A 69516-nucleotide genomic window follows, 5' to 3' on the forward strand; every position below is an offset into this window, starting at 1 on the left:
GCAAGGCTCCAGCTGATGGGTTTATGCTGAATGAATAAATAAGTTTTACTCTGCTCTCCTACAGAAGACAGATAAGAAGCCAAAAAACAAATAAGAAGCACAGCAGAACAGCAAACATATTTGCTTTATGGAGGAGAAGCCACGGCTAAGTTTCTAGACCATGAAGCTACAGGCTGCCTCAAATTAAATTAATTTAATGGTTTATACATTTCATCTGTAGAGATGTGGGCACTGAAATGTGCATCTTCAGGCGAGGTAGGGAGGCCTGGCAGACACTCATGTCACCCCCTGGCATGGTGCAGATGCCAGGTGTGTATCAGGGACAGCTGGAGAGGGGTGGGTGCTGCAGGCATTGCTCTGCATCTGTAGCCCCCAGTCCTGCCCCGCTGGCAGCAGCCACCCTGGCAGGGCCAGCTGAGCCATGGGGTGGGAGCCAGGGCTGCCCAAGCCCCATGAGGGGGCTCTGCAGGGCCAGCAGGCACCACTGACACCAGCAGCTCCCACCTTCTCCCCACCCCCAGCTCTGCCTCCAGACAAGGACTCTGTGCCTTCATTGCCAGGAAGGTTCTGCATTCCCATCCTCCAAATTGGTTTTTGCTCTTTTGGCCAAGCCCTAATTCATCTTCTGTCAAATATTTTTTCCTCCTGCCAAAACCAGAGCTCCTATTACTGTTCCTCACATCCAGCCTAAGAGTGTCTGTAAATAATGAATTTGCATAATGAGCAGGATTTATGAAAACCAGTTGCTCTCTGTGTAGGTGACCTTGTGACTCCAAGCATGCCCGTGTGCAGGGATGCAGGGCAGTGCTGCAGCAGCAGCAGCTTTGGGAAGCTGCTCATTGGGTGTGTGAGCACCTTGCCATGTGTGCCTTCCTGGCTTCTGGCTGCACTTAAAAGCCCAAAATGCTCTCACAGAAATGTGTTGGGCTCCCTCCAAAGTGGTGGTGACAGTGGTTGACCATGTCCAGTCACAGCAGTACCAGTGGCACCACCTGCTCACACTGGGAACCCTTCTGGCAGCACCCAGCAAACCTGCAGGGACAGATCCAATCCAGAAACAAACTGCTCTCTCCTGATCACTTGTTCATGATCACTGTGCAAGGCAAGGTGAGATTTTGGGGATGAGCACAATGTAGGGCAATAATTGATGCCAATATTATCCAAACACTGAGACCCTGCTGCTCTCTACAAGTCCCTGACAGGAGGCTGCAGCCAGGGGAGGCCTGGCTCAGCTCCCAGGGAACAAGACAAGAAGGAGGAGATGGCCTCCAGAGCTGCCAGCTCTCCCTGGTGTGGATGGTGCAAACACAGAGGGACAGGGCTGGGCAGCTCTGACATCCCAAGAACAGCAATGGGAATGTGACAAACACCAGTATGGACGACTCCAGGGAGGACAGATGGCTCTGATTTCTTTGTTCCATAATGTGTGAGTTTGAGTGTGACCACAAAAGTTAGAAGCCAGAAATAACTGAATGTAGTTATAAATGGAAGGCAGTAATAGAAAGTTTGCTGGTGTTTCCTTCTGAGGAAAATGCCCCTGATTCACTGGACAATGATGGAATCCAACATACTCACAGTTTTAATGATATTTTAAAAGAATTATGATAAAAATTTGGATTAATTAGGGGAAAGGTAAATTGTCTGGTAAAAAAGTTCAGTATTTCAAACTTATTTTGGCTTGGAAGAGGAGGAAGAAATTGCTTTTCACGTCCTTTTCCAACAGATCCAGTTTACTAAATTTCCATAATAAGTCCATCTCATCTTTGTTCTTAAATAATTGCAGAGGTGATGTAGAGAACTGCAAACCTGATCTCATATAAAACCTCCTGAGATGATAAAACCTGGGCTGAAAACTGAAGTCATTGTGCAAATCCAATGTTTCTCTGAGCTTTGCTGAACATGTGGAGCTGGCAGCAAATGACAGTCTTGCCCCTATAGGTTACACAGAACAGCTTAGTCAGCTCACCAGTGGGAATCTCAGATATTTTGTAAAATATCAGGCTTTTCCAAACATCACTGTAAATTTCCCACTTAATTTTATAACATCAAACCTGCCCTCATTTTCCCCTCAATCTTCCATTTGCTCATGAGATCATGGAGTCCCTGCTGATAGCAAGCTGTGATAAATTAAGTTTATCATGTAAGAAAAAATATGTTTGAGTTATAACCGTTAACTCCAGCTGAAATAATTCTATGGATTCTCCTGAATGGAAACAAATTCAGTCAGGACATCAGAGCTCTGTAGCTGTGTGATTTATATGTATAAATATGAAAGGCATTGGCTGCTCAGAGAACTAAAAGTGTCAGGAGCTCTGAGTGTGGCTCTGTGGTAGCACCCAGCACTCCCCATCTGAACCTGTGAGTGGTGGGAAGGTGGGATCTCCACCTTGGAATAAAATCCCCCTGAGGTGCTCTGTGAGGGGAAAATGGGATTTCCAGACTGGGACAGTGGGGTTCAGGACAACCTTTCCCTTCAGTGTAGCTTGTTTCAGGATGCTCTGATGGTGCTACAGAAATGTCCTGGGTCTGGTGAGGGCAAAGTGCCATGTACGAGGTCTTGGCCAGGGGACAGGGCTTGGAGCAAGCTGGTCCAGTGGAAGGTGTCCAGTGGCTGCTGTGGCTCTGCAGAGGTATTCAGGGTATTGGCAGGAGCTATATATATATATATATATATATATATAATATACCCGAGGCAAGGAGTATTGGCAAGGAGTTCCCATGGAGAAGGCCCCAAATGGATGAGTGCCAGTGGTACCATGGGACCTGTGCCAGCCCGAGCCGTGGCTCGACCATTCTGCTGGGACTGCCCAGGGCCCAGGTCCTGCAGAAGGTGACCCCTTGTAGGCCATGTGGGCCCCCTCAGCTTCCAGAAACCACCATTTGTCACGTACAAATGCTATTTAATGTTCTGAATAACGAGTGACATAATTAATGATACACAGACTGAACGTGTATTACCTGATACACTTGTGACACGCTGTCAGAGAAACCATTCCTCATTGCACACCTGTCCTCTGCATTTTTGAACCTCACAGCCCAGTTTATAAGCCCCAGTTCTGTGGGACTTGGCTTGTTCAGGTATCCCCTTCAGTTTAAATTTATCTTTTTCCTGATTTTTATGCATTTATTCAGTCTGTACTAAGTAGTGGTCATTATTTAGTACTGGATCACCTGGCTCTGGTGATCTGAGAGTTTGGCTTTCTGGAGGTGCCTCATTTGTCTTGTGTTTGCTTTGAACATAAATCATAAGCCACCAGGGCTGCTTGGAAATGCACCATTTTTCTGAAAGAAAAATCACTCTGCAAATCAAACACACAAATAAAGTGTAAATTGTATGGGTCTTTCATGGCCAGGTGTTGGTTATGGGGGAAATTCCAAGGGTGGCTCCTGTGAGAAGCTACCAGAAGCTTCCCCCTTTTCTGATGGAAGCGTTGCCAGTGGCTCCGAGAGGGATCCACTGGTGGCTCCTGCAGCTGACATCCACCCAGCTTCCCCAGTCCATCCTGCTGCTCCCCTCCTGTGGATGCTAAGGGATGTATTCCCAAACTCATCACTGAACAGTGGATCAAGCAACTTTTAGGGAAGAAATTGCCTTCTGGTGTGTGAAACAATGTGGGGAGAAAGTAAACCAGAGAGATGAGAGAAGTACAACCTCAGGACTGGATTTCTTTTCTTTGTTACTGCTAGGTTTTGAGAAAGTGGAATTGGAAAAAAATCCCTTAATTTAAATTTCATTCAATGTCAACCTTCTCACCATCAAAGAGCAGTAACAATAATGTTGCGTTGTTTAAACAAACCACAAACTGCTCACAAACCTGCTCTGAGGAGCTAATAGGGAATCTGGGCGCTCCGAGACATGGCTTGAGAAAAATAAAAAGCCAGTCTCTAATGGTATTTGGAGTGCCATTTTCTTCCAAAATGTTGCCTTATTGGCTTCCACAAGATTCCCTTCGACGTTTCCATCCTCATCATCTCAGCCAGGGGACTGAACTGAAATTTCCCCACTAATGAGAAGGTGTCAGTCACTGAGTTTAACTTTGAGATTGAAATGCTGTCCCTGTTCAGATGCAAAGTCAGCAACTGGCAGGCCAGTGCACAGATTGGTTTTTGTAATGCAAACGAAATCCTCAGGAGCCCTCCAAATGGAGGCCCTCCAGTCTTGTTACACAAGTCTTAAATTCATTATTAACAGCGTAGCACTGCTAATTGTACAATTGTAATGTAGCATTTGGTAATTGCTCACTCTACAAACACTGTAAAGGCCTTAGAGAATGCATCTAATTATGGGCTTTTGACAGAAAGCGGGCAGGAAATCAGTCCAGGGCTGCAGAAGTGTGCGGCTCAGCTTCCTCATCCTCACAGAGCACGGGCAGATGAGTTACAAGCTGAGTGGATCCACCAGCCGGTGGCCACCAAAAGGGGAAACTTTCTTCACCCCCTTCTTCTACATTCTGCTTCCCCCTCTGGCTGTGCTGTCCCGCCTCTGAAGCAAAGGGCTGAAGGGCTTGCCAGGAGACATCTGCTGGTGCTAATTTCTGGCCTTAGTGCGGGTGTAACTTCAAAACTGATCCCAGAATGGGCCTTGGCTTCTACTGGTCCCATGGAAGCAATGCTGAGTTTTGGAGTGGCTGTGTGTGACTTAGCTGTTGTGATGATTTCTCGCTGGGATGAAGCTGATTTTCTTCCAGTAGCTGGTCAGGAGCTGTGCTTTGGATGTGTGCTGGAAGCAGTGTGGATCCCATGGGGATGTGCCAGTCCCTGCTGAGCAGCCCTTGCACAGTGCCAGGGGCTGCACTGCTCCTCACCCACCCCACAGCCAGGGGGACACCAGGGGCTGGGGACACAGCTGGGACCTCTGATCCCCACAGGACACTGTGCTGAGAGCTGGGGACATAGCTGGGACAGCTGATCCCCACAGGACACTGTGCTGAGAGCTGGGGACACAGCTGGGACAGCTGATCCCCACAGGACACTGTGCTGAGAGCTGGGGACACAGCTGGGACAGCTGATCCCCATTAAGGGATGTCCCAGCCCATGGGACGCTGTGCTCAGCACATGGAGAGCAGTGGGACAGGGCTGGGGGCACATTTGAAGTGGTGGGTTTGCATTCCCGAGTCACTGTCATGTGTGCTGGAGGCTGGCTGTCTCAGGGGTGGCTGAGCACCTGCCTGGAATGGGCAGTGGGGAATGAATTCCTTGGTTTGCTGTGTTTGTGTTCACAGCTTCTCCTTCACCTGTTAAATTGACTTTACCTCCACCCACCAATTTTTCTGCTGTTGCTCTCCCTGTCCTCTACCTTCCCCACAGAGAGTGATGAGGGCAGGGTGAGCCAAGCTGCTGGCTGGGGTGAGCCCAGGGCACCTGAAGGGCCAGGGCTCCTGCCCCAGCCCCAGCCATGGCTGGCAGCAGGGCACAACCCCGGGGCGCACTGTGTGCATGGCTCCGGGGCTCTGTGCCAGCACGCTGGCATCTCAGGAGCCCCACGCCCTCTTGGGCTGCTCTGACACAAGAGGAAAAGCATTTCTTTTCCTCTGATTTTCAGCATTTCTCAACCTGTTCAGATGACCAAACTCTTTTTGCAGCCATATTTTTCCAAGCCCATTTGGCAGCACCAGTCTCGTCCCTCATGTCCCGTGTTAGCTCCCAGGACGGGCAGACATGTGGCTGGTCAGGGCAGCAGCTTGAGGGTGGAAAGAGAGGGGTTTGGTCTGGGGGTGGCAGCAGGGATCTCAGCAGCCCCTGATCCCTCCTGTTAACCCACAGCCAATCCCAGCACATTAGGAAATGTTACCCAGGACCTGAGAAACATAGGAAAAGCAGGAAAACATTCCTCTTTGGGGGATGGACTTTAAAAAAAAAAGAAAAATATACCTGTGTTTGGAAGCTACAGTGGGAAACTGAAGATCAAAAGTAAAACAAGCATTTTTGTCTAGGAGAGCAAGAGACGGGAACAGCTCACCCAAGGGGCCAGTTGAGTTTTGCCTAATGAAGTTGTCTCTCTTTAGCCCAGCCTGGGTTCATTTCCAGAAGAATTTCAAACAGCAGCAAACCCCAGGACTCAGTGGCTCCGGTGTGTGCCCTGTGGCAGGCCAGACCGGCACGATGCACCTGCCACTTCTCCTTAAGGAATGGAACCCCAGGACTGAGGATCCTGTCCTTGAGACTGGCGATGGCAGGAGCTGCAGAGAGCTCCCTGTAGCAACAGGACCGAGAGGGTAATTAGCAGTGACAGCTCCTGACCCAGGCGTTCCGACCTCCCTGAGTCCTGTAAAGCAAGTTGTTAGTCAAATACTGTGCCCTCAATTACTGCTAATTACCGTGGAGCCATGGCATCCTGAGATTTTAAACACCGTATGGAAGTCTTGTGCGATGAGAGACCATTGGGGACTGTCTGAGGGGTTTCTGTGCAGTGTATTCCTGACAAGATGCTTCATGCCAAACAGGTGACTTCCAATAATGTTTAATCTGCACATAATATTATTAAAATAAAGCAGGTTGGCAGACTGAGACACAGCAGACAGCCCAAGTCCTCCTCTTGCACCTCTCAAAAACCTGAATCAAAGGGATCCCTGGAACCTTGGGAGTGTTCCTGTGACTCCTGGTCAAATTTTTGGCTAACACAGCCCATAGCCTGCTAACCTGGTGTGTGCTGGGAGCAGCATCACTGGGGCAGAGCAAGAGCCCCACAGTGGCAGGAGGTGGCCAGAAGGAGCTAAGGGTTGGCAATGCAGCCACTCCTCCCCATCCCTGTAGCCAGCATCTCCACATATCCCCTGTCAGGAAGCTCAGTCAGAGCCTGCTGACTCTTGGGAGCAGAGCAGACCAAGCTGGGGGACGTAAAAGTCAGCTCACCCCAAAAGCCTTTGCAGTGGATCCCACAGAAGAGGGACTGCTGAGGTTTCCCTGCCTCCTTTTGTGCTGGAGGGGATGCTCCATGCTGATGGAGGGGATGCTCCATGCTGATGGAGGGGATGCTCTGTGCTGATGGAGGGGATGCTCCATGCTGATGGAGAGGATTCTCCATGCTGATGGAGGGGATTTTCCGTACTGATGGAGGGGATGCTCCATGCTGATGGAGGGGATGCTCCGTGCTGATGGAGGGAATGCTCCATGCTGATGGAGGGGATTCTCCATGATGATGGAGGGGATGCTCCGTGCTAATGGAGGGGATGCTCCATGCTGATGGAGGGGATTCTCCGTGATGATGGAGGGGATGCTCTGTGCTGATGGAGGGGATTCTCCGTGATGATGGAGGGGATGCTCCGTGCTGATGGAGGGAATGCTCCATGCTGATGGAGGGGATTCTCCGTGATGATGGAGGGGATTCTCCGTGATGATGGAGGGGATGCTCTGTGCTGATGGAGGGGATGCTTCGTGCTGATGGAGCAGGAGGAATGAATACTCACCCCTGGGCTGGGATCTCCTTTGTTCATGGGTGTGGGATTCAGTTATGGCTTATCTATTATGGAATGTCATATGGCTTGAGTGGTGAATAAGGGAATTCATGTGAATCCCTTGGGCAAAGGGGATCCAACCCTTGTTGTGCTTGGTTGCTGTATCTCCTAATGAGTTCATTAAGAAAGCCTAATTTACAGAGCACTTTGTCCTGTGAAAGATCCAAATGATGATAACAGCTCTCCTTTGGCTCTCCCTGCCAGCTGTCAGAAGTGTGTCTGTGGCCAGGCAGTGCAGCAGGGGCTGTCTGTGCCACGGAGCCTGTTGGGACACTCGAGGTTTCCACCTGCTCACGGGGGTGCAGCAGCAACACCGAGCCTGCAAAAACAAAAGGAAAGTGGGCACCAGGAGTGGTGAAGTGAGTTTTAGCATCTCTGTCTCTGGAAGGGGTTAAATCCAAGCCTGACTCAGGACCTTGAACCTGGTTTGTGTTATGAACATACACAAGACCCTGGTAGTGAATGCCCAGACCAGAGAGAAGAGCAGATGCTGGGCTGGAAACACTGTGTTGTGGTTCAGCTGAGGAATTCAGCACTTGGAAATTGCTCTGTCTCTGCCTTATTAGATTAACTTGCTGCTCTTTCTTCCTCCTCTGTAGTGTTCTTTATTCAGAATTTGCTCAAATATTTTCCTCCAGAAGATTTAATATCTCAAAGTGCAAATATCCAAACCCTGTATCATTTTGTAATTTCATACTCTGTAGTTCTTTCATATGCATATCAATCATTTGCCATCCTTTTGAAGGATGCAGCTTGAGTAACGGTAGTGAAAGAAAACCCATTCAGTGTTGATTTTAATTGAACAAGCTCGGAAGCAGTGGGGATCCATGCCAGACACCAGTTCGCTCTTTTTTGAAGAGTTATTACCAGAATTCTTTTGCTTCTCTGTGTCTATTTTTTTTCCAATTAGCAGCTTCTCAAAAATATTAGTTATCTTATTATTTTCTCGGTTCTGCTTGTTTGGGATGCTTATGCATAATAATCACTAAAGTCACTTTCTCCTCCTGTTCCAATGGAATATTGTATTCCTCGTCTCTGCTGGAGCAACACTCTAGCCTGCATTCCAGAGCAATTTTTGAAGTGAAAATTAACTCATTTTTGGTGCAACCTTTTCATTGTGGTTATGGCAGTGTGAGCTCCTGTATACTCTAAACTGCAGCTGTAGAGACTGTAAGCATTATAAACTGGAGACTGCAAACACTGTAAATAGAAGTTTATTCTTTCTTCTGTGCACAAATGGGGTGTTGGGTAGCTCTTCATTCTCCCACCATGATGAGTTGAACATTAGCCCTCAGCTAATGTTGCTTGGATAGAAGAGAGGAGATAGAATATCCAGAGAAGTAATATTTTGAATTACTGGACACTCTTTTCCATGCAAAATTTGGCTTAAGGAAAAGACTTAAATCAGCAACTGGTAGAACAACATATTCCCATCTATTATGGAAACGAGGTCTGCACATGGCTCTGACAGTGCTGAGGGAATTGGGGCAGGCTGGTGATGGAGACTTTGCTGTTTTCTACTGAGAAGTCATCTGAACAAAAAAGGAATAAATTGTGAAAGAAATAAATGTGAGTAAGGAAGGACTTTAAAAGATTGAGACACAAAACTCCAACATGAAGTGAGTCCAGGTGTTAAGGGAGCATGTTATTAAAATTCCAGAATCAAGGAGGAAGAGACAGTAATGAAGCACGTATTTGAGTTTAAACAGGCCAGGGGAGGGCACTGAACCCTGGTGGCACAGGATTAGGTACCTGTGCTGCTTGCCAGGTGATGCCCATTCCATCTGTGTGACACCTGACATTTCTGTCTGCTGAAATCATGGAACCACAGCATCATTTAGACTGGAAAAACCCTCTGAGAGCATCGAGTCTAATCATCCTCCCAGTGCTTTAAGCTGTCTAGCAATTGGAAGCTGCACTCAGGGATGGGCAATCATTGTTCTTCAATCCAGCAGGCTCAATGTCACCTTCAGAAACAAACGTGGAGCTGTTTTCCTCTACACCAGCTCATCAGAGCACAGCTCTGCACAGCAGCCCTGGGTCTTTCCCTGGTGTACAGATGCTTTGCCTTCCATGTCCAGCTGCGCTGGTCCCCTCAAAAACACAAGTGCTCAGAAACACAAGTACTCGTGTGTAGAGCTGGAATGGTGGGGCTGCCCATGGTGTCAGCAGCCCTGGCCCATGTAAGCTCTGCCCAGCTCCATCCCACACATCAGCACTGCCTGTCAGCTGCAGCGGGCCCCTGGCAGTCCCTGACTGCTCTGGCCTCTGCCTGCCTTGGGAGCACCAAGTCCCAGTGCCTGCAGGTGACAATGACACCTGTCAGAAGGAAATGGCTTTTTGCAGGTAACAGGTTTATTTGAGACAGGCTACTTTTCTACATTGTGGCTGGGTTTAGTCTCTATTTTTATTCACAGCCCTGCAATATATCTGCTTCTTCCCACAATATTTCCTCCCACCCCTATTTCCAAATTAAACAAGGCATGCTCTGGGTGAGCTCGTGTCCCTGCCAGGCTACCATGGGGTGAGAAAAACCCATTGTGTGGGGCACAGGGCTGGCTGAAGGGAGCCCTGAGCTCATGTGCTGGCTCCAGGACAGGCAGAGCCTGCCCCTGAGCTGTGGGCTGAGGCGGACAAGGCTCCTTGCCAGCACAGCAAACTTTCCCCAGCTGTGCCTCTGACCCTCCCAGACAAAGCTGTGCTCGTACAGTGCTGGACTGTGCAGGTGTGCCATCCCCGCAGGACACTCAGTGCTCATCCACCAGTTTGTGTCTGACAGTTATAGCACCTTTTAAACAAGCCAGGTACCAACAGCTAGAAGCCTTCAAATAATCATGCAAGAAATTAAAAAAATAAAACAAATAACATTATTTTATTTCTCAAAGAACAAATCTGTTAAAAGATTAAGCAAACAGACACTACAATTACTCATGACTCTGAATCTGTTTTTTGATTAAAAATGCAATTAAGTATTATTAGCTATTAAGTATCTTGGTTTGGTTCCACCAGATGAAGCACTTGAGGATAAGCCTGTCACCAGCCCCCACCCCCGTGCTGGTTTCGGGCGTGAGGTCTGATTCCCTGTCGGTGTGGGGCTGGCACATGAAGGCCAGGGCACCAGTACATGCTGGGGCTTCAGCACCCACCAAGGCACCCCAAGGAAAACGTCACACCAACTCCCCTTGAATAAAACCAGAAGCAGTGCTGAGGAGGGTGTCTGCCCTGGCCAGGTTTAGCACTGCCTGCCCTGATCCTCCCGGGCCAGTGATGGTGGGAGCTGGGCCACCAGGACAGCTGGGGAGCGTTCTCACCTCTGGCCTGGCAACAAGGAGACGGAGGGCTCCCGAAGGAGCAGGATCGTTCCCTGCCATTTTTTGTACAATGCAACAGCTCCCCCATCTTACAGACTAAAGAACATAAAATGGAAAAACATCCCCAGGAAATGACGGCTGGGGTAACTCCACAAGCTTCCCTGGTTTTTCTGGAAGAAGAGGCTAGCAGTGCACTGCTGCCTGAGGCATTCTTGTCTCCAAGGCATTCTTGTCTCCAAGGTTCTCCAGGGAAGAGAAATCTGCTTCACGCATCGTGACATTGGACATTGCAGTGATTCAGGCAGTGAAGTTTCTCCTTGTAAGGACGAAGCAGCATTGCCCGTTCCACACCCTTTTCGATGCGGTGCCACAGTCTCTGAAGGAGTACCAGGAGTGCCTGCTGCCGTGCTTTCCGCGGGCTGAAGCGCCAGAGCCCGGCTCCCTGCCCTGCTGCTGCCCTCCTTGGGGTGAAACGCAGCACGGGGCACCAGCGCTCGGCGCTGCCAGGGAGGGGAAGGGAGGGGAAGGGAAGGGTGCCTGTGCCGGCGGAGAGCTGTGCTCAGTGCAGGGTGACCTTATCCCCGAGCAGCTCCTGCTCCAGTCCTGCCACAGCTGCTGCCACCGCAGACACGGGCATGCCATCCCCCTTTGCCCCAGCGGCGCGGTAGCAGCTCCCAAGGATGCTGCTGGCTCCCGGCACAGCTCACAGCATTGCTCGGGGCGTGGGGCTGTGCAGGAGCTGCACACACCGTGAAGGGATGAGGGACGGGCAGCCCCTGTGGCACCGGGTGTTGTGGGCAGCAGGCTGGGTGAGCACGGCACCCTGCCACCAGCAGCTGCAGCACGGTGACACTGTGCCCAGGCCCCAGGTCCCTCCTTCCAGAGGTGACTAAGGCTTAGAGAGGGCATAAAAGAGCTCTCGGTGTTACTTAAACAAAGCACTTTCCTCCAGGTATCATTATTTCAGAAAAAAAAAAAAAAAAGATGAAATAATTTTTAAATTATACCTGTGAGGGGAAAAATATTTCATGTTAAGGAGTTACCAGCTCTGCCAGTAAAAAAGCATTTTAACACTAGTTGGAGAGAGCAAGACAAAACCCCCAGCAAGGGCTTGTTCAGAAGGATAATAGGGGAGGCGACTGAGCCCCAGCAGGGTGAGGGTTCCCAAGGCAAGGTGAATCCTGGGCAGAGCTAGGTGGGAGCTCACCTGAGTAATCCTGAGCATCCCCAGTGCCAGGGCCACGCAGGACAGTGCTGTCCATGAGGTACACTGCCAGGCACTGGGAATAACAATGCTAGGACATAGACCTGTCCCCCAAGGCACTGAGGTTTGTCCCAAAACAGCCTGTCCCTGGGCATTGAAGGGAGCGCTCAGGCATAGACACCCACAGAGTCACTGGGGGCAGCCAGGAACACTCCAGGAGAGGCCCCAGCGCAGGGGTGAACAAGAGGAAGAGGAACAGTTTCAGGCATGGCACAGCAGCCACACACTTAGGTCTGGGTCCAGGATCAGAAAAGCAGGCTTTCCATCCCAGCCAGGAGCGAGAAAAGCTCCCCAGCACACCCCCAGCTCCCACACTCCTGGGTGCCCCAGGGAGGTGCAGTTTTCACACTGGGTACATTAACTAGGCAGTGGTATCATCTCAATCTCATGTCCAGGAGGGATTTCAGGCTGCTAAAGAAGATGCAGCAGCCCTTGCTCGAACACCTGAGGCCAGAGAGCACAGGACATTGCTTTAGCTGTGGTTGCCCTGTACTGGTACCAGTTCAGAGTGGTCCTGAACCAGCCCTCACAGTGTGTTTGTGCTGGATGGTGCAAACCAGTGCACCCCCAGGACATACCAGGCTCTGGGCACATGCTTCCACTGAGTTTCCACCGAGCTTCTCCATCTTCCTATGGCCAGGGAAGCTGTATCCCGATTTTCGCCTCCTCTTCCAATGCCAGCCACGCTGCTGGCATCACTGGCATGCCAGCCCCCCTGCTTCTGGGGCAGCAGGGAACTGACAGCAGCAAATGCTTGAACCTGAAGCCCAAGACACCGGAGGATGCCAGCCAAAACCAGGGATGTTTTACCAGAGAGCATTTTACTGTCTCTCTTCTCTCTCCACAGGGGAGCACACTATGAACGCCAAATCAGGGCTGAGCATGACACTGCCTCCAGCTTCAAAGGCGACCAGTGCTAGGACTGTGTGGGGCAGAGACCACCCCAGCAAAGCCAGCTGACATGACTTCCTTTGAGGGAGAGAAGATTTAGACTCATGTGCTCCTGCCAGCCTCTCTCCCCTGTAACAGCTCGAACTAGCTCTGTGAAACAGCAGCTGGTACTTGGAGATAAGCACTAACCGAGGCTCTGCCTGCAGCCCAGCCCTGGACAGCTTCAGAGGCTGTCAGAAGGACAGAGGATGATGCGGCTCAGGCAGCTGGGCTCCTTGTGAGACCACGGTCACAGGCTGCTGTGGAGACCACTTCAAAGTTCTCAGGTCACACGGACAGCCCTGAGCCCAGGAATACTGATGTGTTCCCTCGTCTCACCCTTACCGGTGCCAGACGCTCCATCCCAAGGAACGCTTTGGCATGGTATCAGCAGAGAGGCATGAGGACGGCCACTGCACCTTCCCGTTCTGGAACGGGGTTCCTACCACGTGCATCCCCAGCCAGAAGATGCATCCCGGCAGCATTGCTCCCGCTGCTCCAAGCGTGCCGAGCAGTCCATGGGTTTTCTCCTGCACCCTCAGCAGCAGTGGCCGCGGGGGCTGGTCCGGATGTAGAGTCGCGGGCCAGTCCTGGAGGAGCCCACAGCTGCCTCCCGTGCAGGAGGAGGGTGTCGGGGGACACGGGGAAATTGCCCAGCTGTGGCAGGGCACGTGCCCGCACATCCCTCCAGGTGCGGGGTCACTGGCCGCTGACGAGGTTCGTTAATTAGCTCCTCTTCCAGGCTCTCCCGGCAGTGCTGCTCTTTTTCGAGTCCTGCAACATCCCCGGCGTTTTCCCACAAAAGAGCACTAGAAAAGCGTGTCAGTGTTCCATAGCACGAAATGCACTCTTCTCTCTGTTAGAAATCCAGGAGACAGGTAACGATGCCGCAATCCCCAAAAGCGCTCCAATTTACTTCCCCCACAGATGACCCAACCTTTCCTTCTCCTGCCAGGATCATCCCTCCTAGAAGTCCGGTGTTGCAGTCCCTGTCCTCGGAGCGGCGGGGCGCGGGCAGGATGCGGGCAGCTGCGTGCCCGGAGGGTGGACAGGAGCCCTCGCCATGCCGGGCGGCGCGGAGCGGAGCTGCCGCCGCGCTCCCACCCCGCGCCGCGGGACGGTTCCGCCGGTGCATCTACCGGATCGATCCTCAGGTCAAAGTCCCGCGCACCGCCCCCAGCCGCGCCGCCCCCGCCCGCTCCGGCCCCGGGGCCTCGGGCGGCGGCTGGGGGAGGGCTGCGGCCCCGGGAAGGCTGTGGGGTGCCCCGAGGGCCGCGGCCGCTCTCGGCGCCCGTCGCCGCAGCCTGGCCCCGGCGTGGCGGGGCAGGCGGAGGCGTGTCCGTATCGGCGCCGGTGCCCGTGCCCGGTGCCGCCCGGCGGCGCGCAGCCCCGAGCCCGGCGCGGCGGGGGGCGGCCCGGCCGCACGTCTGCGCGGCGGCGGTCGGGCGGCTGCGGCTCAGCCGTGCGTGCGGCGGGGCGGGGAGGGCCCGGCTGCTCCAGCCCGCCCCGGCGCGGCGCGGCGCGGCGCGGGGGAGGCGGCGGCTGCTCCATGCGGCAGCGAGCGGCGCGGCTGCCCGCGGCCGGGGCCGGGGCCGGGGCCGGGCGGAGGCCGGCGGCGCGGAGGATGGGCGCAGCTGCCGCCGCCGCGGAGGGCCGAGCCGCGGGCGCCGCGCTCCCCGCTCTGCCCCGCCGCAGCGCCCGCCGCCGCGGCTGCTCCGCCTGAGCGCGCCCGGCGCGGAGCGGCGCGGAGCCGCATGGCCCTGCCGCCGGCCGCCCCGCGCTAGCGGAACCCGCACCCGGGAGGCGCCGGCCCGGCGGCGGGGCTGCCCGCGCCTCGGCCACGTCCGCCTGTCCATCCGTCCGTCCGTCCAGCGCAGCGCCCGGCGCGCAGGATCCCGCAGCGGGGTGCGGAGCGGCGGCGCTTGGCGAGGATTAACCTGGCGCAGGTACACGACAAGGTCAGCGCCGGCGGGAGCGGAACGGGGCGGGCTGCCCGGTGCGGGGCGATGCGGGCGGGCTGATGCAGGCGGGTTGTCCCGCGCCTCCCGCCCCCGCCGCGCGTGTGTGCGTGTGCCGCCGCCCGCCCGAGCCGCCGCGTGGGGCCGTCCCCGGGCCGCCCTGCCCGTCCCGGCCGCGGGCAGCTCCGCCGCGGACCGGCTGTAGGATGCGGGGGGTGAGCGCCGGCTCGGGGCGGAGCGGCGGGCAGCCCGCCTGCCGCCAGCGCCCGCAGCCCGCCGGGGCCCGGCCGCGGCCGCACCCGCAGGGGACGCGCTCCGGCCGCCGCCCGTCCCCGGAGGCAGCAGGTAACGCTAGGAGAGTCGGCGCCCGGCACATCTGCATTGCACCGCGGTACCGGCCCAGGGGACGGGGCGGGGGGGTTGAGGGACGGCCCGGCCGGTCCCGAACGTCCCGGTCAGGACGACCCCACGGCGCGGCGGGGCCGCCGGGACGACGCCCTACCCCGGAGGGCGGCGGCCGCAGGCAGCGCGGGGCGGCGGGGCGGGTGCCCCGCGGACGGGCCGGGCCGGGCCGGGCCCGGCCGCGCTGCCGCCGCTGCCCGCGGGACGGCGCCGGCGGCCGCCCGCGTTGGGCTGGGCTGGGCTGGGGATGCTGCGGGGCCGGAGATGCTGCCAGGCTGCGATGCTGCGGGGCCGCCCGTACCGCGGCCGCCGCCCCCTCCGCGCCACGATGCCGCCGCCGCCGCCGCCCGGTTACCCGGCACCGCTGGCGCTGCGGCGCTGCCCGGGCGGGCGGAGGCGCCGCTGTTCGCAGAGCCACCCCGGGGCGCTGTCGCGGGTGGCTCGGGGGTGCTCAGGGGGTGCGGGGCTCTGCCGGAGGTCGCAGGAGCCCCGCGGCTCCCCCCGCCCCGGTTCTGCCGCCCCGTCCCGCCGCCCCTAGCCGCCGCACGCCCCGCTCTCCCCGCGGCTCTGTCCCTGGGGCCGCCGCTGTCCCCTGCGTCCCGGGATGCGGCTGCGCCCCCCTCTCCTCCGCCCCCTCCGTGGCGAACACCGCTGTGTGCGGGAGAAGGAATGTAGGACAGAACGGCCCTTCCCCGCCGGAAGGTTCCCGGTAGGGAGGTGGCAGAGCAGCGGCGGAGGAGCCGGCGGAGCCTCGCAGCCATGTTGGTGTCGGAGCATCAGCCCTCGCGGCTCCGGGCTGCGGGAACGGCATGTCTGGGCCAGGTGCCCTGGGGAAGCCTCTTCCCGGGCTGGTCCTTCCCAGCGTAAACTGCGGAACAGCGGCTCTGCGGTTCCTCTGCATCCTGGGACAGCAGTTCTTCCCTTCCTGCACTTTCGCCTCCTCCCTTCCAGTCTGTTGCATCTCCGGGGTACTCGTTGTGTTGTGCGTATGGAACAGAGAGGTGTGTTGGTTCCAGTTGTGGTCGTGAACTCAGCAGTCCTGGAGACCAGGGGTGGGACAGCAGGTGCCCCCAGCCAAGCCCAGCCCCGTGGTCTTTGGCTGAGTGCCGTGGAACTGGACGGGCTGGGAGTGCCTGCCCTTGGCCATTGTGCTGTCGTGCTGGTGATCCTCCCCACCCACACTTCCATTTCGCATGTTCCTGTGTGACACGTGGTGTCAGCTTGTTCCTTCTGAGCATCCTCGGGCGAGTGCTGCGTGTCCAGGGCGGCTCAGGCCAGCACAGCCGGCCAGCCAGCACACTGGCGAGGCAAGATGGATCCATGCTGGAATTGAGGCCTGTTTGCTTCCAGCTGTGCCTCTGCAGGTGGAGGTGTGTGGGCTGGCCCTGGCAGCAGCGATGCTGGCCATGGCTGTGTCCAGGGGCATGGGGCAGTGCTGCCCAGAGGGACTGTGTGTGCTGGCTCTGGTGTGGCCTGGTGTGGCAGGACTGCATCCCAGCTGCCTGGGGCTGGGTGCTCAGGGCTGTGTGTGCTGCCACAAGGACTCTAAGTGGGCACCCTGGTCCTGTGTACAGGCCACTCCTCAGAGCTGGCCTGTGGACTCTGTGGTATTGCCAGAGTCGGTCCTGGCAAGTAGAGGTGTGCCAGGCCTGGCAATTCCACTGCTGGTCAGGGAGTCAGGTTTGGTTTTACACAAGCAGCTGTACCAGAGACTGAGTGTTCTCGGTGCCCAACACCTTCCCAATCCACACTGCTAAATATATACTGTGCTCAAGGGATTATGCATTTGTTTAAATGCATAATAAATGTGTTTAAATGCGTAAGACTGGATCATAATGCACACCAGAGCTTGCCGGTTTGGCCTCCAGTTACAAGCCTCTCTAAGATACATCTCCTGGCATATTACCTCATCTTTCTGCTTTCAGAAAGAGCAGTTCCTGGTTTTATCATGGCAGGGCCGTCAGTGAAGCAAATCCTGGATATGCCAGGTATCCAGTGCAAGTTAAAGCTGAACTAGTTCGCCTGTTCACCAAACACTTCCAGCTGCAAGAGGGGACTTGAGATTGACCCATTCCACCAAACACATGCACATGTGGAAGTGGGCTCCACATTGTCCTGTTCCACCAAGCACATGCAGCTGCAGAAGTGGCCTCCAGATTATCCTATCCCAGTGAGAGCCAGTGGGCTGAGAGCTCCTGTCATCCTTACAGCCAGGAGAAGCTGTGCTGGACTGCTGCACTGCTCAGGATGGTGCCTCAGGGGCTTGGTTTCAATTTTTCATGCAGGTCTGTTGTCTGGAGAGGCTCCTGTTGCCCATCGAAGGTGTGAGTGTGGCCAGGAGGAGGAGGCTGAGAGGTGGCTGCCCAGCCCAGGATTGGGTCTGGCTGGGAATGTTCTTGGGGAGCCCAAAAAGAGATGCATCTGAGCAACATGGCAAGAAAAAAACAGATCTTCCCCAGTTTTTTGAGGAAGATTAGAGGGGATGCGAAGGTGGGTGCATCAGCAAGGATGGCCTTGACACGCAGGGTGCTTGCCTTGGGTAGGTGGAGCATCCCGAGGTGCCTGGAGGGCTTGTCCCTGGGCTGGGGCACGTGGAGATAGTTCAGAGGCTGGAGAGCTAATGGCTTTCCATTGCTGATCGATACTGCCTGTGCTTTCAGATGTGGTGACGGGCTGGGTTTTATAGAGCAATCCTTGCATATTCCCTGCACAAGCAGCTGGGCCTGAGCGCGCTCTAATGGCCTCGCTATTAGCGGGCTCAGAACCTGAGCCAGACTGAAAAGGCTGTGTAAGTGCTGCTCAAGCGTTTTGGGCCAGGCATATTCCATGCATTAGGGAAGATTTGTACTCTTTGGACCAGACATCACTGAGTGTTGTCTATTTATACACATCTAAATATATCCTCTGCAGTCTTCAGACTTTTCTAGCTAGTAGTAAAATTACTTTTCAATATCATGCTATTAAACCATGCTTGCTGACACTATCTGATGAAGTTTGTGCCAGGAGAGGCTTATGTGTGTGTCTTTGTTTTAAACAAAAACGATTCTTGACCTAAAATGTCTAAAATGCTTTGGAAATAAAAGCTTGTTGTCTGTGTGGCTGGGTAGCAGGGGGAAATGTGGTCAAACAAAAGCAGCACTGGAGGCATGCTCAAGCCTGGGAAACCCAATCCAAACCTTCTCCAAAGTATAAGGTTTTGTTGCTGAAGAGTGAACCATTCTTTCTACAAAGTTTCTATCAAATATTCATGCATTTTGCAGAAAAATAGAAACATTTGCTTCAAATTAGTCAGATATACCTTCTGGTACTCTGGAGTTTGAGATGTCATTCTGAAAACAAAATGACAAATCTTGAAGTAACGTAGGTTATGGAATTCCTCTGCAGTGCCCAGATCCAGGCTGTCGAGGGTGTTTGCACAGAACCCTGTGGTAGGGGTGGGTCTGGGTCTCTGTCAGTTCTCTGGAGCTGGTGTTGCTCTTCATGGGGCTCCCGAGGAGGGCTGGAGACCTTGGCTATATTCCCAAATAGCCCATGGGCTTGCTGGCTGGGTGGTGGTGACAGTGATGGCTGGCTGAGTGCCTGCAGCCCGACATGGAATAGTGATGGCCATTGTTTTGTTTTCTGTGGCAGCTCTTGCAGTCATTCTTGGAGAACTAAGAGGCTGCAGAGGAGGGTTGGTATTCCCAGGGGAGCAGGTGAGATGAGGAGAGGAGAAGACAGGGCTCTTGGAAGAGGCCCTGGCCGAGTCCCTCGAGCCAAGACAGGTGCTGATCCCCTGGGCCACCCCAGGTCCCTTGGCTGGGGCTCTGGCCGCCACGAGCCAGAGGTCCGTAGTGTGGTGACATGCTGTGGTGACATGCTGTGGTGATATGCTGTGGTGCCAGGAGCCATGTCCTGCCCCGTGGGCACAGGTTGGTGTGAGGGTGGCTGAGGTGTCCGAGGGCTCCCTGCCCGTGTGCCCCATCCTGCCTGGCTCGCTGGCCACTGAGGCGCAGGCTGGGCACGCCATGCAGCTGCCTGAGCTGGGCAGCAGCCTATGTGTTTCCGTGGAATAAATGGCTGTACAAGTCATATTTGTTTCCAGCAGGCTGGATGATGCAGAAGGTGGTTTGTCAAGTGGCTAACTGAGGCAGTAATGGGAACCTTGGTGGGTGCCTCTAATTGTGTAGCAAGGGGCCAGTGGGATCTCAGAGTATTTGAGCCAGTTCCCAATGCTGCAGAGCTCATGTCCTATGCTGTGGTTTTGAGTTTGCTCTTGTAGATGAAGCTTCTCCCCAGGAACTGTCTTATGGCAAAACATTTCCATGAAAACATATGATTAGGTAGCTTTGCTTTAAAGTGGAATATCTTTTTTCCCTTGAAGTTTTTATTTAGGCTTCTCTGTCAAGATCACGTTGGAGTTCTTTTGGATTGGAGACAGATAAAATTCTTCAGTTTTCATTGCCTCAGCATTGTTTCATTGCCAGAGCGCTGATATTCCCTGCGTATTTATTTCAAATTATTTATACTTCCTGGTCTCTGTAGTTGGCCATGGGGGATGGAGAAGCAGGAGCCCACCACAGTGAGCTGTGACAGCTCTGTGAGTCCTGCAGCAGGACTCACCAGCTGTGGGACAGCAGGTGTACAAGGAAAACACAGTGAGGAAAAGGCATGGTGGAGAATCCCCAGGATGTGTTCTTAGTCCCCTGGTGCTGCTGGTTTTGGGATGGGATTGCCTTGGCACCACTGAGGAGTCATGCAGAGACATTCTGCTGCACAGGGGTGAGGAGCTAATTCTCTGTGCTTAGGCCAGACTTAAGAGTTTGCCTGGGATGTGAAGTATTTGCCCCAGCATAGGAAGGCAGGTGCTGTGGGCACAGGAAGGCAAGTGCCATGGGCACAGGCAGGCAGGTGCCATGGGCACAGGCAGGCAGGTGCTATGGGCACAGGATGCAGGTGCCATGGGCACAGTAGGCAGGTGCCATGGACACAGGAATGCAGGTGCTGCTGGCACAGCAGGCAGGTGCCATGGGCACAGGCAGGTGCTGCTGGCACAGGAATGCAGGTGCCATGGGCACAGGATGCAGGTGCCATGGGCACAGGAATGCAGGTGCCATGGGAACAGGAATGCAGGTGCTGCTGGCACAGGATGCAGGTGCCGCTGGCACAGCAGGCGGTGCCGCTGGCAGCGCCGCTGGGGCTCCGGGAGCTGCGTCGTTCCTGTTTTCTCCAACGCACTTTTGCAAGCCCTGATGCAAGCTGCCGATAGGGCCCGTGGGAGCGGCTGTGAGTAAGGCGAGCGGGGTTTGTCGCCCCGTGGGCTGTGAGTCAGTGCTGCTGCCGGTACGTGCTGTTTGGCGGAGCCTCTGCTGCCGGCTGCCATCGCAGCGCGCCGGTGTCGCTGCGCCGTGCCTGCTGTGGGCAGGTGGGCCTTGCCGTGGGCAGCTGCGGTGCCGCTGTGCCGTGGGCAGCTTTGCCGTGCTCGTGGCTCCCGCTGACACGTCAGCCTCGTGTCTCATCTCCGCCGGCACCCGGCTGCAGTGACACTGCTCTTGGGCACCGGGCTCCAAACTGCGCTTCCCAAAAGTGACTGCTGCTTTCCTGCTTCTGAGCCTCAGCTCTGGCTGTGGCTGCCTTTGAGGCAGTCTGCTGTGTCACAGGCGGGCAGGGAGGGCTCTGTGCACCAACAGTACCCTGGTCAGGACAGCACCGTGGCCCTGAATGCCACAACTGAGCCTGGGCAAGCTGACGTAGACAACTGAGCATCTTTCAGCTATGATGTAAAGACCCAGGATAAGAGCACAGGCCCCAGTCTAGGCTCCAGTGCTGCCTGCCAGTGCCCAGTGGCAGGGTGTCCAAGCAGGCCCTGTGCAGGGCTCCTTGGCATGGCCTGTGGTGGGTTGGAAATGTGCTGCAAGTGCCGCCAGGTGATGACCTGTCTTCATGATGTGGGTTTGATAACATTCAGGCCCCATATGCTGTGCTAAGGATCAGGGATGGGGATGAACATGGAGACAATCAGCCACCCTGGTGACATGTGGCCTCAGAGGCTCAGCCAGCAGAGCACCTGCATGGGGACTCCTTTGTGGGCTAGGTCCCACTTGCTGCCCTGGCGTGTTGGGCCACTGAAAACAGATGCGTCCTTGTCCCCAAGTACATGGCAAGGATTGCGTTTAGTGACTGGGGGTGCAGCCTCCCTTCTAATACTCTATGTCCTTGCACAGAGCCCCCTGCTCACCTCTGCAGCTGGATCTGCAGGTGTCCCACATGCACCCCCCTCTGCACTCCCCCCTTGGGGAGCAGTGGGGATCCCTCCATTGTGGTCTAGTGTCCTGATGTGGCTGAAATGAGAGGTTGCCTCCCAAGGGCTGGCATTCCTGTTGTGCTCATTATTGCCTACTTTTGCCCTGTGTTGGACACACCTAGCATGTATTATTTAAGAAGCATTCTGCAAACATGCATCTTCTGTGGATTGAAGCAGTCCCCTGTCCTTCCCTGCCCTAGAAGGAAAACATGATAAACACTGTGGTAAAAGGCACGGTAGGTCAGGGTGGATGGTGCCAGATGAGGACTGTGTTAATTTCTGAGGGAACAGATGAGGACAGTAGTGTTTAAATGAGCATTGTGCTGTGTATCCAGGTGGGTGCCAGCTGAGCTGCTCAGGTGGGTGCCCTGGGATTGTGGCACCGCGTGCCCCAGCAGCTCCGTTCAGCACCGCGGCCCCGCCACGCTCCACCGGCGCTGCCAGGGCCTCCCGTGGTGTCACCAGCAGGCACTGAGGGCTGAGCTGAGTGAGCTTCATTTCTTCTGAGGAGCGTTAAAGAAGCCAATCAATGTACAGAGCGTGTGACTGCACTTAAATTCCATCTGGAAAGTTAGAACAATAAATAAAGAACAATAACGAGGAGTTGACATTGTGTGGCCAGAAGGATGTGAGACTTGGAATGCTGGGGAGAGACTGGACTTGCTCCTTGCCATCTGGAATTTGGGTTTAGGTGTTAATAAGATATCCAAATGATTCCCCAATGGTTAGTAATGTGTCCCTGGTTTGTACTGGGGATGTGAGGAGATGTGAAGGCTAAAGGAGGAGAGTGAAGGACAGCAGTATTACAGCTAGCACACACGGATCAGAGGAATCACTCGTACTCCAGGGGCACTACATGATGCTCCTGTGATGCCAGGCACAGAAAATCTAACCCAAGCATCTGGGGAGCAGCGCACACATCTGGCAACCTGGGTGTCCCTACAGGGACAACGTAGAGCGTGCGGGTCCCAGCTGCACTGCCATGCCCCATGCTCTGTTCCCTCCACGCTGTTACTGTGGCCAGCAGTGCTGTGTGCTCTGTGCCCTCCTGTGTGGCCAGCATGTGTCTGTGGCCTATTCCATGCTTGCCCCTCAGCATGGCCAGCAGTGCTGCTGGAGCAGCAGTGTGCTGGCTCAGGTGCTGGGGTGGATTCTGTGCAGCAGAGGCTCGGTCCTGAGCTCTGGGGTGTGTGTGCATGGAGCAGCAGACCTGCCTCCTGCAGAGCGTGCTTTCCCTCTGCCGAGGCTTTTGAAGTGTGCTGAGCTTTGCAGATGTGGTTTTGGTTTGCATCTACAGTAGCCAGTTGTGTGAAGCAGCAGAAGGGGATTTCTCAGGTGCAATGATGGACAAGGAGGACCCACGTCCCCTCCACGTGTGTCTGGGCAGTCAGGTGGGGCTGTGCCAGCAGGACCCGATGGATCGGGTGTGGATGGGGCTGGAGGCACTGCTGGGGGCTGTGTGCTCAGCTGCCCTCGATGTGCCTGGAAGGGGCACTAGTGGGGGTCACCCCACGCCCTGCACACCGGGGTGGGAAGCAGCCCGGGAAGAGGGGGCTGCAGCTGGGGCCTGGATGGACAGGGTCTGCCTGCCTGCTGGTGGTGATGATGGCAGCCCCACAGCCTCGGCAGCAGTGCTGGCACTACTGGTGCTGGCTGTGCTGGTGGTGTGGAGCAGAGCAGAGTGCTGGCCCAGCTCCCTTTCCAGCTCAGCCGAGTGCTGGCATATGACACTCGTTATCTCTGCAGCTCAGAAACGCCGTGCTCAGGGCATCCTGATGGATTTGTGACACTTCCCATGGGACTCTGTGCTCATAAACCAATTAAAGGATTACATCCGTGTAATGTGGAGAGTATTCTTTGTTTATTAAGTAATGCAGGTATAATTCAATTAGTGACAGACTGACCTGCTGATGTCAAATGTGGATGCCATTCAGGTTGGTCTCAAGCTCTGCACCCCCAGATGGGAGCAGCAGGAGCTGAGGGGAGCAGCTGCCCCTTTGTAGGCCCCTGTGCCCAACGTGGAACCGTGGGAGTTTTTTATGGCTTTTACTGATGTGTTTCCTTTACAGAGTCACAGAATCTCAGAATTGTTTGGGTTGGAAAGGACCTTATGGCTCATTCCACCCCCTGCCATGGGCAGGGGTGCCTCCCACTGTCCCGGGCTGTTCCAAGCCCCAGTGTCCAACCTGGCCTGGGAGACTTCCAGGGATCCAGGGGCAGCCACAGCTGCTCTGGGCTCCTGTGCCAGGGCTGCCCACTCGCATAGAGAGGAAGTTCTTCCATGGAAATTAAATGGTTTATTATTGAGATGGTTTCAGACTGAGAGTGTTTACTGTTTGTTGTGGCTCAGAAAGCCCTGTGTCACCAAACAGTGTCCAAAGCATAGCCTGTGCCCCTGTGCCTCCGTCTGGGTGGCTGTGGGTAGCTGCAGTCCCCTCCCTGTGCCCAGCTCAGGCTGTGCCATGTGCTGCTGCATGTTCCTGCAGCAGTCTGGGCATGGGCAGCGCTGCATGAGTGCCACGGGGTGGAGGGGGTGAAGAGTCTGCTCCTTCTGGGGAGGTCCTCGGTGCTGAGAGTCCTGTCCCCCAGGAAATCCCTCTGCTCCTGGCTTGTGACAGCCCAGGACAGGCAGAGGGCTGCAGGTGTTTTTCCCTATGGAACAGGGAGCTCAGGGGCTGGTGGGTGACTCGTGGTGCCTTGGCATCTAAGCAAAGCACTGGCTGGGCACCTGTCTGCCAGAAAGACAGGGAGAAACAGAAGTGTAAAATACCCTGTACATCAGAAAGGCTGTGCTGGAGTAGAACAGGACTGGTTCAGCAGATTTGGAGAATAAATTAAAGTTCAAATCTCAGTAAGGGGTGGTTTGCTCCTAGGTGAGGGACAATGGAACTGGGACAGCAACACCACCAGTGTGTGGCTGGGAACAACTGGCTGCAAAAGGTGTTTCCAGACTGCCAGACCTTTCCAGAAAGATCAGTATGTTTCAATGTCCTGAATGGTAAACACTGGTCAGAAGCCTGCTCTTGTTTTCTGTGCAATCTTGTGACAGAATTGCACTTAGCTTGCAGCACAGGTCCAGCAAAACTTTAAGTGTTGAATGCAAATATAATGTGGAAAAGGAGGATCTGCACATATGAGGGCTAATAGAGGCACAACAGCAGCTTGTGTAGCCTGGCACTGCTGGAGGAACATAAGCACCTGACAGCAGAATTATCTCTGAGGACCACAGTCTGACTTGTAAACTGTGGAATAAATTGCTCTTATTTTGTAGCATTTACTTGCTCAGCTGCACTTCACGGGGTTTTGCTTGTCTGGCAATTCCTGTTTGTCAGGTGGAAAGCCTGGACTGCTGGGGGCTGGCAGCTAGTGAGCTCTGAGCTGAGCAGAGGGGACAGCCTGGCAGCGAGCTCCTTCCCTGACAAGAGTACCAGGTAGAGGGCCAGGAGGCTGATCTTGGCAGCGGGGCGGGGAGGCTGAGGATGCTGCAGAGGGGAGGTGTCCTGGCCCCCTCTCCCACGGCGGGGCAGTGGGAGCCCCAGCCCTCAGCAGAGCGTTCCTGCCCTCCTGGGCCGTGGCACAGGCACTGAGGGGCACAGGCAGTAAGGCACAGTGCCTGCTGCTGCAGCCTCGTGCTCCTGGGGCTGCTGCTGGATGCTGCCTGTCTGTGCTGCTGTGAAACTTCAGGTGCTGCTTCTGACTCTGACTGCTTCTGACTCTGCAGTTCAGCAGCTACTTCGAGTCCTTCCAGAATGACAAGATTTGAATTGCTTTTCTTGGTGGCCAGGAGCGAGAGCTCGGGATCTCCGCACTCAGCGCCAGGCTGGCAGCTCCCTGCCCGCTCTCCCGGACAGGGATCCGTTCTCCTGGTGCTTGCTGTTCCTGTCCTGGTCCATGCAGTGCCTGCCTGCTCACCTGTGCCCTGCTGCTGCTCCCTGGTGATGGCATTCCAGCCCTCAGGGCTTTGTGCACTGGCACAGTTGAGTCGGGTGGTTCTAGGATGCAATTTTGGTCCTTCAGAGTGTCAGTTTGTGTTGATGCACAGACACCGTTTCTCCAGGAATTTAACTGCAGGTACAGCACTTCTGGGCACGCAGGAGCAGCAGTCCCTCCGTGCTCCCTGCTCCTGAAGTCAGGAGAACAGCGCAGGGAGGAGATCATGGTAGCAGGGGGGGCTGGAGCTGGAGGGGACTGGTTACTGGTTAGTGAAGGGGAAAGAGACAGCAGAGGGGTGTCCACTCCCAGCACATGGAGACAGCAGTGGGAACAGCAACCTGCCCACATCTCTGCTGACTGAAAGCTCTGCAAATCCTTGCAGCTGTTGGCTTCCTCTCTGCAGGGTTTGTGGTGACCTGTGCTCCTGGGGCTGTAGCAGGACAGGGCTGGGTGGCAGGTTCAGCATGATCCGGCTGTGTGCTGATGGATGGTGCAGGCTCCCAGCAAGCAGGAGGAGGAGGCATTCCTGGGCTGCAGCACACCTGCAGTGGGGCTGGGCTGCCTGCAAAGCAGCGAGGCTGGGGCTGTGGGCAGGAGAAGGAGTGCTGTAGTGCTGGGAGGGCACAGTGCTGTTGGGCAATGTGCTCCTGTGTCCCTGTCCTGCCCATGCCAGGCATGGAATGGGTCCTGCAGGAAACTCCAATTTGTTGGACTGATGCCACGATGACTTTTTGCCTTTTCTTTTCTATACCTTTTCTATAACTCTTATGTATCCTCAGTATTCTTAGCACACATCCTTGTAATTCCTAAGTGGGATAACTTAGCATAGTCCTGGTATTCTGTTAGGCCAGGAGACCAAGAATCCTAAAGCCTCATAACTGGAGATCATTAAACCCTGTTCTACCTTGGGAAACCAGGGTCCCCTCGAGAACACATCCCGGAAACTGGAGATTTGGCCCATCCAGGTGGAATTCCACGGATGGGGGAATATCAGGCCATTCATCCAGGCCTCCCATTGGGGCATCCTTGTTAGATCTGCTAATTGGTAAGGTCTGTAAATGGCGTATGGGATCTTCTGTTTCCATTGTGTGCATTGCGGTGCATTCCACCTTGATGAAGTGGTGCATCAGTAAGGATCATTATTAAAACACTGAGGCTAAAACCCCTTATCCCTTAGTCATATGTGGCTCTCCAATTTGTAAAACCAGGGAGGGGCCTCAGGAGCTCATTGCTGCTGCAGAGGTGCCCATGCCTCTGTCACACAGAGGGTTTGTCACGTTCTATCAGTGTGTTCCCAGGTGTTGTCACACTTGGAAGGCACAGAGCTGATGGCTGGAGCCTCAGCTCTGGGTGTGGGCTGGGTTGCTGTTCCGCAGCCTTGGTTATGGGGACGCCAGGCTTCCAAACAGGATCTCTTTGCTTTGCAAAAAGTCTGTCTTGGTATAATTCCAGCTGTGCCCTTGTGGGTACATGTGTGGAGTGCCCATGTGTGGTAAGGAAATTGTAAAAGTGGCTCTTACACTGGGAGGATGCTGTGAGCACAGCTGTGTCTCAGTTGATGTGGAGGAGAGGCTGCTTGGGAGTGAGGAGATCCTGCTGGAGGGGATCCTTCTCTAGGAGACCCTGCTCTAGGAGATCTGGGCATTTCTTTCCTTCTGTGTGAGTTTAACTGATGGCACGTGGCAGAGTGCCAAGTAACATTTCCTGAGTGATGTGGGTGAGGCATTGCCCTATCCCTCTCCAGTGGTGTTACCTGTCCTGTGCTGTGGACAGAGCTGCTGGGTAGGAACCCACTGTCCCCATGTCACCGCTCAGTGCCAGAGCCAGCAGAGGAGCTGTTCTTGTGCGTGGTACGGTCCCAGTCCCCTGGAGCTGAGGCTGTTGGCTTCCTTCCTCTCCCTCAGTGCAGAGCCGGATTTCATGTCTCCTGAGGGTCCGTGTTTGCTGGGCACTGCTCCTGGCAGCTCTGCTGTGCTCTCTCTGACACAGCCTGTTGGTCCTTTGTTCCTCCCAGCAGCTTTTGCTGCTCCTGGGGGGTTTTGGCAGCCATGGGCTCGATGGTGATGCTTCCTCTGGTCACAGCCATTCTGAGAGCGGCAGCTCATGCCAGGATGTTGGCAAATTTACTCCTGCCCCCAGCAGCCTGATCAAGGGGAAGGTGTCTCTGCCATGTCAGGGGGTGGAACTGGATGGTCTGCAAGGTCCCTCCCAACTCAAACCATTCTGGGATTCCATGGTCTTTCAGAAGATCCACAAGTCCTGTTCATGGGAGCTGTGTCAGGTCACTGTGCCCACAGAATCAGCGGTGCTGGAGCTGCTGGCTGATGAAAGGGCTTGAAAATGAGTCAGTGCTGTGAGCAGGATTGGAAGTGCTGTCCAGGGCATCATTCTGCTCTGCTCTGTCCCCTTGCTGGGACACTGAAGTAATTCAGTTTTCTCCAGCTCCCCCACCTCCTTCTTAATTAGAAAAGTGAACAAGAGGACCAGGCAGCAAAAGAGAGAGGCAAGGGAGAGCTTAGATAGCAAAGCTGAGAATTAAAAAAAAAATTATGGATTCCTTAAAGTAAGATTTTTTTTTCTAGTGAAAGGCTTTCTTATTAAAAGAGATTCAATTGGCATCAGACCTTTGCAGCAGAAATTAAGTGCATGCAAAAGAATTTGTATATCTCAAGAATCTCCAGTACAGCAGGAAGGGCATGATGCTTTTGCTTTTCTGTTGCTTTCTTTAATATAAGAAAACTTGAATTTTAAAAATGGTGGAAAACTTTAAAAAGCCAATCAGCAACAACGCAGCTGTTGAAATGTTGGCAAATGGCTGTGCTACTGTGTGGCACTGGGATCTGCTACGATGTCCCCTCACACTGTACCAGGACCTGCTGTACCCCTGTCCCTCTGCTGTCCCCTGTCCTCCTCCCCGGGACCACTGCATCCACATTTTAGCTCAAGCCTCTGGGTGCTGCCCAAGCTGAGCCGAGGAGCAGCTGCTTCTGTGTCAGGACGTAACCAGGCAGTTGTCAGGCAAGCTTCTCTGCTAAAAAATTACATTTTTTGGAATACAAAGTGCTCTTCTCTAAGTGTTTCCCATCTGATGACCGTTCCTTGCATTTAGGCCAAGTTTTGGCGTGGGCTGCCCAGGGTGGGGGCTCTGGGGGTCCCTGGAGTGTGTGGTGTGAGCCAGGCACCCCGAGCCCGTGGGGACAGCTGTGGGTTCCTTGTGCCACCAGTGCTGTGGGCACTGCTGGTGGCACTGACCCCGTCAGCTTGGGCATTTGGGCTCTCCAGAAATAATTGTGGAGAAGGAGATGGAGTCTTGATCTGTTCAGAGTGAAACAAAAGTTTAAAAACTGCCAGTGGCGTCCCCTGCCATCATCTCTGTGTCTCTCACTTTTCTCCTCATGTAAATCCAAGGAGTGTCTGAGCAGCAGGAGTGCCTGTGGGAGTGCCTGGGAAAGGTGTTTGGGTCTTGCCCCCTGTGCTCCTGGCACCTGGGACCCTGTTCTGCTTTGGAAGCTTGGGGCTCTCCCCTGTCCCCTGTGCCTCCTGCTCTGTCCCTTCCTGCCAGAGCTGCTGGGGTCAGGGGTGGGTGTGTCAGGGACAGGGCACAGACACCTTCCTGAGCCCTGAGCTGAGGATGAGTGCTGGAACCCAAAATGCAGGGAGCTCTCAGAGCTTTGGCCAAAGCTCAGAATTAAACCCAGGGCTGGATCTGAGACCTTGGGAAAGGCTCTCAAAATGAGGTGCCAGCAGTGAGAATGTGGATTTGCAGTTTAAAGTAGAGATGCGTTCAGCTAAGGAAAGGAAAGTTTCGAGTTTTAGAGTTTAAGATAGAGAAATAAAAGCAGTTCCAGAGGCAAACAAGGAGTTCAGGATGCAGCACTGTGGGTTTGTGTGTCATAACATGATTGGCTAAGAAAGCTCACATTGTAGCATGGGTCCATAAGACAAAATATTTAAGGATTGGGTGAAAACTAACAATATCCTGTTGGCAGTGCCTTATTGGTCAATAATTCCTTAAAAGGTCTTGTAACTGGTGGTCTTGTGACCATCTGAACCATGGAGTGAAGATGTGAGCTGAGCTCACCCTTCCTGCCTGTGTAGAAGATAAGAAAATAAGCCACATCATCAAAAACAGCTCAGAGGTCCTGTCTCTAACCTACTCAAAACTCCCCACAAGTGAGTTAACCCCGATAAGGAGCAGTGATGTATTTTTAAAGAGGACATTGTGTGGAGGGCAAAGTGTCTCTCTCTCTCTCTGCTTTGATTTCTGGGCATAATTTGAAGATAACTCAATTAGCTGCAGTAAAGTCATGCTGATTTACTCGAGGTAAGAGTTTGAGCTTCCTTGTTTTGTTTCTACAAGCATTTCCCTGCACAGTGCTGCTCTGCCTCCTCTTGTGAGAGGGAAACTGTAATTTTTCTGATATTAATTAAGATAAGAGACAATTATGCCAAAATGTATTAAAAGGGAAATAAATAAGTGTAAAACATGCCCAAAATCCAGATGACAGTCCCTGGCCTGGCTGCTGGCACAGCGCTGGCACCCCAGGCAGGGGAGCAGGTGTGGGGGCTGAGTTGGGGGGTCCGGCTGTGGTGCCACTTGGGATCCGCCTGGATTTTGTTTGCCTTTGAAAATCCTGCTGTTCACACAGGGAGGGGATCAGGAGAGCGGCTGTGCTGTGCTCAGCATGAGCTGAAGTGTGTCTGTGCATGTCCAAGTGTGGCACCACGTGGGCTCCATCTCCTCGTGGCTGGGAGCGCTGGGTGTGAGGAGATGCTGTGTGCCAGAGCTGTGGCACTTCTGAGTGCTGATCCTGTGTGCAGGAGCTGTGTGCTGATCCTGTGTGCTGATCCTGTGTGCTGTGTGCTGATCCTGTGTGCAGGATGCTGTGTGCTGATCCTGTGTGCCGTGTGCTGATCCTGTGTGCAGGAGCTGTGTGCTGATCCTGTGTGCTGTGTGCTGATCCTGTGTGCTGTGTGCTGATCCTGTGTGCAGGATGCTGTGTGCTGATCCTGTGTGCAGGAGCTGTGTGCTGATCCTGTGTGCAGGAGCTGTGTGCTGATCCTGTGTGCAGGATGCTGTGTGCTGATCCTGTGTGCCGTGTGCTGATCCTGTGTGCATGAGCTGTGTGCTGATCCTGTGTGCTGATCCTGTGTGCTGTGTGCTGATCCTGTGTGCAGGAGCTGTGTGCTGATCCTGTGTGCTTATCCTGTGTGCCGTGTGCTGATCCTGTGTGCAGGAGCTGTGTGCTGATCCTGTGTGCTGTGTGCTGATCCTGTGTGCAGGAGCTGTGTGCTGATCCTGTGTGCTGTGTGCTGATCCTGTGTGCAGGAGCTGTGTGCTGATCCTGTGTGCTGTGTGCTGATCCTGTGTGCAGGAGCTGTGTGCTGATCCTGTGTGCTGATCCTGTGTGCCGTGTGCTGATCCTGTGTGCTGTGTGCTGATCCTGTGTGCAGGAGCTGTGTGCTGATCCTGTGTGCTGATCCTGTGTGCAGGAGCTGTGTGCTGATCCTGTGTGCTGTGTGCTGATCCTGTGTGCTGATCCTGTGTGCAGGAGCTGTGTGCTGATCCTGTGTGCTGTGTGCTGATCCTGTGTGCTGATTCTGTGTGCAGGAGCTGTGTGCTGATCCTGTGTGCAGGAGCTGTGTGCTGATCCTGTGTGCTGATCCTGTGTGCAGGAGCTGTGTGCTGATCCTGTGTGCAGGAGCTGTGTGCTGATCCTGTGTGCTGTGTGCTGATCCTGTGTGCTGCGTGCTGATCCTGTGTGCTGATCCTGTGTGCATGAGCTGTGTGCTGATCCTGTGTGCGGGAGCTGTGTGCTGTGTGCTGATCATGTGTGCTGATCCTGTGTGCTGTGTGCTGATCCTGTGTGCTGATCCTGTGCACTGTGCTCTGTGCCACTGAAACTCCAGAGCAGGGCTTCCGCTGCTGCCTTGCCATGCTTCCTCAGCAGGGAAGTACACGGGCAGGGGGTGCAGGTGCTGACCCTGCCAGCTCCATTCCAAGCTGAATTCCAGAGCTGGAAGGGCTCGAGGAGGCAGCGTTGGAGCTGGCAGTGCCCAGGGGTGAGTTCTGATGCTGAGTTCCCTCTTGCTGAAGGGTGAAGGATTCTGGTGTTGCATGTGGGCACACTGCAGGGTGCTGTGCAGTCCCAGCCAGTGCTGCTTGCACCTGATGGGACTCAGGAGCTGCCTCTGGAGTTGGTTCAGAGCACAGTGCTGCTCCTGTGAGCCATGGAGAGGTGGTTTGGGTGTGTCGATGTGGGAAAAGGTGGTCAGGATCCCTCAGGGTCTCTGCCTTCTCCAGGCCACGACTGGAATGCAAGATGAAGGCTCCCACAGCAGGGTTGCAGGCATGTAGTGTGATGGGCAGAGCCTGGCGTGCTCCTCAGCAGCTGCTGGGGAGCTCTCCTGCACAGCTGGCCTACAGCTGGACTCTGGTGTGAGCAGGATGGCTGCAGGTGTGCAGCCCTTGGGAGGCAGTGCTGCGGCCTCGGGGCAGGATCAGCCTCAGCCGTACAGCTGGATTTGGGGTGTGGGTGGCGGTCTCTTGGCATCTTTTTCTGGAGTTCTGTGGAAGGCTTGCCATAGCAGCGCCGTTGATCAAATTTTGAAGCAGCAATTAAAACCTAAATTTCTTTGCCAAACCCTTAAGTATGTCTCTTATCTGAAACGCTCAGACTCTTTGCTGAGTGAAGAACATTAGGACCAAGAGACCCATTAAATTTTCTGGCACAGACAAAGGAGATAAATCCTGCAAACTGATGGGATTGCATGTGGCAGATCTGATGGTATCTGCTTCATGCTCTGAGATGTAGAGGAGGAAAATTACCTTTCAGAATCATTTCTCTGGGCTAGAAGTTTTGGAAGTGTCTGTCTTTTCTTTTTCCAGAAATCTGTGTAAGGTGGTTTTGGTCCTGTCCAGCTGAAGGGAAGCCTGTTTTACTTGCTTATATTACTTTTTCTGTCCTACAAGATGTTTGATGCGTCTTTTGGAAGCAGAGGAAGGGACACAGTGCCACTCTGTCAGCCCTTGCCCGAGCAGTTCACACCATCTCTGGTCATTATGTTCACAAACTTCTCAAGAACTGTCGTTCTGATGTAGGTGAGATCACAAACAGTCCTGGTGTCAGTGATGCTGTCCTCCACTACTCCATGGTCTGCAAGTTCAGGAGCTGTGGTTCATTAATGGGAGTAGCTCCACTCAGCTCTGAGCTGTGCTTTCTGACCAGAACTTCCATCCTAACAACCAGTGCTGCCATTACCCCAGTGGCCTGACAGCAGGGCTTATTAATGTGAGGTGACAGGGGATGGAGAAGTGGCTAATTAACAGATCAAATTATGAGGCGCTGGCTCATTAGTTGCCTGGTGGCAACTTGTTTAAAGCTGTGGTAGGAAGCACCTGCCAGGAGCCAGGAGCCAGCAGTGCTGGGCTGAGGGCTGCAGGGGCTGCAGGGGCTGCGTCTGCTCAGCTGCCCTTCCACCAGCCTCTCAGAGCCCACACTGCCACACTGCCACATTGCCACATTGCCACATTGCCACATTGCCACATTGCCACATTCCTGCCAGGCCACTGACCTGCACAGCCACTGGGGCTGGGAGAGCTTTCTGGGAGCCTGGAGTCCCAGCTGTGCCCCATACCCACCCTGTCCCCAGCCCAGAGCTCTCAGTGCCACTTCCAGGAATTCTTTGGACACTTCCAGGGATGGGCACTCCCAACCTCCCTGGGCCCCCTTTTCAGTGACTGACAACCCTCTCCATGAAGAAATTCTTCCTATGCCCTAGGGATTTAATTCTTTGCTCCACTGCCCAAAAATGTGTCTACACACTGGGGGTATTTTTTATTTTTTTCTTATCTGTCTTCTGAGATTGTGGAAAGTTTTCTAATTAGCATGTTCAGTATCCTTGGGTCAGGTACCAGGTGCATGAGATACAAACATAAGCCTGTTACAGGGCTGGACCTCACAAGGCAAAGTGGGAAATACATTGGGGTGATACAGAAGTTTTCTGTGACTGTTTCTGTTCACCATTTGCAAAGGAATAATGAAATGCAAACTCATGGCTGCTGTTTTCTACTGCTACAGGAGCTAAGAAAAAGGTTAAAAAGTGACAGTTTAAGTAAGGCAGTTTAAAAGTGGCAGAACTGGATAACTGATACCCAGGAGTATTAAAATAATTGGCCGAGGAACTCCCTGAGACAGTAATGGTTTATTTTTAACAAATCCTGAAATGCTGAAGATGAACCAGAGGCATGGTAAAAGGCTAATGAAAATTGATAGAAAAATTAAATATGATTTGGTCTAGGGGGAATTGTGCCATCCGCTCCTGCTGGGCTGGATCCCTCTCACATTGGCTCTGCTCTCATTCCACTCCTCTCCATTGTTTCCACCACAGGCTCTTCCTGCAGACCTGGACAATGAGGCAGTGAGATCTCCTGTCCCTCTTGCTGCTGTTGGCTGTGTTGCTGGGACAGCACGGCCATGCTCAGCCTCTCTCAGCTTGTCCTGGCACATTGGGTGGTTGGCAGTGGTTCGGCTGCTGCCATCAGAGGCTGTGTGACAGACGCTGATCCTGGGCACTGTTTCATGGCAGTCCCATGGCCTCTGCCCCCTCTGGTGTCCCCAGGCTGGGAGGTGCCAGCTGGACACCCGGGATGTGACTGTGTGAGGGTGCAGGGCTGGGTGCTGAGCAGTCCTGTCCCTGAGCGTGGGGACACCAGAGGCCGGGTGGCTGTCCCTGATCTTGACTCATTCCAGGGCCAGGCTGTGCATTTCACAGGCTTCTGGGGTTCTCCTGTCTCCATCCTGCACAACAGCTCTCCTTGCATGTTTTCCTGTACCTGGAGGCCTCAGACCATCTCCAGAGCAGATCTTTAAACCTTTGGGCTGATGACTGTTGCCTCTCAGCAGTTCCTGGGAGAGCTGAGGTGAGCTGACAGCACAGGCTCATATGTCATTTCCTGATTGTGCAACAGAGATCGCCCAGGTGACTTTCTGCCCTGTGTTATCTTGTGCTCCTAGTGTGCTTTTCCCTTTCTGAGAGGGTCACTCCCTGAGTGTGGAGCCAGCACAGTTGCAGTGAGTTGTGTTGTGCCTCACCCCAGGCAGCAATGTGAGGGTCCCACCTGAGCGGAGCTGGGGCTGGGGCAGCCTTAGAGCCAGGGCTGGGGCTGTGGCAGCCTTAGAGCCAGGGCTGGGGCTGTGGCAGCCTTAGAGCCAGGGCTGGTGCACGGGGCTGTGCCTGGGGTCCCCACAGACCCCCCTGAGCACCCCTACATCCCAGCACCTCGTGCCCAAACGTCCCTGCATCCAGGCACCCCTGTGCTGGAGCATACCTGTGCCTGAGCACATCCCTGTGTCTGCAGCTGAGCAGCCCTGAGCCTGAGCCTCCTGTCCTTGGCCAGGATCCCTGGGGCAGTGCCTGGGCTTTGCTGCCACCTTCCTTTACTCCTGTCCTCCCCTGACTCTGCCACTGATCCCAGTTTGCTGTCTGTCCTGCTGCCAGGCTCTGTAACATTTCCTGCAGCTTATCATTACTTTCTTCTGTTCTTATTCCCTATATCAGGAAACCATAAATATGTATTTTAGAGCCGTCAGTTTTTTCGAGCGTGTGGAGTGCTGCCTCCTGAAAAATCCCAGCAGCAGATTTTGAGCCAAAGGGAAGATTGCAAAAATAGTTTCTCCCTTATGGCACATTGAAAGTTTCCCTTTTAGGCGAAATTGCCCAACCCTGACAGATGTATCTGAAGTTTTGAAAAATATGAGTCCCAGTATTTCACTTAAACTGTCATTCTCGGTAAAGGAAAATACTCCTTTTGGTATGCCTGTTGATTTCCTTTGGATCTAAATAGGGACTAAGGTCTGTCGGGTTCCTCTGCAGCTGTGTGGTCAGCGAGCTCCGTGCCCGAGTGGAGCAGCTGTTCAGGCTGGCTCTGTGGGCAGACTCTGCCCTGACTTGCTCTGGAGGCTGGAGGGACTGCCAGGTGAGCTGGACATGCACCTGCTGGGGCAGTGTCACCCCATGTCACCCCTGGGAGCTCCCTGCTGGGACACAGGGTGCTCTGGTCACCATTGGGGGGCTCCCTGCTGGGACACAGGGTGCTCTGGTCACTCCTGCTGGGACACAGGGTGCTCTGGTCACCCTTGGGGGGTTCCCTGCTGGGGACACAGGGTGCTCTGGCTGTGGCACCGTGCTGTGGGACACTGAGGGGCTGCAGCAGCAGCAGCTTTGGGGTGCCCAAAAGTTTGTGTTCTGCTGGGCTTCCTCTCTGGGCTGGTCTCAGCTTTGGACTCGGTTTTCTTGATGTTTCACAGTATGCCAGGGGCCACACAGCCAGGGCCTGTCCTGCCAGGCTGGAATGCCTGGCTTTCCAGATGAGATAACACGGTGGATTAATTAGATAGTGAAGTGCTAATAGCAATTGAAAAGAGATGTGCTTGCTGTGTGCCCCAAGTTTGGATTTATTACTACTACTTTCTGTATGGCCTATTAATTTTTGATGACTTTAGATAAATTACATTCAGCCTGAAATAAATTAAAATAAGTGCATATAAATCATGTTCTATTCTTGGCTTCTGCAAAACAAATTTCCATTTCATCTCTTGTTGTCCTTCCTTTATTACATGTATCCTGCCGGCGCATGTCACCCGTTATTGTGATGGAAATGTTTTATCTCCTTGAGATTCCCTGGCTTTGCCTTTGAAGTGTCAGGGCTGCTGCAGACATGCCACATCTTAGATCATCTCAGTAGCTAATTTGGCCACATCTGTTTGATCTACCAGTTAACAAACCAGACCTAAGTACTAAATAGTTCTAAATTCTAATAGTTCTAAATAGTACTAAGTTCTTCCATGAGAGTGATCTACGGTTTGTACCCAGTACTCCTTGACATTAAATTAAACTCTAGAACTCAAAATCCAGCTTGTTTTATGACTCACATACTCAAGTGATGTTCAGGCAAGTGTAGAGACAACCCTAATAAATGCCTGGCTTTAGATTGTTTAATTTACTATATGTTTATGTAAGAGTACAGTGACTAAGAAAAGAATTGGCCTCGGTTAACGCTGTGACAATTCCAAGATATTATAACGCAGATAATAAATGTCCATCTGGAGTAAATCATTGTTAGTTTACTTTTCATTTAATTTGGTGGGCTGTACAGAAGCAAGGCCATGGAAGAAATAAGTTATTTTTACAGTGCTTGATAAGACCTGCGGACTGTTCAGGCTTGGAAATCTGCTTATGGTTAATCCCCCATTTTCTGTGCTGTGTCGTGCCAACAGTGTCACCCTTCACAGTGCTGGTTCCTCTGCTTCTGATTTTCCCCAGGTAATCTGTGTGTTTGGTGGGCATGTTGGGTTTGGCCACAGTGCCCTGGCCAGTACCTGGCTGCCCTTCACCCTCATCCCTCTCCAGTGCCCGCTGGGGAATGAGAGTGTTGGTGCTTTAAAAATGGTGGCACTTGTTGGCAAAGGAAACCTTAAGAATAATTTTATTCATAGACTCATAGAATCCCAGAATGGTTTGGTTGGGAAGGGGCCCTTAAAGTCCATCTTGTTCCATGCCTCTGGCATGGGCAAGGACACTTTCCACTAGACCAGGTTGCTCCAAGTCCTGCACAGTCTGGCCTTGAACATTTCTGGGGATGAGGCATCAGTTACCTCATTTTTCCATTATTACATATTTATCACAGCAGTAAGTTAGGCATGGCCAGTGCTGGGTGTCCTGTACTGCTGTAGGGTGGTGGCAGGGATAGAGAGTTGGGCAGGTTGTGGATCCACCTGTTTGTATCCATCTGTGTGTCCTGGGGCCTGTCTGCTTGCCATTTCTCCTGTGCCCCACTTGCTCCCCTCAGCACCTCTGCCAACCACACACAGCTGTGTGGTGTGGTCAACAGCTGGAGGGAAGGGATGGCACCCGAGGGACTGGAATAGGCTGGAGAGGTGGAGTGGGTGAAGCTCAGGACCACTCAGCCTCACGGTGCCAAGGCCTCGAGCACTGGTCACTGCTCTGGGAAGGTGTAAGGGCACAGCCAGGATGTGGCCAGGGCATGGTCTGGCTGTGCTGAACCCTGGAGCACCTGCTGCCCTTCCCACCCTCCTGGTGGTGCCTTCCATGCCAGCCCTGGCAGCTGGCACCTGCCAGGCACCAGTGGGTATTTGACAATAAGGTGAGAATCCCAGATTTCTTCCTTGTAAGGCTTGCCAGCATGTGGAGTGCTTCTGTTGGGGTGCTTGGGCAGGAAGGGCTGCAGGGATAATGTGCAGGTGAGAGTGTGCAAGTGACACTGTGCAGGGACAGTGTGCAGGCACAGTGTGCAGAGTCCATCTGTCTGTATCTGTGGTGTCCACAGAGCCTGCCTGGCTGGTACGTGGAGCAGCAGCCCTGGGTGCTGGAGGTCATCAGGGCACAAGGACAGTCATGAGTGGTGACAGATGGTGCCAGCGGTATGTGCTGCTTGGACAGGTGCCTTGGGAAGCTGGTGCTCACTGCTGCTGGGCTGGGAGAGGCACTGCTGAGACCTTCTGCCCCAAGGAGCAGGAGGATTCAATGGAAAGAGCCCAGATGGGTTCCTGGCTGTGCCTGCAAAGTTTCAGGTCCTTACACAGCTTAAACAGCTTGCTGGGTGTGGCAGTGGCGAGATGGGAGTGCAGAGCTGTCCTCAGAAATGGGAGGTGATCTGTCCACGTGTGCTTTTGTCAGGGGATATTTCCCAGGTGCCGCTAAGTTTTGTGCTTGGTTCAGTGCTTGGTTCAGTGCCTGGTTCTGTGTCTGGTTCTGTGCCTGGGTCAGTGCCTGGTTCTGTGCCCGGTTTGGTGCCTGGTTTGGTGCCTGGGTCAGTGCCTGGTTCTGTGCCTGGGTCAGTGCCTGGGTCAGTGCCTGGTTCTGTGCCTGGTTTGGTGCCTGGGTCAGTGCCTGGGTCAGTGCCTGGGTCAGTGCCTGGGTCAGTGCCTGGTTCTGTGCCTGGTTTGGTGCCTGGGTCAGTGCCTGGGTCAGTGCTTGGTTTGGTGCCTGGGTCAGTGCCTGGTTCGGTGCCTGGTTCGGTGCCTGGTTCGGTGCCTGGTTCAGTGCCTGGGTCAGTGCCTGGGTCAGTGCCTGGTTCTGTGCCCGGTTCAGTGCTTGGTTCAGTGCCTGGTTCAGTGCTTGGTTCAGTGCCTGGTTCAGTGCCTGGGTCAGTGCCTGGTTCTGTGCCCGGTTTGGTGCCTGGGTCAGTGCCTGGTTCAGTGCCTGGGTCAGTGCCTGGTTCGGTGCCTGGTTCAGTGCCTGGGTCAGTGCCTGGGTCAGTGCCTGGGTCAGTGCCTGGTTCTGTGCCCGGTTTGGTGCCTGGGTCAGTGCCTGGTTCGGTGCCTGGTTCGGTGCCTGGTTCGGTGCCTGGTTCAGTGCCTGGGTCAGTGCCTGGGTCAGTGCCTGGTTCTGTGCCCGGTTTGGTGCCTGGTTCTGTGCCTGATTCAGTGCTTGGTTTGGTCCCTGGTTCAGTGCCTGGTTCAATGCCTGGGTCAGTGCCTGGGTCAGTGCCTGGTTCAGTGCCCTCTCCCCGTGCACGGAGCAGCAGGAAGTGCCCCAGCCTGGCCCGTGGCATCCACCAGCACTTTCTCACGGCACAGCTATTAATACCTCAGCGAGCTGCAGTCGTGCTCTGCTCTGCTGCCTGACTCATCCGCTGCTCACTCTGGGCCTTGTGTGTGGCACGGAAGCCGTGAGAAGCTGCCTGCCCCGAAGCCTGCGTGGTGTGGGTGACCCCTGTGCCCGGCTCGGCCTCGGCTCCGGGGCACGCAGGCGCACCGTGTGCGGGGCTCTCACCTCTGCCCGTGGGGCCGGGGCTGTGCCAGCAGCAGGGGTGCAGAGCAGTGCTGGGAGCGTGTGCCACCCTGTCTGCTGCTGTCAGTGCATGGCAGGCGGTGCTGGGAGCGCTGGTGCCCAGAGCAACTCGCTGGAACCCGTGTGGGCTGTGCCAGGGAGCAGAATGAGAAGGGAAAGGAATGAAATCCCTGGGAATGCCATGTCCCTGCTGCCCTGGCTGTGCTGTCCCAGGGGAGCTGCCGCCAGCCAGCAGCAGGCGGTGCTGGAGGTGCCAGGGCCAGACTGGTGCTGGGCACTGCCCTGGGTGCAGCCCTCCCGACCTGTCCCGTGCCTCCTGGCAAGGCTCCAGCATCCTTGTGAAAATGCAGGACATGGGGTGCCGTGTCAGCAGAAGTGAAGGGACAATGCCTAGAACGTGCCCGTGTCCCTGCTTCTGCTGGAAACACTCCAGCTGTGACACGTGCATGGCTGCAGGAACCCCGTGGGTTTTTTACCTTTCCAAGCACTTGGCAGACAATGTGGAGCAATTCTAAAATCAAGTGCTTTAAAAAAAGGATAGTCTATTTTTCTCCTTGATTTCTGAACTGTTTTTGAGCTGTGTATTGCAAGGGCAAGTGCTGAAGCTGTGGTGTAGAAGATGGGAAACCCAACAAAAATCCAGAAACTGAGCGTTTGAGGAAGGAACATACATTATGTCAGGAGAGGCATTATCCCTGTGTGAGCTGGCAGCACTGCCCCTGGCCTTCACTTTGGGCCCTTGCTCCTGCTGCTGGGATTCCCAGAGGTCTGAGGGTTCATGCTGTTTGAAGCCATTTAACCAGGACCAGGTACAGGATTTCCCAGTCTCACGGCTCCCCATGGGGATTCACCTGTCCAGTCCCATAGCAAGTGTCAAATGTAGCCTCGTGGTCCTGGCTGGTGTTCCTGGATGGTGATCCTGGCCAGCTCAGCACTGGGTGGCTAGCACAGCTGCCAAAGCAAACTTCTGGCTGGGCTGAGTTTCCTTGATTCAATTTTTTTTTTTTCTCAGGTACTTTGTTTTCAATTTAGCAGAACCCACCAACCTTTACAAACCACTGACCTTCGTGAAAAGGGAGCTCCTTGTTGTCCCCTTCACTGGTCCCAGCAGATCCCAGAATCTCCTCTTAATTCCACATTCTGGCATGGCTGCGTGGTGCCTGCGGTGGCTGGTGCTGTGATTTCCCTTCCTCCATCCCCAGCAGATGAACATCATCAGCTTCCGGACTATTTTTTCCTCCATCACGAAACAATTTGCAAAGACTCTGGGTGGATTCCTTCCCACCAATCCTTCTGGCTGGGTGGGAAGGGCTGTCAGTAGCTCTGTTCTGACCTCAGCAGTGACAGATGATGTCTGAGCCAGGCCCTGAGCTGGCAGCTGGCTCCAGCAGCTCCTGGTGTGCACGCTGGGCATCCCTGGCATGCTGGCCATCCAAACAGGAATTGGATGTAGTGGAAGTTGTTTTCTAATTAATGGCTGTCTTATGGATTCTGCTGCTCCCATGTGTTGTGTGGTCCACAATATGTAAATGACCCTTTGGAGTGCTGGGCACACTAGCAGATGCTGAGATGCTGCATTTCATATCCCAAAAAAGAGGAGGCAAATGCAGCATGCTGGGCACAGGGAGCCATCACATTACGTGGCATTTCAGTCCTGGGTTCCTTGGATCCATTCCAGGCAGGAATTTTGAATTCATTAGCACTTCAGCTGACCTCTGTCTGCTGCTAGAGCAGGTGGGTAGTTATTCCCACGGCCTGCTGCTGACTGGGTGCCAGGCTGTGCCTGCTGCTCGCCCTGGCACTGCTGCAGGGGCTCGGAATGATCGTGCCATTCTCACTCTGGCCATTCCCAGCAGCTGTCAGAGGTCTGTGGTGGGAGTCTGCCCCGAGGGAGTGCTGGCCAGAGGCTCTGTGTGCCCCAGGACTCAGCAGGGGCTGTTGGGCTGTCACCCAGGAGTGGGTGGCTCCTCTGGAACGATGGAAGTCCCCTGGTGGGTGTCACAGAGCCAGGTGTGCTGGAGCTGGAGAGTGCCCCAGCTGTCCCTGCACCCTGCCCATGTTTGGGGCTGTCCCCATGCCAGCTCTGTGCAGGGATGGCCGTTCTGCAGCTGCCAGGGCTGGGGCCAGGGTGTGCCTGGCATCCCTGGGGAGGGAGCTGGGATGGGAATGGAATGGAATGGAATGGAATGGAATGGAATGGAATGGAATGGAATGGAATGGAATGGAATGGAATGGAATGGAATGGAGGTCTGTGTTCCAGAGCTGGGCTGGAATGGAGGTGTGTGTTCAGAGCTGGGCTGGAGGTGGCATGAAGGCCAGAAGACCTGTGGGAAATACCTGGCAGGGGAAGGACCATGGGAGTGTCACCCACTGTGTGGGGACATCCCACCTGAGAGTGGCCAGGGGAAGGTGGGCTGGGGTGGCAGCACTGGAGGGGTCCTTGCCTCCATGAGCCCTGGCCCTGCCCAGCCACTGTCAGGCCTGCTCCATACCTGAGAAATGGGGGGAGAGAAGACTTCCTCCAGCAGTCTGGGGACTCCAGTCAGTCTCCTCCAGCGGGAGGGAAGGGTGGAGGGGCTCCCAGCCCCCCGCAGTGTGCTGGGGCTCACAGGTTCCTGGCTCTTTGCAGACACAGTTCCCACTCTGTGGGACCATAAGCCATGCAGCCCACAGCAGCTCAAACTTAGGTTTTATAGACAGATGAATAACTCAAAATGATCAAATGTAGCAACAGAATGGATGTAAAGAGTAGTATATGTGAGAGGCTTTTTTGGTGAATCACAAATGTCACATGAAGAGCTTGACTACCCTTGTCCTATTGCAGGCACCAAGCAGTAAATGAGCAGTGCCCACCTTCCCAGGAAGCTGGCATTTGTTTTATGTATGAATGCAGTTTCCTTCCTGTTTTGTTAGCTTTCAAGCAATGAGAATCACACACTGCTTTCATTAGTCAAAAAGGTGTTTTCTGCAATGAGCTCTAAGCCATGTCAGCACTGCTATCTCTGTAAATTATTTGTGTGGGGGATGATGTATGCTGGGAGAGGAGGGGGCACATGTCCAGGCTGACTTTCAGCAGGTTTGTTTTTGTGATGGCTGTGCTCCTAAGGCACCAGGTCCTGCAGTTGTTGTCTGCAATGTCTCAGTGGTGGAGCACAGCCACAAGGCTGCTGTACCGAGCACTGTGGGAGGAAATGCTCTGTGTTTTTCAGCAAGGAGGTGAAATGTTTGTGCTACCTCTGCAGCAAGGGATGATGCCCAGGCTGGGGAGGATGGGCTATCCCCATCCCTGCACAGCCTGGGGCACTAGCTTCCTCATGTAGATCCAGGTGTGGCTTTGCTGTTTCCATCAGTTGAGGCATCCAGATGCCAAATCCTCACTGGTCTTCGTTGCAGTCAGGGCTGCAGGGTGGGTGCTCAGCACTCTGATCCACCAGGACCTCTCCGTAAGCACCCCGTGCTCTGAGGGCTCAGCCCCTCCTCCTAACTCAGTGTCATTGGCAGATGTATGTGGGTGCATTCCCCTCCCTGCCCAGGTCACTGAGAGAGACACAGGACAGGACTGTCCCTGAGCCCAAGTCATGGGGACAGTCCTGGCAACTGGCCACTGGCTGGTCTGGCCCCTTGAGCCTGATGGCTGCATCCAGCCCTTTGAGCCTGATGGTCACTGATGGCTGCATCCAGCTCTGGCCTTATGCTGGGCATTTGACCTGGGGGTATTGGCAGAGACAATATGCAAAACTCTCTCAACATCCAAAAACCCACCTCTGCTGGGAGGTAACTCTGGTAACCTCGTCATCCCAGCTGTTGTTTGTAGTTTCATCTTGGAATGGTTTTTCCAAACTCATGAACTTCCTGATTTGGGCTCAAGCTTGTGTTAGTCTTGGGTAGCTCTGGCAATGGACTTGGCTGAATCCAGGCACATGGCTTTAAGCACAGCCATGAATCTGAACTGGCAGCCTGCAGTCAGCAGATTTAAATGAGCGCGGTGTCCCCATCCGAGGTTGTCCAGGGAGGGAGCCCACTGGCTGTGCTGCAGGTGCCCTGAGCCGCTGAGCCCGTTCAGTCCTGCAGAGGACAGGTGACAGTCCCTGGCCTCGAAGTGCAGTGCTGCTTTGGGAGGTGGCTGGTGGGTGACACCAGTGGGGGCTGGGGGCTGCAGCAGGCAGTTTCCTTCACTGCTTGGCATTGCCATTCTCCTCCAGGTCCTTGTCACCTGCAGGGCCACCCTGATTTGCAGTGCTGTCATGAAAGTGAGTCCTCAGAACGTACCTGAATACTGCCATGGCACTTTGCTTTCTGCCACAAGTCATGGCAGCAAGAATAGTGCTGGTTATGCTGGTTATGCTGGTTATACTGGTTATGGGAGCAGCTCCCAGCTCTGCCCACAGCAGCAGACTCCGCTCTAGACCACAGCAGCAAGCTTTTGTTTTTCCAGTGTGAACTCAAAAGTTGGAGTATCCCTGAATAATTGCAGTCCCCAGAAATATCAGGAAAAAGTACATTGATTGCTGAAAAGCAGGGTTTAGGGCTGATATTTTCACTAATAATTTTGTTGCCTCTGCTTGCATGGCACCACAGATTTGGTTTGGGTTATGGATGGACCGGACAACAGGAGCAGTAATTGTAATTCTAATATTAAATGTCTTTAAATATCAATGACGATTCAAGAGTTCTGGTTCTGGCTAGCTGTGAAACTGTATTTCAGCTGAGCTTCATTAATGCATCTCTGGGGTGGTAATGGGTCTGAGTAATCTGATCCGAACACGTATAATTGTGCCGGTCCCAAAGGGAGCTGGTGCTTCAGTCGCAGTGTGGGGCCCCTCTGAGCACCACTGCTCACAAGGGCACAGGTTCCCTCAGACACGAGGGTGCTTCTCCGCGGGACCGTGCTCCCACCTGTTCCACGGAGGAGCATCCCCAGCCCTGCAGCCCCCGTGCCGTGGAGCCTTTGGCGGTGGGAGATCTCACTGAGCTGCGTGGGCACTGCTGCTGCCAGCCCTGCTCCCACTCCCACGAGGAGCGGGCCTGGCAGCGTCAGCGACAAAGCTGCTTGAACCGCTGGGCTTCCCAGGGGAGCCAGGAAGCTGTGATCAGCTAAAATTAGCCCAAGATCCGCCTTTATTTAGATCTCTGCTGTGGGGGCTTTTCTTGGGTTTTTGTTTTGTTTTGTTTTGTTTTCTGGTGTTTTTTTTGTTTAACTTTGTTTTATTTGCATTTTTGGGGTTTGAATGACATAAAATTAGCTCCTTCTGAGTTTATTCTGAAAATAACATTAAGAGCTTAAATGTTCAGTGGAGATGGCTGTAAACCCATTGAGCTGCTGCGATTTCAAGGCCGCTGAGAGTTTCAGCTTAGCAAGTGAAGCACACACGAACCACTCCTCATTTTCTATACCTGGACATTTGTCACTATGGCCAGCAGCCAGGGAGGTCAGGGGCTCTGGTGGGATGTGGGGGTGCACTGGGCAGCAGGATGGGCTCTAGCAGGAGGCACCCGAGGGGTGGCTTCCCAATCACTCTGTCATTTGTCTGTGAGTGTTGGGGTGTATACATGGATCTGCAAACATCCCTGACTCTCAGCTGTGCTCCTGTCAGGCACTCTTGTGTTGGGATGGGGGCATGAAGAAGAACCAGGTAACACAGGGAGTGTGACTCGCTGCTACCTGAACTTCAGTTCCGTGGTTTAACCACAGACTATTTGTCTTGGCTTTTTTATTATGTCTGTCTTGTCTCAGCCTAACTGCTGTCTGCTCTCCCTTGCAGGCTCTTGAATCTGTTCTACAATGGAAAAACTGCTTTTGTTTCTGCTGTTCATTGGCGTAGCGGTGCGAGCTCAGATCTGCCCCAAGCGCTGCGTCTGTCAGATCCTGTCTCCGAACCTCGCCACCCTCTGTGCCAAGAAAGGGCTCTTGTTTGTTCCTCCCAACATTGACAGGAGGACCGTGGAGCTGCGGCTGGCAGACAACTTTGTTACAAACATTAAAAGGAAAGACTTTGCCAACATGACCAGCCTGGTGGACCTGACGCTGTCCCGGAATACAATCAGTTTTATCACACCTCACGCATTTGCAGACCTGCGCAATTTGCGGGCTCTGCATTTGAACAGCAACCGATTGACTAAGATCACTAATGACATGTTCAGTGGGCTCTCCAATCTCCACCACTTGATACTGAACAACAATCAGCTGACTTTAATTTCTTCCACAGCTTTCGATGATGTTTTAGCTCTCGAGGAATTGGATTTGTCTTACAACAATCTGGAAACCATTCCTTGGGATGCCGTGGAGAAAATGGTCAGTTTGCACACTCTCAGTCTTGACCACAACATGATTGACCATATTCCTAAGGGGACCTTCTCCCATCTCCACAAGATGACCAGGCTGGACGTCACATCCAACAAACTGCAGAAGCTGCCGCCTGATCCGCTCTTCCAGCGTGCTCAGGTGCTGGCAACCTCAGGAATTATCAGCCCCTCAACATTTGCGCTGAGCTTTGGTGGGAACCCCTTGCATTGCAACTGTGAGCTTTTGTGGCTGAGGCGCCTTTCCAGGGAGGATGACCTGGAGACCTGTGCCTCTCCGACGCTGCTGTCTGGCCGGTACTTCTGGTCGATCCCTGAGGAGGAGTTCCTCTGCGAGCCCCCGCTCATCACCCGGCACACCCACGAGCTGCGGGTGCTGGAGGGGCAGCGGGCAGCCCTGCGCTGCAAGGCCCGGGGTGACCCCGAGCCAGCAATCCACTGGATTTCACCTGAGGGCAAACTGATTTCCAATGCGACCAGGTCCACGGTGTACGACAACGGGACGCTCGACATCCTTATCACGACGGTGAAGGACACGGGCTCCTTCACCTGCATTGCTTCCAACCCAGCGGGGGAGGCCACGCAGACGGTGGACCTGCACATCATCAAACTCCCCCACTTGCTGAACAGCACAAACCACATCCACGAGCCTGACCCGGGCTCCTCGGATATCTCCACATCCACCAAGTCAGGCTCCAACGCGAGCAGTAGCAACGGGGATACTAAAGTCAGCCAGGATAAGAAGGTGGTAGTCGCGGAAGCGACGTCCTCCACGGCTCTGCTGAAATTCAATTTTCAGAGGAATATACCTGGGATACGTATGTTTCAAATCCAGTACAATGGTACTTACGATGACTCCCTTGTTTACAGGTAAGGCAGCCCCAGCCTGCCCATGTGGGACCGTGCTGGGTGCTTGGTGCTGGCGTGTGGCCCTGGCCTGGGCAGCCCCTCTGCTGGAGTTCCTGTGCCATGCTGTGCCAGCTGAGCAGAACCCGGCCCTGGCAGCTCATGGTGGGAGCCTCAGGAAGGACTCGTGCCATTGCTGCTCACAAATGGGAAAATTACTTAGAACAGTGATATTTTTAGATAATCCAAATGGACCTCTAATCCTCTGAACTAATCTGAGAAAGGTTGTGAAGGTAGATGGATTAAATGGTTCCTAATGTGCTCAGCTTTGTGGAAGCACGGGGAGGACAGTGTCTGTGAGTTCCTCACAGCACTTTCTGGTGATGCCCGTGCTGGGGAAGTGCCGGGGCACACTGTGCTGCCAGGTGTAGCTGTGTACCCTTCAGCACTGGCTTTGCTTGGTCATTTCTTCCGTGAATTTCTTTATCCATTACTAGGACAAGGGGTGCTGGCTTTAAACTGAAAGAGGGTAAATGTTGATCAGATAGCTGAAAAAAATTCTTCCCTGTGAGGACAGCGAGATGCTTGCACAGCTTCTGCAGAGTTGTGGGTGCCCCATCCATGGAAGTGTCCAAGTCCAGGCTGGACAGGGCTTGGAGCACCCTTGTCCAATGGAAGGTGTCCCTGCCCATGGCAGAAGGGTGAACTAGATGGTCTTTAAGTGTTGATTCCAATTCAAGCCAGTCTGTGATCCTGTGTTCTGTGTTTTTGATGTGGTTGTTCTAATGGGCGGCTCTGCCATGCTGAGCCATGCCAGGGGCCTTGGTAGTCACCGCTGCTACATCAAAGGCCAGGCAGGAGCTGCTGGGGGAGTGGAGATCAGCCCCATGGGGACAGTGGACAGACAAGCCGTGGTGGTGCCCAGCGTGGCCTGGGCTGCCCCACAGGGTGGGAAGGTGCCGATGTGTCCGCCAGCTCATTCAAACTGGTTTCCTTCTCCCCCAGAATGATACCTCCCACGAGCAAAACCTTTCTGGTCAACAACCTGGCTGCGGGGACGATGTACGACCTGTGCGTCCTGGCCATCTACGATGACGGGATCACCTCGCTGACGGCCACCAGAGTCGTGGGCTGCACGCAGTTCACCACCGAGCAGGATTACGTGCGTTGCCACTTCATGCAGTCCCAGTTCCTGGGTGGGACCATGATTATCATCATTGGTGGGATCATTGTGGCATCCGTGCTCGTGTTCATCATCATCCTCATGATCCGCTACAAGGTGTGTAACAACAACGGGCAGCAGAAGGCCACCAAGGTCAGCAACGTGTACTCGCAGACGAACGGGGCGCAGATCCAGGGCTGCAGCGGGGTGCTGTCGCAGTCCATGTCCAAGCAGGCGCTCGGGCACGAGGAGGGCATCCAGTGCTGCAAGGCTGCCAGCGACGGTGTGACGCAGTCACCAGACACCGGCTCCAGCCAGGACTCGGCCACCACTACCTCCGCTTTGCCTCCCGCCTGGACTTCCAGCACTCCGCTCTCGCAGAAGCAGAAGCGAAAGTCGGGGCCGAAGCCCGGCGGCGAGGCGCAGGGCGAGGCTGGCGGCAGCGGCGAGCCCCAGAACTCGAACAGAAATAACTCCACAGCCCTGCAGCTAGCCAGCCGGCCCCCCGACACGGCCCCCGCGGCCCCCGCGTACAAAAGAGCACAATCGAAGCCAAGTAAGTTCCTCACTCTGCCGGCCGACGCGGCCCGAGCCAAGCGCCGGCGCTCGCTGGGCGGTGAGCTGCTGGAGCCCCGCGGCGCCGGCGCCGGCGGCCTGCGCTCCAAGCGGAGCATGTCCATGAACGGGATGCTGCTCCAGGCAGACTGCGCCGGGGCCGATAGCGGAAAAGCAACTTTCTCCAGTTCTGAGTGGATATTGGAAAGCACTGTGTGACCTGCTTTTTTTTCTTCTTTTTTTTTTTTTTTTAATTTTTATTTTAACTAAAACACCAAACATTGTGTGAAACTCCCTTTCCCAGGGAATTGGATTTGGATGTCCACTGCTGTCTCGCTGATTAATGGCTTGTTCATGCGGGGTTCTGTATAAGCCACCCAATGCACATGGGGGTTTATTTTGTTTTCATTTGGTTTTATTTAATATCAAAACCGAAGGCAACATTCAGAGATTTAAAAAAAAAAAAAAAAAGGAAAAAAAGATTAAGGGGTGAAAAAAAGCACGAAACAGCACCAGTGCCTTCCCTGCTCTAGGACTGGCTTCCTGGTTCTGCAGTAGCAGAAAACAAAAGAGAGTTTTCACAGATAAAGCCTTTTATAAAGGAAATGCAATTTCCTCCAAGCTAACAAATAACCACTTCTGGATCAATCAGTAAAATGATATTTTTTAAACCGGTCAGACTGTATATTTCTTTTCCGTGACAATGGTGTTGCCTTTGTTTTTAGGCAGATGCTGTACAGGAGCAACAACGCTGTGTTGTTATGTTGTGTAAAATAAAATATTCACTCGGTACGCCAGCCAGCCTCGCGGTGACTGCCCTGCCAGAGCCGGGCCGGGCCGGGTGCTGCAGAGCTCCCGCCGTGGGGCTGGGAGCAGCACCAGGAGCACCGGGGTGCGGCTCATCCCCCGGGCCGGGTCTGGCTGGCCGGGGCTGGGCGCTGCCGGAGCAGCGCGGTCCCACGCGGTTCTCCCTGGAAGGGCCTGACCAGGTCCAGAGCTCCGGATCCGCGGGGCAGGCAGCGCCCTGCCCTGCAGCCCTGGGGAGGGAGTGGGGCTGGGGCGCCTCGGGGTGCAGGGCACAGCTGAGCAGGGCTGTGAGTGGGGCAGGGGGCAGGCGGCCAGGTGGGCAGGCAGCAGGGTCACGGCCATCCAGCACCTTGGCTGGTGGGGTGCTGATGGTCCCTGCTGTCCTAGACTCCTGGGGCATATTTCCTCTGAACTTTATGGTTGGGTCCCGTTCTTTTCAGTCCCCGAGAGCATTGAAGGGCCTGGAAGATAATGGTTTCACCTTTAAGCTGCTCTTAATTGCAGTGCCTTGGAGATAGAGTGATTTTGGGCCACTCTGTGGGGGCAGAACCCCACAGCAGCAGGGGACAGCAGCTGCAAATTCCGTTGTGTGGATGGCAGCTGCTCTGCTCACTGTAAAGGAAAGCCTGCAGTTAATATTAATTGAACTCATATGGTCATCATACTCAAATTAGAGACAGCTTAACTCTGAATATTTGAGCATTGTGCATTCTCAGATGCCAAATAACAGGTTCAAGATGGGCTTTGTGGCCATAAAAGTGAGAGAATAGTTGAATTTTATACCCTGTATGCCTGTTCCTGGGGGCACAGTAACTAAGACAGGTGCCTGAGGCCAGCCTGGCTCCAGCCAGGGCAGCAGCTGCCCCAGGGCAGTTGTGGGGGAACATCTCACGGTGTGGAACAGCCCCTGGCACCCCACCTCTGTCCTCGGGGCTCTGCAGCGCGGGGCTGATGCTCTTGGCCAGTCTGGGTTGCTCTGAGTGATTTTATTGCCTGTCATGGAAGAACAAAGTCAGTCAGGGTGGTGTAAAGGACCTAAAAGGAAGAGGCTGCTTCTTTTTTAGAAACCCTTTTTGCTTCCCTCAGGAAATGCAGAGACCAAGTAGGAAACAAAGCCTCAAAATGAGAAAACCTGCTTCCTGCTGGAAAAGTTTTTAAAAAATTCAATAAATCCTTCCTCGGATTGCTCTGGCAATCCATGAGCACTGCATGAGCAGAAGGAGCTATTAAATAACATGCTGTCGAGGACAGGGGTGGTCTCTCCAGGGTCTGGCAGCCTGATGACAAGGGCTTTGCCCAGTGTGGGTCGAACGTGAAGGTCTGAGCCCCAGTGAGGGACTGTGCTGGCGGAGGCACCTTCCCCCCACACTGGGGTAGAGGGAGAGTGTCAGAGGTTGGTTGTGGAGTGCTTGGGTTTAATCATGCATTTTAAAAACATCAAATGAAAATGCTTTTATATGTTGTCTAAAGCTGGACCTAAATCTGTGTGATGTTTTGTGAAAGTGTTAAAATACGAATGGTGTCTTGTGGTTTAAGGAAGTTTATTTTTATATTTGTAATTTTTCACTCAAAGGAATAATTTTCTAAGCGCTGCAGCTGATGTTCTGTCCATGGTGCCTCTGTGTCAAGCAGTGCACAGGGACCATATGGCCCTGTGTTTGGTTTGATTCTCTGCTGACAGTGCAGGAAAGGGGGTCTGGGCAGCCGGGGCTGCCTCTCGTGCCAGCTTCTCTCCCTGGCTGACAGGATCATTCATCCCTTGGGAATGCCCTGGGCATGGAATCATCCATTCCCACTGGAATAACTGCAATGGGACATCTGTTTTCTTCAGGCTGGATTCAGAGTGTGGGAAGCCTCATGGAGGAGGAAATTCTCTGTCCTTTCTGTTCTGCAAAAACCATAGGTTGCCAACTGTGAGCCAGAAAAAGTGCTAATATGCACCTGGATCCGAATAACACCAGGTTATTTCCCCCCAGCTGGAATAACTCCTCACCACAGATGATGGAATGGGGGTGTGATATGCTGTGGCACCAGCATCACCCCCAGCTGTTGAGGGGTCTGCAGGGACATGAGCCCAAGGTGCCTCCCTGCCCCTCAGGCATCACCTGCCTGAAGCTGGGCTCTGTGTGCTGCTGCCCAGCTACAGATTTTCTGAGATTCTGTCCGTGGAGGGTCTTCATTCACACGTACTGGTGGAGGAGAAACTGCTTCAGGAGGTTCTTAGCTCTTCCTGCAGTGGCTGGAGCACAGGGGTGTGCCCAGGCCCTCTCTGGAGAGGGGCTCTGCTGGGGCTGCAGGGCTGTGCTGGCAGGAGCTGGGTGTTGTGCTGTGTCTGTGTCTGTGCTGCCTTCCTGCCATGTCCAGGCGTGTCCTTGCTGTGGGCACATGGAGATGTGATGCTGCTCCTTGGGCACATGGATACCTGGTGCTGCTCCTTGGGCACACGGATACACAGTGCTGCTCCTTGGGCACACGGATACACAGTGCTGTTCCTTGGGCACACGGATACCTGGTCCATGCTCCTTGGGCACACGGATACACAGTGCTGCTCCTTGGGCACAGGGACACCTGGTCCATGCTCCTTGGGCACACAGATACACAGTGCTGTTCCTTGGGCACACGGATACCTGGTCCATGCTCCTTGGGCACACGGATACACAGTGCTGCTCCTTGGGCACAGGGACACCTGGTGCTGCTCCGCTCTGCTGCCAGCGTGGCTGTTTCTGCAGTGTGTCCCCACGCGTTTGCCAGCCCTGCCCCTGTGCCCACTGGCTCTGCAGCCATGGAGAGGGAGCTGCAGGGCACAGCCGTGTGTCCTGTGCAGGGCACAGGGGACACAGCTCCTGGGACCCGCTGCTCCAGCTGGGAAGGGCCTGGCACGGCCGGGGCACGCCGCTGCCCCAGAGCTCCTGCTGAGGCACTGGCACGAGCGGCTCTCACCCCTGCTGGCACAAAGCTGCTGGAGCTTGGTGCCAGCAGCCCTGGGGTGCTCCTGCCTCCCGGGGACCGTGACAGCCTTGCTGGGCACACCAGCGGAGTGGCACGGAGCTGAGGTGGGTGGGCAGGCCTGGGCAGCTGTGTGTGCCCTCCAGAAGGTGCAGTAGGGCCCTTCGTGTGCCATGGCAAGTGTGCCTGAAGCCATGGTGGGCACCCAGCATGGTGAGGGGCACGCTGCTTCCTTGGGAATGGCTTCAGATCAGGAATAATGGCTGCAGCCACTGCCAGGATCACTACTCTTTCCATCAACCAAAGGCAGGCAGAGCCTCAGCCACGCTGGAGCTCGGGGGTACTGGAGACTGAGCAGTGCCACTGGCAGCGTGGCCACACCTGCCAGCACTGTGATCCCTCAGGAGCATTCACCTCCCTGCTCCCTGGTGCTGCTGCCCGCTCAGGGTGCACCATGGCTGCCCAAAAGCTGCCCTAGCAGCAGCCACCTAATTGCACTGTGCCTTCTCCTGGCAGCCATGTTAATGTTGGTCAGAGTTCTGGTTTAAAAGCAGCAAACTGTGGCCAGGCCATAGGTCCTGCTTACCAATAACGTGGTTGTCCCATTTCTCTTTTGCAAACGTGTCCCTGTGTGCCTGGCTGTGTGTTGAGTGCTGGGCCTGGGGCAGAGCAGAACCTGTGCTGCCCGATCACACCGTGCTGGATTGCCACCCAGCATGGTGTCACCCAGCATGGTGTCACCCAGCATGGCCCCTCAGCACAGCTGGGGCTCCCCACAGGCCCAGCACCAAGTCCTTGGCCACTGTTCTGTGGAATTGTCCCTGGGGACATCAGGCACAGCAGAGGGGTCTGGCTGGTGCCAGCTCCCCTGCTCAGCAGCAGCTTCTCCACCCTTCACTGCCAGGTGTGGGCAGTGCACGGCAGCAGGCACAGAATGCCAGGGAAACCAGCTCTGTGGGTAGGGACAGCTGTGCCCTATCCTGTGAGTGCCCGGGCTCTGGAGGGTGCCCGGGCTCTGGAGGGTGCCCGGGCTCTGGAGGGTGGCTGGTTTCTGGCTGTCACGGAGGCACAGAGCCCACGGACAGGCCTGTGCCAGGTGCAGAGCAGTGGCAGTGCCCGGCTCAGCAGCAGTGACGCCAGCCCAGCGAAAGGTGAATGCACTGGGTTTGCTGGCTGCGCACTCCAGTGCAATGCAGGACATTCCTTCACAGAGCCAGTGTGAGGGCTGCTGCTGCAAAGAAAGGGAACCTTGGCTTGGGGGGAAGGAAACTTGGAAAGAGCAAATGTGGCACATGGCTGGCTGCAGACCCCACATCAGGGACTGTGTTTGTATCAAAATGAACAGAATAAGCTCCAGGTTTTGTGGTGCTGTGTCACCTCAGGTCGCTTCAAGAACTGCACTTTAGAAGTGTCTGGGTCAGGAATCTGAGAGGTGAGCCCAGGCTGGTGTGCCTGGCTTGGTGTGAGCTGGTTTTCCTCCTGCACTGCCAGGTTGCTGCTCTCAGTGCTGTGTGCAAGCTGTGCCATCTCCTCTGCAGAGAAATTCCCCCTGGGAGCGGGAGTGATGAAAACCACTTAGGGATGGAGCCCAGCCTCACTGTAGGCACACAGGGATCCCCATGTGGCCTAAGCCTGGGCTCGTGCCAGTCTGTAGACGGGAGGTTGTAACCCACAGCAACCCAAAGATGAGTTTGAGATGGTGCCTGGTTGGTATTTGCACATGGCAGTGGCACATCTGCACTCCCCCAGGCAAGTGGGGCTGTGCTGGGTGCCAGGGGAGGCTGTTGCAGAGGGACCAGGCGAGGTGGTGGAACTACTGCCCCATGAGCTGTCCCCGTGCCCTGGGGTTGGTGGGGGCAGGACAGTGACACATGGCACACCCTCATTGCAGTGACCTTCCCTCGTGCACGCAAACCTCAGGAAGGTGAGTGCTGTGTCTGTGCCCACTTGCTGCTCTGCTGTGGTGTCCCCAGCTCTGCATGAGCCCCTGGCAGTGTGCAGAGTTGGAGTCCCGGCCATGGGCAAGGGCTTGGCCTGTGCGAGGGCAGAAGCAAGAAAATGGAGAAGTTTCTGGTTCTGAACAATGAGCTTTGCTGGCTCTGCTGGGGTTTTGGGGGTTGTCTTGGATTTTCCCTGCCGCAGCAGCAGCAGCAGTAGTGCTGTGCATGCACTCCCTGATGGTGACAAGACTTGTGGCAGAGGAGTGAGTGGGGACATTGGGTACTGTTAGCCCAGTCCCCTGCTAGCCCAGTCCCCTGTTGGCAGACATGCTCTGCTGCCCCAGCCCCTGCAGTGCACATGGCACCAGACAGTGGGTGCCAGGGCCGAGGGCAGGGTCTGCTGCTGCTTCCTGACCAGGCTGGCTCTGTGGAGCCAGCTGTGCCCAGGCTAGCCCCAGGGCAACTCCTGGGACCCTTGGTGGGTACTGTGCCCAGGCTGGCTCCATGGCAGCTCTGGGGGCTCCTGGTGGGTGCTGTGCCCAGGCTGGCCTCAGGGCAGCCCCATGGGACCCTTGTGGGTGCTGTGCCCAGGCTGGCCCCAGGGCAGCTCCTGGGACTCTTGGTGGGTGCTATGCCCAGGCTGGCCCCATGGCAGCTCTGGGGGCTCCTGGTGGGTGCTGTGCCCAGGCTGGCCTCAGGGCAGCTCCATGGGACCCTTGGTGGGTGCTGTGCCCGGGCTGGTCCCACGGCACCTCTGGGGCTCTTGCTGTGGTGCCACATCGCTGTGGCCTCGGCCATGGGAAGGGCTGATGCTGCTCCTTGTCCCCTCACTGTCTCTGTTCTGTCTCTTTGCGCAGAAGCCGGGGCCTCTCTGCAGGACACCAGCCCTTCTGCGCTCCCCGAAAACGCTGCCACCGATGTTGTTACTCGGCAGAAAACAATACGGTTCCAACTCTCCGAGGACTGACGTTTGGCACCGCACTCACCCCACTGAAACCTTTACTTGAAGCTGCAGCTGGGGCCATGTGGCCGTCGAGGTTGGCTGCCTCGATAAACTGTCTTCCCCCCTCACAGGATTCCCATCTCCCATCTGCCACTTAAAGTCTAAAATACCTGTTTTTTCTGGTGTCCAAATTTTTTATAACTAAAAATGATGATGAAAAATCTGGTGGCAACAGCTGCAGTCCCAGTCATGTTCCATGTTGCCAGTGGTGAGGTCACGAGCTGTAAACATGGTAGCTTCAATCACCTGAACAAATAAATGTTTTACTACAATGGCATGGGCATGTTGGTTGATCCAGGGGTTTGTGCCTGGCAGGTTGGTTGATCCAGAGAGACCCCATGCTGCAGGGCTCTGTGCCCACACAGGGACCCCATGCTGCCCAGAGTACAGGGACCCCATGCTGCAGGGCTCTGTGCTGACAGGGACCCTGTGCTGCTGGGGTCTGTGCCCACAGGCAAACCCCATGCTGCTGGGTCTGTGCCCACACAGGGACCCCATGCTGCCCAGGGCACAGGGACCCCATACTGCCCAGGGTCCAGGTGCTCAGCTGAGCTGTGTGAGGTCGGGCTGGGCACTGCAGGGGTGATGGTGGCCGATCCCTGTGTCTCTGAGTGGGGGCATTGAGCTGTGCCTGGCTGCAGCCCCAGCTCGCAGCCCTTGCTGCCTGGTCAGGCAGGTGCCACCAGGGAGCTGCCTGGCTTTGCCCCTTGGTGCTGGGCAGTGACATGGGCTTTGGGCAGAAGGAGCCCCGTCTGCCCTTGGGGTCAGCCCTGGGGCTTTCCACAGAGCTGTCCTTGCCTGTGCCAGGAGGGCAGCCCGGGCTGTGTGGGGTGACAGCACTGCAGGCTGCTCCAGTACCGTGTGCCAGGAGTGCCACGGGGCAGGCAAAGCGTGGAGCACTGTGCCAGGAGCAGTGGGGCAGTGTCAGCCCTAACAGGATGGCATGGGGTGGGGGGACAGCCGGGGACTGGCCTGGGACTCTCGTGGTGCCCCAGTCCCTTGGTCCACGCAGCCCCACCTTGCTCTCCTCTAACAAGACCGAAGGGGTTTTTGGATTTTTTTTTCTTTTCTCCCTTGTCAGCGTTCCATCTGGCTCACAGATAGAATTAGAGCTTTCTCAGAACCACAGTGAATCAGCCAGCCTTAACATGACTTCAGGAGAGCAGATCACAGTTCTGGTAAGTGCATCTCGTCACCAGGACTGCCCCGATGGGGCTCTCCTGGTCCCACTGCTCCCCCTCCAGTGGAGGCTGGTCCCGCTGCTGGCCCTGTCCTGCTGTGCTGATGATGGACCTCAGCTGGGGCAGCTGCCTCACTGACTTGCCTGTGGCTTGTCTGTAGCAGCAGAGACATCAACATCTCCCCAGGACACAGCAGTCCATGGAGGAGAGGCTGAGCTGAGCCAGGAGCCTCACCCATCAGATCCCCTCCTATGCTTCCTCTTCTGACGCCGCAGAGACGGGATTCACCCCATGACATTGGCAAGGAGACCCCAAGCTTGGCACCCAAGGCTTGTGTGTGTGAAAAATCCAGTGCTGGTGTGGCCCCACAGACCCTGGGGCAGACGCTCCAGGATTCATCCAGTGCATGGAATGCTGTGCTGAGCGGGGACTTCAAGGGGAAAGCCAAGGCTTTGAGCAGGGCTGGATCATCGCTCTTTTCCTCACGAAGCCTGAGCAGTGATGCTTTTGGCAGTGCACACAGCCTGGATTTCTTGTGGATTATAGTAACAGCAGGTATTGCTCTTCCCTTCCCTTGCTGTGCAGTGCAAATGGGGTTTAAATGCTGGAAGAGGCTGAGCTCCAAGCTACTCTTCAATAAAATGTTCAGTGGATGTTGGGCCACAGACCCATCCCCTCTCTGCAGACTGGAGTGACCCCCAGTGAAGTCTGGGACAAGTTTGGGACCTTTCTTAGAGCAAGCAGGTGACACTGAGGTCTGCAGAGCAGCTGGGCAGAGCACACCTGGTGTGTGAGGTGCAGGAAGAGCAGAGGCTGCTGCTTCCTTCTGGCACCCCGTGCTCAGCTGTGCAGCTGCCCAAACCCTTGTGACACCAATGTGCTCCAAGTTCCAGCTGCACAGACCACATCCATGCTTAGAATTTCATCCCACGTTACTACCATGTTATTCCCCTCATTCAGCAGCTCCCATTTCAGGCTTCCATGCTCAGAGCAGAGTTACTTTTCCCTTGCCGATTCCTTTCTGTATCCTTTTAATGAATTGTTAGGATAAATTCCACATATCCATTTGATGTTAACTGGAAATACAGCTTTCATGGGACAAAATGCACTGCAGTTGTGAGTTAGATTTGGGGAAAAACCCCTTGGAATCTGAGCTTGCTTTCATGGTGCTGTGCATGATCCTCTCGTTGGGCAAGACGTAGGGGCAGCTCTGCCCAGGATGGCATTTCACCCACAAAGGATTTAGAGGAATGTCAACAAGAAAAAGTGACCTATTTTGAGATCCAGAACTTGGAAACTTACTGAAGAACCATGCGAGTCATCTCAGCTGCTAAAGCTGAAGGGAATTCTGTCTCAGAAGCCTCCTTCCTTGTCTCCCCGTGGGCCTGCAGCAGGGTCCCGGGCCAGCAGTGGCCACGGGTGGGCTCCTGGCCGGGTGGGCTCTGTGAGGCTTCAGGGCTGCCTGGGAGGCAGCCCCACAGGCCCGACCCTGCCCGGTCACTGACCCGCCCTGGGGCTCGTGGCAGGGACAGAGCGGATGGTTGCGGGCGTTCTCCTCCTCACAGGTGGCCCAGGGCCAGGAGATGTGTCCATAGGCGCTGGGGCTGCTGGCCAGGCCCAGCAGGATGCACAAGAGCCTGTCCCAGCAGCTTCCCGGGAGCCCAGCCAGCCTGGCACCCTGCTCACGGGTCTGTGGGCTGCCCCCACGATGGGGGTGTGATGGGTTATGTCGTGTGCTGCCCCAGGGCTTCCTCAGTGGGAGAGGCCTGGGCATTCCAGCCCACCACATTCTCACTGCAGCGTGTGCTTGGCTCTTGCACTCCTGCAAGGCATCAGAGACAGCTAATGGGAGCTTTCAGGTTAAATTTTGTTTTCACAGGAATACACAGCTATATCATGGTCTAGTTCTGGTTTGGTTGGTTCTGTTTTCTTTTTTAAGTAGGGGAAAATTAATTGAAGAAAAACTTTCTGTTCAGAGACAAATGACACCCCAGAGCAGACTGAGGAGCATCGCTCTGGGAAGCAGGAACTCCTGAGGATGCATTTGCAGTGGAGGTGTAAATCTCCTTTTTCTTATCTGATGCAAACAACACTCAAAATTAGCAGACACTGCTGAAAGCTTCCTTGGTCTTTTCCTTTTGAGTTTTTTTTGGTTGATGGGAGTTTTTGTTTGCTTTTAATCTCATGGAAGTGTTACAAAGCCATGGAAGCACTTCCAGGCAGCACATCCCAGACGTTCAGGATGTCTGGGCCTTGGGGCAGCGTGGAGCCCCTCTGGTGTGTTGCCAGCTGGGCAGGGGATGTGGCCAGGTGGGAGCTGTGTTTGCTGCAACCCAGGACTTCCAGAGGCATTTTCATAGAAACCTGACAAACAGAGGTGTCAGCCAAGGGTAAGCTCCTTGCAGGGACACTCAGGGGGTGGAAGATGCTCAGCTGGGCACATCCTGCTCAGGGGGTAGCAGCACACTCTGGGAGAAGTGGCACCGACCTTCCTAAGGGCACAAGGAAGCTGGAGACCCCTGGAAGAGCCCTCCTGGGAGCCGTGTCACTGTGTGAGCCCGGCTCGGGGTCTGGGGCAGGGGCTCTGCCCTGCCCGTGTCCCTGGGGCTGCCCAGGACAGGCAAGGCAAGGCAAGGGAGGACCCCAGGTGTCCCCTGGCACAGACACAGGGGGAGTTCTGAGGCCAGTGGCAAGAAGTATTTGATGGTGGATCACCCTTTAAGGGATCACGGTTTCCTGTAATCTTTTCTCATAAATTCTCTGTGTACACAGGACTGGAGCAGGGCTGGTTTGGGACTGGCACATGCCATAGGATGACACTGTCAGTCTCCTGAAAGAGACTTTCCCTGGCTACCAGGCAGCAAAAGATGGGTGAGAAAAGGAGGATGCCACCACACTGCTGTCTGCCTAATGACACAGCAATCCCTTTTCAATCCCTTTTCCCAGTTATACTGGAAGCAGCGTAGTCCTGCAGGATGATTTCAGGTTGCAGCATGCACCACCACATCTGAGCTCATGCTGCTGAGGGGCAGTAATTACACTGCTCATAAACACTCATTCATTCAAAGTGGCCTCATATTCATCTTCATTATTTAGGAGTGTTCATCCCTTAAAAATGTTCTGACTCCTAAAGTCCCACAACCCTACTGAAATTTGGATGGAATCTAATCTGTATCTGGGCTGATGTCCTGCCGCTGTCTCAGAGGGACAATGTGGGTAATTCACTGTTGGGCTGGAGCCTTCCCTGAACATTAGGGAGATGAACAGTTTTTTGTGCCTCAGTGTTTTGTGCCAGAGTTGCTGAAGAGGCAGGGAAGAAGTGGGACTCTGGTCCTGCTGCCTCTCCAGCTGCTGGCCAAGTGGCTCAGGCTGGGTGCTGGGAGAGCGGGAGGATGGCTGTAGCCCTCTGCCATGGAGATTTGTGGGAGCCAAGGGGGTAAAGCCCTGGGTGACTTGGCCTGAGCCCAGGGCTGGCCCTGCTTTGAGCAGGGACCAGGGCAGGGAGTCCTGGGCTCCCACCCAGGCAGTTCAGGTTTCTGGGATTCAGCATGGAGCCAGGGAAGGGTTGATGGCCCTGCAGCAGTTTTGCTGTGTCCGAGGGATGGCAGCTGGTGGTGGAGGGTGGCTCTGCCATGAGCAGGGGGCCACACAGGGAGGTGAGGATGTGTGTGTGTGATCAGCCTCCACGAGAGCACCTTCCCTGCAAGTGTGTTGTTTGTTGTGCAGTTCACTGAAACCACAGAAAATTTAAAGCCAGGTATATTTGCCTAGTGTTTTTGTAGAGTTGAAACCCCTCACAGGAGGTGAGAAGGTAGAAGGCAAACCCTTATTTTGTAGTTACAATAATAGAGAACATTTATTTTGTAGTTACAATAAAAGCCATTCGTGAAAGAAAAAAGAGTCAGGTGCAGCTTTTCCAGGAGGCTTCTTACTGTAACCCATCCAAACCTGGGTTCAGGCTGACCTGAGGGTCGGGGCTCAGCGGGACACCAAAGTGTCTCAGGAGCAGAGCAGGGTGGGCAGCTGGGCAGCAGTGTGGCTCCTGGGGTGGTGACAGTCCCCGTGGGATACTCCACAGGGTTTGGCCAGCGGTGTGCTGGGGGGTTTTGAACTCCTTACACAATAAGAGGTGTCTCTGGTGAAAAATGATGCTGCAGGAGCACAGGGGGAACACTGCTATTTGAAAACACTGGTTGCTGCATGGTTACCTGTGCTGGATAAACTTCTGTCTGGAGCTCTGTGCAGTCTCAGTACTGCTTCTCAAACAGGGCTGAGATCTGGCTGTGTTTTTGCTGATGTAGTAGATAAATGTGGTGCACAAGTGTCCTTTCTGTCCTCATTACTCCCTCACATTAACTGAACCAATAACTGGTTGAGCTTGGCTGAGAGGCTGCTGGTTGTGCTTTGGAGTGATGCAGCAGGGTACAAATTACAAAGAGCATCTTGACAGGTTGCAATAAACTGAGCTTTAAAAAATTCCTGCAGTATAGGAGAGCTGGGATCCTGTTTCTCATCTGGACACAGAGGAAGGTGATTAATCCTGCAGTGACATTGCCAGAGGCATGCGGTGTGCCTGGTTTGTGGTGGTGGAAGTACCTGCCCTGGATCCAAATTCCTAGCAGCACTGGGACTTGTTCCCCTCTCCCTAAGGCAGAGGCTGTCCTGAATAGTGCAGGGAGGAGGGAGCTGGGGTTCAGAGGGGACATCCTGGTTCATCATCGATTGCAGCTGATGGCAAAGGTTGTGTTCATGGAATCACAGAAAGGTTTGGGTTGGAAGGGACCTTAGAGCTCGTCTCATACCAAGGGCTACAAGCCTCAGTGTCCAACCTGGCCTTTGTCAGTGGTCTTCCTTTGGTATCATTACATGTATTTTGTCTCTTTTCCCTTTTCCCAATAAATTGTATTTCTGACTTAGAGTCTCTCACTGGTTTTGCTTTCAAACCAGAATAAGGGCTCTCGCTCATATTCGTAGCCCTTTGCACTTGCCTTTGCTCCTCCCAAGCAACCCTTGTGCCAGCACACAGAAGGAGGAAGTTGGCAGATGAAGCTTCTTGTCCCACTCTCCCGCTGCAAAGCTTCCTTGAGGGGGAAAAGAGTCCTAAATCACACTGGCAAGCCCTTTTGTCTGGAAGAGGGAAGTTCAGCTGATCAAGAAATGGAAGGTTTCTCTGTGTAAGTCAGATGTGCACAGACAGACACTTCAGGAACAGTAAAACAAGCCCCCCCATTCTCCAGGAAGCCACCTCTGCTCGCTGTGCCACCGTCCCTCGGCGCGCCAGGCTGGGGTGTGCCCGCTCCGCTGGGGAGGGGCTGCTCTGCCCCAGCCTCCCCTTCCACCTGGTTCTGGTGTCAGCAGCAACTGCGGAGCCAGACCACTGTTCTTGGCAGGTCTTGTGGGAATCTGCTCGAAGGTATTTGCAGTTCTTCAGGCACTTTCCTTCTGCTTCACATAGAGTGGATTTGTAGCATGGAGCAAGGGTCAGTGACTTAGGGTAACATCCTTGTAATTTGGTAATTGATTTGATTTGTAATCCCTGTAATTTAATCCCTGTGATTCCTGAAATTTGCCATTCACAGCAGCCCAGTGGTGGTTTGCTGGCACTCAGCAGGCTCACAGCAGAGCTGCCCAGGTTTCTCTGTTAACAAACTCCTCCTTCCCTCCCCTGGGCCGGTGCCCTAAGAAGAATCTCAGGCTTGTTGCACCTCCACCTGTGGGAAGTGCAGCCCGGCTCTGTCAGGGCCTTGTGCTGGCAGGGTGCCCCCAGCCCCAGGACTGTGCCTTCTCCTGCCCTTCCTCTCCTCAGCTGCCTGGGATGGAGGGGCCCTTTGGAAACCCCAAACCCGCACAATTCTTAAACAAAACCAACAACAACGAGGTAATTTAAGAAAAGGTGTGGAACAGAGCTGAGCAGAGGTTTCTATGTTAATAATTTATTTTTATTTAGAGGAACTAGGGATGCAGTAAGAAATGGTTTAGGTTTTTTTGTTGTTTTTGGTTTGGTTTGGTTTGTTTTTGTTTTGTTTTGCTTTGCTTTGGTTTTGGTTTTTTTCTTTTCCTTTACCTTTTTTTTTTTTTTTTTTTTTTTTTTTTCTGTTGGATTTCATCTTTGCATTGTAAGATAGCAAATCCCAGCCCTGATCTGCTTCAGGCAAACCTTTCTAGTTCCTAAGCATGTACTGATGTCTGAAGGAAGAAAGGGGAGGGGAAGGGAATCCGCAGCACGTTTTACACGGTTTTACATTAAATCTTCATTATCTGTATCCCACCGGGTGTGTGATAGCACTTCATTTGCCAGCTGTGCACAGCTGGATGCTCTGGAGCACAGCGGAGCCCGAGGAACCCGGGATGGGCTGGCAGTGTAGGAGGGGTGGGGGGGTCTCGGTCCCTCCCGGTGCCCTGTGGGGTTCCAGCCCAAGCAGTGCAGGGTGATTAGCAGGGCGATTAGCAGGGCGATTAGCGGGGTGATTAATTCCTAACTCCGTGTCTCCAGGGTGTCCCGCGGTGGCCGGGTCGGGACGAGCCCCGCCGCGCTGGATCTCCGCCTTGGAGCATCCCTGGGGTCGCGGTGCTTCCCTTTGTCCAGGAGAGGAGTGGGGACAGCGCCCGCCCCTCTGGGCACGGAGCTGCGGCTGCCCAGCCGTGCCCAGCCGTGCCCAGCCGTGCCCAGCCGTGCCCAGCTGTGCCGGGGCAGGACCGGCCCCTCCCCGCTCCTGCTCACCCGCAGCTGCAGCCCTTCACACCGAGCCCCTTTCCCTCGTCCCCGGCTGAGTCTGCAATAAAAGCAATAAAAGCAATAAAACCACCTGAGAGTTAATACAGGGCGCGACAGGGAGGAGCTGCTGTTTCCTTCTGCTGTCCCAAATGATCTTTTGTGTAGCTACAAGAGCGTAACTGTTTGACGTGGGCAAAGAAATTGTCTTTAACGGCTCCTTTTAATCTCATCTATTTGTTGTTGATTCCCCCCACCCCCCAAAAACAAAGTTTATTTACTTTTCGCTATCTAGTATCTCTGCCTTTGCTTTAAATTTAATATTAGTGTCATTTGTCTTTACTCCTATTCAGAATCAATTAAGTGGCTCAAAAGGAGGATTTTCATGCGAAAGAATGTGTATTTTAGCAGTGCACTTAGAGTACTGATGTGTTTTGGTTGGCTTGGCTTTGTTTTCGTTCTTTTGGGGAGTGAGTTTACTTTGTTTTAGGGCAAAGTAAAACAAAGTCCTTTGTTAGGAGGGCCTTTTGTTGGTTTTGGTTTTGGTTTTTTTTAAAGAACTTGCTTTTTCTCCTGTCCCTTTTCTGGCTGGAACTTCTTGAATTCTCATACATTTCCCACCGTTGTTCTTGCCAGCACCAAAGTAATTTCAAATATATTTTTCCCGTCCAAACGTGTTAAGAAAACAAGTCGCCTCTGAAGTGCTTGTTTGTGTGTGGTTTTCCTTTGGCAGCTCCATTGAGTGGTGTGAGGTGTTCCCCAGCACCTTTCCGGCTGAGAGGAGACTCAAAGCTGGCAAGAACGGTGATGGATGGCGGAGAGCTAGCGCAGCGGGTGCTGCATTTGTCACCTGCCCCGTTAGTGTCACCCGGGGCTCTGCGGATGCCTGGCAGGGCTGGGAGCTGGGCAGGAGCCCAGCCGGCTGCTGGGATGCGCTGAGCGTCCCGAGCAGGTCCCCCTTATTTGAATGTCTGACCCAGGCCGTGGCTCCAGAGCCGCTATCTGCACAGCTTCGGCCTTTGCTGCTGCACCCGAGCAGAAAGGAGTCTCGGGTTTGTGCCCGAGCCAAGCAGAAACGAGTCTCGGGTTTGTGCCCGAGCCAGCGTCAGGGCAGGTGAGCGCAGAGGGAGACCTGGTGCACCCCTGGCTGCAGTGCCGTGGGAAAGCAGCGCCCACGGGAGCTGGGGCAGCGCCTGGCTTATCCACTGCTCTGCAGCTCAGGAGGGCTTGGATCAAATGTCTGAGCTGCCAAATGATTGTGATGAATTGCTTCAGTGTTTTACTTTTAGTTCTGCTCAGACACTCCGGGCAGTCCTTCTGTTTGCTATGGATATTTTGCTGTAAAACACTGAAAATGCTGCATTCTTGGCTGTTTGCCCATACACTTAGGCTAAGGAAGTTTCCTGACCTTGGAAGGGTGAAAAAAAAAGGCAGGCAAATACATCCATGTGATATTTGAGAAAGTCATAAATCCAAGCTGGAATGAGAAGTAATTTAGTCATCCCTTTGGAGTTGTTTTCTATAAGAAAATATGTACTGAGTACCAAATTTGCATCCAGTTGCTTTGATATCAATGGTACAAGACAGTATGAATTTCTTAAAAGACAAAATTTGAATTTGCCCCTGTGTTTGTGGGTAGCCCAGAGCCCGCTGGCAGGCGGAGCTGGGACTGGAGCCGGCTCCTCTGGGCGGCTCTGGAGGCTCTGCTGGGATGTGACAAGTTGTTTTCACAGAGCGTGTCCTCTGAAAAGCCGCTGCCAAGGCAGCTGGGCCGGAGCTGTGGATGTGTTGCATTTTGAAGGTTCTAAGCAAGGGGAACAGTTAGTGATTGCAGCCCTGAGCTCGGGTGTGAGATAGAGCCCTGCAGCACCGGGGGCAGCTCCTGCTGCTCTGGCCCGGGGCTGTGCAGTTGTTCTCTCCAGGAAGGGTGGTGAATGGTAGGGCAGGGCACTGCTGCCAGCCAGGGACACCCGGTTCCCGTACTGTCCCAGCCTCGCCCCGTGCCGGGCACAGCTCTGCTCTGTCCCTCCCTGCCCTCGCTGCTGGGCAGCTGGAAGGGGCTGCCCTCACAGCAGCAGCTCCCAGCAGTGTCCCAGGGCAGCAGTGCCATGTGAGCTCACTTCTGATCCCATGCCCAGGTGGGACGGTGGGCATGGCGCTGGGCTGGCTGGTACCTCCGGCCATTGCGCCCTGGGTGCCTCCTCTTCCCTCAGCATCTTCCCCTGTATCTTGCAACGGCTCCACCAGTTTGGACATTTTCCTCACCAGATGAACTGCCCAATATCTCATTAGCCTGAATTTTGCTGTTGCTAGGAGAGCACTGCGGGCTCCGTGCCCACCAGGAGGTCCCATCCAGTGCCAGCTGTGAGCTGGGGCAGCGCCTTGCACCGGGGCAGCGCCGTGCGTGGGCAGAGAAACCCCTGCTGCCGGAGTTTGTTCTGGCTGTAGTTTAACTCCCTCTCATGAGAGACTCGCTCATGCTAATGAGGAGTTCTGCCGGGTGCTGGGAGCTCTCTGTGACCCCCAGTCCGTCCGAGTGTGATGTGGAGAAGTGCAGTGCAGGGGGGCAGCAACTCGGTCCCCATGGGGCCAGCTCCAGCAGCTCCTGCTTCCCGAAACACCGGGGAATTCACCTGCGGAGATTTTAGCTGTGTTTTTAATGACTTTTTAGATAATGGCTAGCTAGTGTGGAGGGTAAATGTTAGTGCTACAGCAACTGGACCGATAATAACTGCTGCCCTAACTTCAGTGGGGCTGCTCATGGGAGCAGCAGCAAACCCGGCCCCTCGCACTGCGCTGCCGCTGCCCCGACACCCTCGGAGTGGGACAAATTCCCTGGATGGGACAAATTCCCTGTCTGTTTTTACATGGAAAGCCATGACACTCCTCTGAGGTACCTTGGGTTTCACTGGATGAGTCCAGCGAATTGTCCTTGAGTTCATTACTGAGAAAACCGCTGTTATTTGAAATGATGAGGATTTTTAGGCAGAGAAGGGTTCAGACATCCTTACTGCAGATCCAGGGCTGCTGTATGGCATTCCTCCACTGCTTCTGCTGCTGGGGTGGGGCTTGTCTGCTGGCTCCTCTTGGTGGGTCACTCCTTCCAGCTGGCCCTGTGGGCCCGGAGAGCTCCGCAGGGACTCTCCAGCTGCGGGGCCCCACTTTCCTTGGAAGGACAATTCTCTCCAGTCCACAGCAGCTTTGCTTTGTAATCCACACACTGTTCTCTGAAAGTATTTTGCAAACGTAAGTTTATACTCATGGAATAAGCAAATAAAAACTGAAATTTGTTTCAGAGGCTGGTGAGACAGCTGTACTGGGGGCACGGCTCTTTGATATGGCACTTTTTTTTCGTTATTTTTGGCATTTCAGTGAGAAAAGGATTTAAAATACAGCACAATTTAAGGGTATGAATAATTATATTCACTATCTTATTTACATTGACTTAAGTAAAGACTAAGATCTTAGAAAAGTAATTTGTCATTTGAGGGTATTTCACCCTGTTTGTGTGGAAGGTTTTTTGATTAGAAAACAAATGCAAAGCAGATAACATGTAAGAAGCAGACACAGCCACTGAACCAATGTTTTGTAAATCCTTTAAAACTTTCCAATCCTCCTGATGTAAAACCTGTGATCAGATTGCACCAAGCTGGCGTGGATCAGTGCTCTCAATGTCTGCCAAGAGCACAGGAGAAGTACAGGTAAACAGCAGAGTTCTGGTCCCAAGAAAAATAAATAAAATAAAGAAATAAATTTTCTCCTGCATCTCCTGGCCTGTGGGAGCTGTGTTCTCCCTGCCTGCTCTGGGCATGCTGGTGGGGCTGTTTACATGGAGTGACCATGGAATGATCAGGATGGGGAATGGAATAAAATAAAAGGGGCAGAAAGTGCAGCTCCCTGGCTGTGCCAAGACCCTGCTAGAGCCTTAGTGGGGATTTTTCTGGTGCTGCTGGTGCCCTGTGGGTCTCACCTCTGAGTCAGAAAGGACTTTACTTGAGCCTCAGTAAAGCCCTTTGTCCACCACGGCTCACTGACAGAGTAGAACACTGGTCCAGCCTGGGCAAACTGACATCTCAGGGTGGGCAAAATCCTCTCTTGTTTTTTTTTTTTTAAACATCTCTGACTGCAGATCTGACACTTGTCACCAGCTTTCTCTGTGCTGAGGTGCAGAGGTGGGCCTCTGTCCTCCCAGAGCAGCCCGGTTCACCTCCAGAAGTGGCCTTTGCTGTGATGTGCAGGACACCTGTTTTGCAGAAATTGAAGATGAAGCTCTACCTCAGTTAGTAAGAAACTTTGCAGTTTGTTTTAGAGCAATAACCAACTGGGCTCCACTTGATTTGGATGCCTGGCATTGCATTGGTGCCTCCTGTGCCAGTGTCTCGTTGCTGTTAGTATGAAGAAAAGGCATTTTCCTCTGTCTCTTGGGCAAGCCTCCAGATTAATCTGTCACATAATGGCACAGGGGAGCAGCTGTCCTGCGCAGACACACAAACGGGAGCATTTCTGGAAATGAACTGATTTACTGGGACCTTGGCACGGGGCAGAGCACAGCTTGGGTGGGAAATCCCTGCTGAGCCCCTGGGAGCCGGCCCAGGCAGCTCTGCCATGGAAGAGGGGCCTCTGGCCTGGCCTGGGGGCTCTATTGAGGGTCCTGTGGGGCACGGGAGGGTGGCTGTGTCCCACAGCAATGTCACCCGTGCTGCCCTGCCGACCTCAGCCCTGCTCTGGGACCCCTCTCACTGCTCTGGCCCCGCCAGCAGCCCCTGGAAGGGACGGGGTGAGGCAAAGTGTGGCTGGCAGTGAGGCTGGCTCCGCAGGCTGTTCCCGCAGGGATGCTGGCTGGAGCTCCGGTGAGGCACCTCGGGAGCCAGCCGGGAGCCCGCATGCCCCAGGGGATGCCCGCTGCTCCTCTGGGCCTCTGTAGGGCCCTGCTCGCCCTCTGGCCAGCCGGGCGTGAGCACGGGGGCTGCGGGGCGCCCGGCCCTGGCAGGGATCAGGGCACCCCTGGAACAGCTGTGCCGAGCTGCCAGGCTGCAAACCTGCATGGAAGAAATGGGCCAGCAGGCTGGGCTCTGCAGGGCACAGCTCCCTCTGCCCACGAGGATGGGCTGCGGGCAGGAATGCTCTGCGCTGTCTGCTGTCGGGGCCTGAGCAGGCGGTGTCCCCCAAAAACTGCCTTGAGCTTAGGCAGCTTCCATCCCTTCTGCACAGGCAGAGCAGTGCTCCTCCTCCTCCTCCTGGGCAAGGAAGGGGAGGCAGAAGTGCCCTGGTGGTGGCACCAGGCGACACCAGGGGACACCAGGAGACACCAGGAGACACCAGGGGACACAAGTGACACCAGGAGACACCAGGAGACACCAGGAGACACCAGGGGACACAAGTGACACCAGGAGTCACAGGTGACACCAGGGGACACAAGTGACACCAGGAGACACCAGGAGACACCAGGAGACACCAGGGGACACAAGTGACACCAAGAGACACCAGGCGACGCAAGTGACACCAGAGGACACCAGGAGACACCAGTAGTCACAGGTGACACCAGGAGACACAAGGTGACACCAGGGGACACAAGTTGACACCAGGAGACACCAGGAGACACCAGGAGTCACAGGTGACACCAGGAGACACAAGGTGACACCAGGGGACACAAGTGACACCAGGGGACACCAGGAGACACAAGTGACACCAGGAGACACCAGGAGACACAAGTGCCAGCAGGTGACATAGGAGACACAAGTGCCAGCAGGTGACAGGTGGCACAGGTGACACCAGGCCCCTTGGGGCCAGCAGCACGCTGTGCCCGGGACCCCGGTGCACGGGAGCCCTTGCTGGGTGGTTTGGCACTCCGTTTGGAACTGGCTGGCAGGTCCTGCCCTGGCAGTGCTGCTCTCCCACTCACACCTCGGGCTCCAGAGCTGCTGCTCTCCTGCTCCACCTCCTTCCCCAGCTGAAGGGAAACCTCTGCTCAGCTCCAGGGCACCGAGGGCTGATCAAACTCACCTGCTTCACAGGATTTGTTTGATCCTTTTCTAAGTGCCTTAGTCTCCTTTACACTGCATATACAAAATCTTTTCTTATATCCAATTAAGATTTCTTCTAGGTGACACTTCACTCCCTGCTCAAAGGCTCCTCTCCCTGCTGCAGGAGGGCTCAAGCTGGTGCTGGGGGATGTGCGGCAGGAACAATTTCCTTGCTTATTTTTCTGGTCAATTTGTCAATTAAACAATGTCTCACACAGCCACAGCCACAAAATAATTTGCTATGCTGCACTTTCCTGGGTAATGCCTGGGAACCAGCGTGGGAAACACGCCTCGTGTGCTGCAGTGATGCTCCTCGTGAGCTGTAAGCCCCAGTGGGGGCATGCTGGGACTGGTGGGGTTTGTCTGCCAGCTGCCAAGGCCAGGCTGGGTGTGAGAAGTGTGAGGAACTTCCCTGGCAGGGCTTTCCATGCAATCCTGTCCCCTGGCTTCTACAGAGGGGTGATGCTGCTGCATTGTCCTCGTGCCACCCTCACATTCAGGTGCTAGTCCCACATCCTTGTCGGCAGTGGATCACCACTTGGTTGGGGAATTGCACATTAGAAGGACATTTTTTACAGATATTTATTTCCTGTGAGGAGTGTCCCGATGTCTGAGAGACACAAAACCTGTCTGAGCTCCTTTTTCCTACTGCAGCCCCGACACTATGGGAACAGCAAGCTGAGCTGTCTCC

General features: G+C 54.4%; 1 protein-coding gene across 4 annotated transcripts; it reads left to right on the forward strand.

Annotated features, from left to right (window-relative positions):
* The first annotated feature begins 14751 nt into the window (after positions 1-14751).
* Positions 14752-55186, forward strand: LRFN5 (leucine rich repeat and fibronectin type III domain containing 5). 4 transcript variants are annotated; one of them, XM_021547511.3, is made up of 4 exons: positions 14755-14905; positions 45113-46520; positions 47502-48214; positions 54764-55186. In XM_021547511.3, exons 2-4 carry the CDS (start codon positions 45133-45135, stop codon positions 54871-54873), a joined length of 2211 nt encoding a protein of 736 aa, XP_021403186.2. In that variant the 5' UTR covers positions 14755-14905; positions 45113-45132; the 3' UTR covers positions 54874-55186. The 4 variants fall into 4 exon arrangements, with proteins under 4 accessions (XP_031360743.2, XP_031360742.2, XP_021403186.2 ...); XM_031504883.2 differs by lacking the exon at positions 54764-55186 and having other exon boundaries at positions 14752-14917; positions 47502-49010; XM_031504882.2 differs by lacking the exon at positions 54764-55186 and having other exon boundaries at positions 14753-14905; positions 47502-49010.
* The last annotated feature ends 14330 nt before the right edge of the window (positions 55187-69516 follow it).

This window comes from Lonchura striata, chromosome 6, assembly GCF_046129695.1.
Source record: "Lonchura striata isolate bLonStr1 chromosome 6, bLonStr1.mat, whole genome shotgun sequence".
NCBI lineage: Eukaryota > Metazoa > Chordata > Aves > Passeriformes > Estrildidae > Lonchura > Lonchura striata.

Coding starts and splice junctions, on each gene's coding strand:
- LRFN5 (XM_031504883.2), top strand. CDS start 45,133: ATGGAAAAACTGCTTTTGTTTCTGCTGTTCATTGGCGTAGCGGTGCGA. Junction 46,521..47,501: donor GATGACTCCCTTGTTTACAG/GTAAGGCAGCCC, acceptor CTTCTCCCCCAG/AATGATACCTCCCACGAGCA.